The sequence below is a fragment of the Pomacea canaliculata genome, linkage group LG5 (genome assembly GCF_003073045.1).
Source record: "Pomacea canaliculata isolate SZHN2017 linkage group LG5, ASM307304v1, whole genome shotgun sequence".
NCBI lineage: Eukaryota > Metazoa > Mollusca > Gastropoda > Architaenioglossa > Ampullariidae > Pomacea > Pomacea canaliculata.
In genome coordinates, this window is record NC_037594.1 from 15098953 (window position 1) to 15162284 (window position 63332).

Consider the following 63332-nt stretch of genomic DNA (forward strand, 5'->3'; position numbering starts at 1 on the left):
GGGAAGCTCAGCCAACAGGGAGATGGAATACTCCACCTGGGATAGCACAAAAGCAGACCTGATTTTTTTTGGTGGAAGAAAATATTTTATGTGGCAAATTTTACGGAGCTCTGGACTTACAGACGCAATGATGCACTTCTCTAGTGAGAGTGATGCATCACTGGTCACACCGTCTGGGAGAGTGGGATGCCCACACTAGAGAATGGAAATGATAGAACGTTTAAGGTTTAAGATTTAAGGTTTAAAGCTTGAAGGTTAACGTTGCAGACGGATAGAAGAATTTCACAGACAGACAGACGGACGGAGGGACGGACGGATAACGAATTAATTCAGGTCGAGAACCGCCTCTAAAGTTTCCAGATGCTGGGTGTGTTGTTTCCTCCAGATTGCAAACGCTCTCTTTGCATTCAAGGGCCGCGCGTGGACTGTCTATTATGACGAGGCTTGAAATCTCGACACGAGAGTTACGCGTGCGCACCTCCTCCTGAGGATCTGTTTGAGGGGCTCACCTCCAAGAAGTTGTTGACCACTAGAAGTCGCCTCATTAAGCATTAGCGCCGTGTTTGGGATTTGGAATTGCTTCATTTGCTTCTCACCATGAGTCCTTTGCCCCTCCGACAAATCGACAACGCCCACGACAAAGGGTTTCGCGCGTCCCCAGTCGAAGGTAATAGGAAAGGGTCGGCGAAAGGTGTTGGCAGGGCGGGAGGGGCATTGGGACAGGCCGCGTGACAGGGGAGCCTGGAATTATGGGAGACCAAGTCTGCTAGAGTTAACCGCGACCACCAGCTGACTGCCCCACCCTCGCAACACTCGGGGTATGAGGATGAAATGAAGGAGGAGGAGGGGATGCAGCTGTCTGTACCAGAAGGTCTTTACAAGAAGTCAGCCTGGCGCCCACCAGCAGTTATAAACGCAGATGAATGGATTCATATCTTCATTCTTTATACATTCTACTTCTTAGTCTTAGCTCTCTCATTGCTTCCCACTCTCTATTGTACAAACACAATACGAGCAATCAGTTTCCTGTTATTTGTCTTACTATCATCATTTTTTTCTTTCTAATTTTCTCTCTAAAATTGATACATGGAAATAAAATTATCTTTTTAGTTAAATGTTTCACTGAAGTCACTGTTTAAACAATGAGTAATGTTTCACCGATGTCTATATCTACATAAAGTGCAATTTTTAACCGAGGTTACCCATTTTAGCTATATAAGGGGCAACAAGGACACAGAAAATGAAGGGTGTTTAGATAAAGAAATAACAAAGGATGTATGAGTAAACTGTTGGCATGGATATCAGTGTGACCTTTTTGATTAAGACAACACTTTTCCTGTGCAAGATGATAAAGATAAAATTTTCATCCTTGGGTACAGTTCTTTTATTTAGCAGATTTTTGAGCCTAAAAGGGAAACCTCATTTATGCCTGCTGATGTAGCCAACATCACAATTACTTGCTACGAGAGCGATCGTCACAATTAGAAAACAAATTGTTGTCAATAAATTGCACAGGACAAAAGTTCGATTCCCAGCCGAGCCCTTTTGAAAGCATGGACATCAATCGTCAATGAAACAAAGCATTGTATTAAAATATTTCAATCTGACAAGTAAAGAAATTTAAAACAAATCACATAAAGTTGATATTACTATTTTGCAACTGCATGACAGTTTTGATACATTTTGAAAAGAAAAAAGCTGTGCGCGTTTGCTGCTCCTTTAGAAAGAATACAATACAACTTTATTTATCCACAAGAGTAATTTCAGATAGTACTTGTACTATCAGTGTACATATATATCTTGAAATAATTTCTCTCTCACACACACACATTTCCAGCAACTACAGTTGGTGACCTTAGGTCACCTCAGGCCAGTGCAAGATCACGTCCAGTACAGTTGATCAAGTAATTATATGACATAAAATAATTTTTTTTCAATGTTTGGTTAAAGAGTACTTTTGTTTACGTTGTTATCTCGCTTTTACGTAAAGGCAGATAGACAGGCTGCCTCACTAAATAAAGTCGACATATCTCTTTCCACATTTCCATGTCGAGCACACCGGCAGTCGCCCGACACAGCTAAGTCGACCCGCGCATTAACCGTCACGTCTTTACTCGGGTCGCAGAGGAGGAGATGACAGGTCCATTGGTCTGATGTCGAAACCCCCCAGACTGAAGCGGAGGGACTAAGAAAGAAAGAGAACAGTGGAAAGTTTACTGACATGCTGTCAGTGTCAGTTAGAGTGGAGTCCGGGACGTTTTGTTTGAATCGCTGTAACCGCCACTTTGGCATAAGTGATGATCGTATCGATACTCCACAAGTATAAACCATGTTTTTGTGCGAAACCAACGGCTCGAAAATGTTGTCAGCTCCGCAGTCCCCAAAAAAACTGAAGAACGAAAGAAGAAATATACCGAGATTGTAGGCCTGTCCGCATTTGTAAGAGCTCGCTTCTTGAAGAGAACAAAGAATGCAGTACTTACCTCCCCCTTCCTCCTGATGTTTGGCGTCGGGAGGGCGGTTGAATGACATGATAAAAATCTCCCTTATTTTCTGTCCCTGAGCAGTCTGATAATTAACCATCTATTAAGCGCCTGAATCGCAAATCTGATAAGCTAGATGGACTCTAAATGGCTGATGGCCGCACAGGTATAATCCAGGGTGACTGCTAACATCATAAACACAGCGGGACAAAGGATGGGGACGACCGAGTGTTGTCGCGACTTCACAGAACTCGTGCACAGAAGCAAGGTGGTCGCCAGCAAGGCCATGGAGATGGAGGACAAACGTTTAAGGCCTCAGGCTATTTAAAAAAAAAAAAAAAAGTTTTACCCCTTTTACCTGCCACCACCTTTCGATGGACTGGGAGTCGGTAGAAAGTGAATTTGTATTGGTGTCCCTTATTCCACCTTCTCTACCCTTTACTCCAGAAACAAAATTCGCTCGCGGTTGTACAAGTTTATTTCTTAGAAACAATGCCTGCTTCGGATTTTTCCCTCTCACTTAAAGAGAGGTTTGAAACGTTAGAAAAAAGTGGCAACAGACTGTAGTTAGTGGGGTGGGGGAGGCATGGCATAAAGTGGGGAGACCGCTTGATCGTCCTGGAGCATTCTGACATTGGGCGCCATGCTGCTCTCAGTTTTTTGCAATAATTGCAAGAGCTGTCACTGAGATACTCTCCGTGTGGAGTGAGTGAGTGGATAAGTGAGTAAGTGCTGTAGAAAGTGGGCTTTTCTGTTAGTGTATTAGTCATTCCTTTATTCAGTCGGTCCGAACAGATAATGCTGCTACGTTGTAAGGTTTGGTTTTCAGTAAGTGTATTTTAAACTATCTTTGTTAGATGTGTATTCTCAACCCTCCCATTTATGTGTATGGCCAAAAGCAAAGTACTAACCCTGAAAATATATAACTTACTTTTTAAGCTACCAATGTAATGCGTGAATTAAAAAAAAAGCTGGTATCCTATTTACCTTTATAAAGTTTAAAATGCACACAACAAAGGGACGTTGTGAAGGGTAACAACTTGTTTTCCTCTTGGGTGTCTGTGTCTTGTCCTCTGAAGACTCTTAGTTGTCCATCATGAAGGCTGGGACACTTAACGCGCTCCGTCGTTGAGAAGGAGATGTTACTCTTTTCTACAGATGTATCTCCACCTTACCATGATACTAAGCCTTCTCTCTATACATCGTTGTCTTCACCTTACCATGAACTCCATGGACATATAGTGAGCATCTTTTGAAAGGCCACTCGGAAAGTTAATTAGAGAAGACGACCGAAAACTGCTGGTCCTGTGAAAACCAGCTTGGAAATGCTGTCTTTCTTCATTATGATTGCTAGACCGATGAATAGAATTGTCGCCTAGATGGTTGGTTGAAAAATATAGTGATTCCTATCGTGTGCGCGAAGGTATAAACCAACGAAATAAGGAATGTAGAAAAACATAGTGACACGATTGTCTGATGTCCTCTCATCACGGAAGAGTATAGCTCTTAACTGGACGAGAATAACGATATGTGGGTGGCTGGGTGTGAATAAATGGAGAGGTTGACACAGTGAATATCGTCTTAAGGAGGATGTAGGTGAAAAGATAAGTATCCTTGCTGACCAAGACAGTCAAAGCATGCATCCAGTAGCCAACTGCCACTTACGATGATTTACTGTATGTCGAGCGTATGGTCGAAAAAAAGAATGGAATAATCAGCAATCGAGGGAGGCTAAAGTGGAAGGATTGAGTGAGTAAGGAAAAGATGAAATAGTTGAAGAAGGAGTTAATTCACAGAGAGCAAGAGCGAAATAGAAAGACACAGAAAGACAAAGTACAAGAGGAAAAGGGAGATCAGAAAGGTGGAGAGGGTGGAGAGAGAGAGTTCGACGCGCGCGACCGCCCCACAGTCGCAGTCACGTGACTAACCTGAAAGTCGCGTGGAAGTAGCCTCATAGTCGCAGCGCTCACTCGACGAAGGGGAGCTAGGACTGGAGTATTGCTTTGCTCCTCCCGAAGGATATTGTCATTGTGAGACAAGTTTCTCGTTGCCGGCTGTCCCCAACTACATGACTGCTACTTGAAACACTAGCCATCAACCATCGCCCTTGTCCAGTTGTGGAGGGTGTCCCTTTATTTTCAAGAAGGTATTTGAGAACGTTTATTCCTCTTGGTACTTAGATAATCTATTGCCAACAAGCGAAAAGAGACAAATATGTTGCGATCTCCAAGAAATTGTTCAGAACAACCACCGAAACATCAAGGACTATCTCAAAGAAAAGATTTGATGTTGTAGACCTGCAGGGGAGACTAAACTTTACGAGTTTATTGTATTCCTTACTGTTTAACTCTTTGAAGTTTAGAATTGCTTGGTCCTCTGTCAAGTAAAAGTGGTTTTCATCAACATTTGTTTAAGTGATTTGTATATAACTAAAGCTGTTAACAATATCTGTATTATTTTGTGTTTTGTTTGAGTTATCTTTCATTCTTCTGAGTACAGTCTGACCTGAGATGTGCGCCGTTGTCATGAGACTTCTCCAATATGTGCAGAATGAAAATGTCGACAGACTGTTCTAATGTGGTACAGACATCGGAAATGGAAAGCAGCAAAGAGTATCCTGATTACTGCAGAACAATTACCTTTACAGGTTTGTGCTTTTTTGTTCTTTGTTTTATTTTCTTTTTTGTTTTGTTGTTTGTTTTTCTTGATCACAAATAGGCCACAGTCAATGCAACAGCAATTTTCACAATCTTTTGTTACAAGATTCTTTCCCAAGTCTCCTACCGAAGTAGCTTTTAAAATGGAGGTGGCTCATATGTGTGTGTGCTTGCGTTCTGCATTAGTTTAATATTTATTTATATACACTTTACACTTTGTCAATAGATAAAGTAATTGGGATTAATGCTAATTTTAAACAAATGTATGTTTTCTTCATTTTATCTTTCTCATAAAATTGCCTCTAAAGTTGACCAGATTTTTTGACTCTCTGTATTTATGTCCTAATGTTTACTTCGTGGACATTTTTACAACAGTATTTAACAGTATTACTTTCGTGTAAAGTCATCTGTTACCTATCTTTCATTGGTTGTTTTCAATGAATGAATACAATGTACAATGCACTGTAGAGTCTACAATGCCAAGTGAGTGAAAAATATTTGTGTCCCTGTAATTTTTATTAGGAAGAACTAGATTTTTCTCTCTTGCAATACAGAAACTTTACACTACAATTGAAATTTGTCGATAAATTTTACAATATATAACGGGGTATTTTGTATCTATCTCCGTGTAATGTCATGAATGTAAACATTCAGTTAATTTCCGTTAAAACAAAAGCAGTTGTTTCAGACGGTAACAATACAGTTTTAACTAGAAGGAATTATCGCAGGAATAGTTATTATACTTTAATGATCAGCGTAATGACACTCAGAAACCACATAGACAATTCATGCGCGCGCGCGCACACACACACACCACACAAAGAATCATACAGACAGATAGTAAGCTATCAGAAATTTTATATCCACGACTATTCATGCAGCGTATTTAGTTTTGCACCCATTACCGAACAACATTGGAAAACAATTCATTCTTTGCGATAGAAAGATATGTTTAATCTGTTCAGAAGACAACGGCGAGAAAATTATGACGATGGATTTATTTGTAACTAGTTCGGAGTATGCAGGCAATCGGTATGCAGCTGACTAGACTGCTTGTGCTGAAAAGCCTTTATTTCTGCTTATACCTGCCTTTGGGTGCAGCCACCGAAGTAGATATTTTAAAATACAATGAAATGGCGAACGGACAGAATAACAAATAAAATAACAGCAAATAATATTCTATATTTTGTATAAAATCACCAAAGTAGCGCAATTTGAGACTGGAAAAATAAAATATGACACTGATAGTGGGTAGGTACAGTAAATATAAACTTATTGAACTCGATCACTTTTTGCAGATGCTATTCTTTCTTGAAAAATTCATAAAATGTTTTCATGATTAATATGTTTGGCATGAAGCAGAATCAGAACGCAGTCCGTCATGAAAGTAAAATCTTTGATTCTATAGTTCTGTCGTCAGTTTTTGTTATTTATTTAATGCTAATTTTGCCTGCCAAAGTTGTAATTTAAAGCAATTTATAACATTATAAATTACTCCACCCTAACATCTCTCCTATCCAGAAAACTCGTTGTCTATATTATAGACCTTCAATACATTGATTATAGGAGTTGTGTACACAATTTTTTTTTCGCGTTTTGCACAAAGAAAGCACTTGGGAAATCCGCGTAAGCTGAAAATGCTTTTCTTCAAGCTCTTATTAACCATACGAATATGGGCAAATGTTATACTAAATATTCACATGATGGTAATATGCACACTTTGTCAAACATTCCTTCCTGTACAACTAATACTGATCGCACACGGGATGAATATAGCATACAATATTTACAATGACAATACATGAAAACATGCAGGAAGCACAAATAACGGTAATATGGCAATTTCTTTTAAAATCCTTTCAAAATATTAACCTATTTCAATCACAAAGAAAGCTGCTGTTTGGCCGAAGTCAGGGTTATTTTATTATGCTGATTGGGAAGACACGTCGAGATGTAATCTCTCTTCAAAAACAATTTTATTTTATTTTTGAATAGCGATAGTCCCTTTCAATATCCATATTTTCACTCACTTAGATGAGCAACTCTGGGTTAGGTGGGAGGCAAGGGAACAAGATCTTAATTCTGGAACAAAACTATAAGAAGTATCGAAAACAGTCAACATGTTATCCATAAGATAATTTTTGCAACGCAAAAACTCTTCTTTCTGTCTTATGACTTCTGGACACAGGGACCACAGATCTCAAATTACGATAGTTTTTATAGTTTTAGCCTGCAAGGTACCGCGAGGACCCTGAAACTTGTCTGTATAATAACAACCTGTCGGATCAGAGGAGTCCTTATGGACACCCAGACTACTCAGAAGCTCCAAAACTGCTAGTCTGAAGACTGAGTAAATTTTGTGTAAATATATTTTTTGACTGCAATCTGTCGTAGACTTTCGTAATTTGTACAAGGTTATTTTCTCGATAGCTGCCAGCTGGTGGCTGTCAATCTTTCTTGAAAAGATAGCATGAAGCTGTATTCTCACCAAGAATCAAAGGACATTCACGTTCTATTGCATTTCATTTGAATCAGTTACATTCAAAGACACTCTGTGTCTGAGAGGTGGGCCGATTGTAATTAGACACAACCATAGCGCCTGACTGACAGACCCCAGTGACTATGTATTTCAGCAACGTTTGACACCTGAAAGAAGGCCAGAATACGTAAACGGAAGCTTAATCATTAGGTTTTGGTACGCAGCGTTAATTAGGGGGCGCAATTCCAACAGCAAGCTGCGAGGGGAGGGAATAACGATCAAATCCTTTACAAACACGCTGCCAGTCACTGCTGCCGTTGAATAGTCAAGCACACCTGAAAAATGAGGCGGCCCGCACCTCCGCTTATTCTTGATCGTCTTGGTCTTCATTTATCACCACGCAGGTTTTCAAACCTTTCTTCGTGCATTGCGCTAATGTTGAAGAGAGGACGCGGCGACAAAATGCATTCTGCGCTTCTTTGAGACACACATGACACATCCCCCTGGAAGGGTGGAGTTGTAGAAATTACGGTCTTAAGGAAAGTAACGTGTAAAGGTTTGAAATTTGTAAGATGTACATGCGAAAAGAAGGCAGTTGTAGCAGTGTTATTTTTTTCTGAGTTCCACGAAGCTGGGGGGTAGTTGAAAGGACCAGGCGTTAGGAATAATTGGCACCTACACCGCGCCTTTGTTAGCCAACAGGGTTTCTCTTCAACAGAGAAATGTCGCTGGAATAACTGCTGGCTGTAATAGTCAAGTTTGGTTCACAAACGAGTTACCATGCTTACATGCTGTTGGTGAGTGCGAATCCCCACCCACGCACACATACACGCACATTGTCTCTATTCCGCCCTCATCTTCTTCGCTATCTGATAGCTCTGGAACTGTCGCCTGAAACGAAATTAAGATGATGATGATAATAACCATAATAATAATTTGTATAGCGCACACTCAGGCTTGTAAGGAGCGTGCTTCATTTTAAAGGACCCTTTCCACATAAAAGTAAAATATAATTAATTATTAGGTCCAGAAACAGTATCCGTTCTATATTTACTTTCACCTCAGCATATAAGCATGTTATAAGGTCCACAGACATTTTCCCTCCTATATTTTCTTTGAGTATAAAAGCTATTTCAAAACGAAGCTTTCTTTCCAATGGATGGGGCTTGTGCGAAGAGGACACAAACCTCAACTCCCAGAAAACAAGAGCTGCTGAGGATTGTAAGGGGAGGTAATTTGACGGTACAAACACTCAGCGCAAGTCCCCGTGCTTTGTAGCTGCACCCACCTTCTCGGGTAGCGGGTATCTTAAAAAGGGCGGAAGACAAGTCGAAAGCTTTTGTGGCTTCAGAACACGGAGAACGACTGACACGATCTCAACGGCAATTATCCCCCTTGGAAGCCAAACATCACCTGTAGTGGGCCACATGGTGTCTCCACCGTCTAAATGGTTTCATCGAAAGCAACCCGATAGTTTCAGAAGTTGCTGGCTCGACGGGAGCCCTCATCTCCATGAAAACACTATAGCTACAAACCCCTGTTGGGAGATGCTCTGTAGTCACTTTCTGTGTTCTCAGGTTTGAGCCAATCGTTCTGACCTTCATACTATGGTTTGCACTTTATGGAATATTTTTAATATCCTAATTTGCTCTATGCTGTCCATACAACATTTCAAAAATAGTTTTGCACGTACTTAACAAAACTCCTTGATGGACACAAATTACATGCCAATCAACATCTGACTCCCTAATGTACATTGTTTTTATGCCGCTTGACTTTCAACTGCTCGCCCTCTGTGTGACAACTAAAGGCTAAACGTCTGTAGTTTCAGCAAACTGTTAATTTCGTTAAAAGTATTTATTGCAGATTGTTACTCACCTATTAGACTATCAGTTACATAAACGTGAAACTCAAAACGTACAAGGTGTACGCAACTAATGTAGATGATGTTGTATCATGCCACACCAGTAGATCTTTTTGAAAGAACAATAGAAACTCTGCGAACCAAGTCGACCACAACAACCGTCGTGGGTTTTGAGCCTTCAAGGGAGGTTTGAGTACAATGAGCCAAACACCCAGAGAGCAGCTTTGAACGAGACTCCTCTGCAATGAGCACTCAGGTTTGGGGTATGCTTCTTGTCAAGCACCTCTGAATAGCCATCAACCCCATCATTCAAGTGCTTTGCTCCTGCAGGGAAAGGCACCACCCACGTCAACAATGATGTCAGTCAATTTTGACCTTCTAAGGACTCCTTTAGCAAAGTTTTCGCTTTATTCTGAAATGGATTACGCATCTCTAGGCAAGCGATGTTTGTCAGCAATAAATGAATATGAAAACAAGTCGAGTCAGAACGAAAGCAGCAGGAAGTCGGGTCCCAGAAGGAGGAGAAGCTTACGTCTCAAATAGTTAGAAGCGGCCACTCCCTCTCTCCTCTCTCCTCGGCTTTTGATATTTGCAGGCGTTAGACGTGTGGGTAAGTGGCGGGATTGTACCTTCTTGGTAACTTTGTTTCTCGAGTGGATCTTAACTGTTTGTGACTTTCTTTGGTCCTCTGGTCTGACAGCGAGAAAATGTGGGTATCTGCAAACGAGTAGCCAAAAGTGGCTTTAATCAGTAGTTGATTTAAGGCGCAACAACAAAAACAGTTTGAAACGTTTTAGATTCTAGGGTGTTTAGTTTATTAATCTTCTCTAGAAACATAAAGATTACAGTAATCAAGTGAAGTGTATAAATCATATGCAAATAAAAACCTCGGGTCAAGAAAGATCTAACCCTATCTGGTAACCAATAAAATTTATTTACCTGCTTTTTAAGCTCTCATGCGGACTTTCAGCTTTGGGAAATGGAAGATCTTGTTTTCCCACCACCACGGATACGCCCACCCACCTACACACACATTTACACACACAAATATACACTTCCCACAACTGTGGCTTTCGGGCACTAGATTTCACGTGCCTATTGCTAGTAGGTGAGACCTATAACATAAGATTTCATATTAAAATGCAACACATTTTCAGTTAAATACGAGTTATACCATTTGTCAAATAGTTTAACAAATGCATATTTCTTGAGTTTGTTTCTAATTAAAAGAGTACAGATGATAAAAGAAAAAAACTTGATTTTTAGAATTTATTAAGGTCTAAAATATCGGGTCAAGGGAAGACTAACTGAGATATTTTAGTTATTTATTTTGGGGCAAAATTACAATAACAATTCTTATATTCCTATCATACGTAGACTGTTTAGCTTGTCGGAGATACCCTCATAAACAACCTATGTTTCTCTCGCTCTTTGCAGATAACAACGGGATTCTACGAGAACTTGTCTTTCCCAAAGCTCTTGATCTTGACCGACCGAAGCGCGCACGTACGACCTTTTCTCGAGAGCAGCTGGAGCGGCTGGAAGCAGAGTTCAACCTCAACCAGTATCTGGTCGGCAGAGAGCGTTCACAGTTAGCGCTCGACCTCGGGCTCTCCGAGACACAGGTGAACTCCATACGTCAGAGCTAAGCACTTAAAGGTTTACTACAGCCTAAAGTTTTCTTTTCTTCCTAAAGGCTTGGCTGACCTCAGTACAAAGTATTTTCCAAAATCTAGGTGAATAGTCCTTTTCAGTTCTCTAAGAACACACATGAAGTAGCGAAGTATTAAGATTTCACTGTAGGTATATTTTCAAGAAGATCAATATGCTGATCTGATCTGTTAGTTTTGTAAAGAGCATAAAAAGAGCACGGTACTCCTATAAGACACGAGCATATATGTATGTGGGTCTTAATGCAGAGTGAGAAGGATTTACATTATTGACTATTTTATTTTTATTATAATTATTGTTGTGATTTTAAATCGTGTTAATCTGACGAAGAAAGTACGCAAGGAAGAAAGAAGAAAAAAAATAAACAGATTACAAAAAGAATTCATTTATTGACCCTCAAAATCTCCTCTATGAGCAAAGATCGATTTGTTTTCCGCCACCTCAGTTCTCTGTTTGCTTATCTTTTCTTCTATTGTGTAACTACAATTCTTATGAATGAATATTACTTACGAATTTTTATTTGTGAGAATTTTAAGACCTGCCTTGGACCTTCCTTGCAGGTGAAAGTGTGGTTCCAGAACCGCCGCACGAAACACAAGCGTGACAGAGAGCGCGAGGAGGAGAGGCGGCAGGTGGAGGCCGAGTCCCTTGCCACCAAAAGTCTGCTACAGATACTCCAACCCACGCAAGACTCACCAACGGTGTGCACCAACGGACCCTCCGTGCAGGGACTCATGCGTGTGTCTGCAGGTAGCGTTGCGGCCTTGGCACCTGTGGCGCGTGGCTCTTTGCTGGGAGCGCAGACGGGGTCTGTGCGTGTCCACCAAGCTGCTGCTGCTGCATGTCACACGCACGCTAGGCATGTGGACTACAGGGTGCTCAACATTGGATCAGCTGGATGCGGGATAGACCCGTACTTCCAATGCCAGCCCCAGTACTGCCAAATGCCCCATGTGCGGGTGCCTGCGCCTAGCGTTCGTTATCAGATGTATCCGTACATGTCACATGGCATGACATGATGAGTAAATGTGCGGGGTTCAGATTGATTCTTCGTCATCGTTTTCGACTCCTTTTGTTTTCTTTCCTTATATTCTTGGTTTGTAAGAGCTTTTCTGTTCATTTTTTTCTGTTTAATATTTTTTTAACTTTCCTGCTGTCCTCTAGTATATTCATTAGTTGTCCTCCAATAGCACACATTTTGTGATTAGCATTCCTAACAAATTTCAGTTAGGAGCAGTTTCAGATCAAATAGGCACAGGTTGTATACGGGAAAAAAACTATTTTACCAATGAACATTTCAGTGGCATTGGACAGTGTCATTGCTGCAGGTTACAGTTAAAGGGAGGGTATTCTTGATTTTTGCTAAGCTCTTAAAGACCTAGGGATTAGCTTCCCCTTAGTCTTAGAATTTGTTTTAAGGAGTGCATTTCCTAAACATGCTTATAAATTAATGTAATTAAATGTAATTAATTGCTGATAAATTATGTTACTTTGTTGTACGTTAATATTGCATGGTTTTTCGAGAATATTACGTTCACAATCGTAAGAAATTATGTTGTTACTTGCGCATGAATGTCGGTCAGTCTGTGTTTTGATTTTGTTTTTGTTTGTTTGTAAAGGGCTATGAGCCAGTCCATAGGACCAGAACATAAATTCGCTGTGTTGTTGTTGTTGTTGTTGTTAAAAAATCTGGGAAAATAATTAAAGTGCCTTTGCAATTATTTTGAAGACTTATGATGACTGTGATGACTGAATGTCAGGATAGAAATGGGTTAAAATTATCTTAAACTGCATTATATACAGAAAGAAAACGCACGCACGAGCCACTTTGTTCTTGATTGATGATTTTTTAAATCATATATTATATTTTTATTGATATTATTAATTTTGAACAAAGGTGTTTTAGTGAAGAACTCCCGCAGGCCCACGTCGGTCTGAAGTACACACATCTGGCAGTGACCCTCTTGAGAACGACACAATCAGTTGCAGCAGATCCCTAAACACTACTATTTTATTAATAATTATATTTTTAGTGGCTTAGAGTGTGAGATTTGCCAAATGTTTCGGTCATTTTAAATCAGGTTTTATAGGTTACCTTACCCTAACTACAACTGCTCATCAACTCTGCATTCTGCATACAGAGGTTGCTTCCCTTGTTTACTCTCACCTGCAGCAACATGGCGGTTGTGTGGGGTGGGACATTGTCGCGCTTCTGTTAAAGGCAGATAGAAAGCTATTATGAATAATGGGAGAAACAAAGGCAGTTATCAGACAGCCCCAATCAGACAAACATTCGCTGGAGTTGTCAGAATTGCCATTTGCCTTTGGTTTAGGCGTCGAACAGTTGGAACAGCAGACGACAAAAACTAGACTCCTCCCGATGCTTAATAAAATAACTGTAAAACAACGCTTACATAAGCTTGAAGGTATTTCTGCGAAAAGAATATTTCGCTTTTTGCTAACTAAATGTGATTTTAGAAGCGTGGCCGCGTAAGTAATTAAGGAGCACATGTGACTAAAGGTCTGTCTCACGATGTCTGTGATCGGTTTGTCAGTGCGTGTGTGCGTGCGTTCGTTCGATTGTTCGATTGTTGAAGTCGGTGGAGTATAATTATTATAGAAGTGATCCTATTGAATAATGTTCAAATATTCTTCCGTAAAATGTGTTTTATTAATGTTGTGTCAAACATTAATAAAGAAATATAAATGATATGCATCTCGACTTCGATTCGTAATCATTATTTTAATTGATGGGACTCAAAAAATGTATTCTCTGTTATGAAATGCATTTATATTGGAGTGGGAGATTAATTCAAACAAAAATCCAGTTTAAAATTGTAAATAACCAAAGTACATATTAGTTTATTCCTTGTTAGTTGTTACTTGAGAATCATATAGGGCTACACCAAAGTATGTATTACTGTGCTGTATTTTGTTGTGTAAAATTCTGTTTTTGTTGGTAGATGAGTTCATTGTAATTATAGTATTATTAAAGAATAATTATATATGCTTTACTACTTTCAGTCAACTAATCACTCATATTAAATTATAATCCTTTAAATATGATGTAAATCTTTTCTACCTTACTGAACCCATCTTTAGTCAGCAACCATATATAGCCATAAACCATCTGAAGTTGAAATACCTTGCCTCTGCCAGGCATTTAAATTTTGCAGCTTTATAAATCTCTACTTAATAATGTTGTCTTTTCGTAAAATTAAAAGTGAATAATAATTTTCTTTTTCAGTCTGTTTTGGCTGTACTCGTAATAACCGCTATTGTGTTTACACTGAGGAAGGAGATCAGATTTATTATGTTTATGAAGGTATACAACTTTTATAATTTAATGTATTTTTGACAAAAGCGGTGAGGGAAAGAACATTTCTTAAAACACTTACATATTCAAACTTACTTTGTATGATTATTTTAAAGATGATTTTTTTAGGAAGGTTTTTTCTCTATGATTTTTCCTTTTTCATCATTTTATTGTTTATTTTTCTTTAAAATTAACTTCACTGAGAACTGAACAGCTAAACTAATATTTAAAAATATTATTTAACTGCTTTTATTCTCTCAACATCCCTGGATTAACTCTCTACTACTTAAAGTTTCTTGTTCCTCAGTCAAGTGCACATGGTTTCTTAACTGTAAATGTTCAAGTTAACTGTAAAGAAATAAAGAACCATTTATTTGCTTTGAATTGTTTTGACAGATTCAGTATGCCTTATGCGCCAGATGACTGGAGCATTGAGAGGTTTAATCCTAAAAATGACAGATGAGGATCAGGAAGATGTTTTAATAATGAAGCGACCAGCACGATGCAGTAGCCGCTGTTTCTGGTCGTGTTGTAGCCTGCAGGTGATGGACATCATTGTGCAACAGGACAAAGAAAAGGCTGCCACTATTTATGAAGTGTTTGTTATGTGAATTAATTTTTAGTTAGCACATTTCCTTACGAGAAAGGATTGATTTATGTAGTTGTTTTAGATCAATTGTGGAATATCAAAATAATAATACCTGTTTATACTTCAGTGTTGTATGTCAGTATTTCAGTATCTGTCTTAAGTATTATGTGGGATGGGCTTTGTAAATTCCTTTTTTTTAACTAGAGAATGATTTATTAAATATTTCTATACTTCTCATATTAGGTCTAATATCACAAAAACCACTACATCACTAATGTATATCATCATCATCATTGCCACTGCTAACACCATTGCTATCATCACTAGGGACATGCCTTTCATGACTGCTGATATTTGTCTACTGTCATTCTCATGTTTATGTTGTTACAGATGGAGCTGCTGTATTCCACAATATCGTGTAGTTAATAAAGAAGGCAGTCTTTTGTGGAGAGTGAAAGGAGGCACTTGCCATTATCGGTGCTGCAGCCAGATCCATTTTGAAGTATTTGTGAAAATATATAATTTACTATATTTTGTCTGTGTATGCCATCAGGTCTTTTGCAAAATAATACAGTATTTTGATTTTACATTTTATTTATGCCTTCATCTCTAAAAAAGTGATAATCTGGGGCATTTTTTTGAATTTGTAGTCATCATCGGCCATTATATTTAATATTTTTCCATATTATCACATGCAGAGATATCTAAACTATCCATAGAGTATTTTCACGGAGCTGCATTTCTTATTCACAGTTCTTGACGCCAGATGGAGAGAGAGCAGCTGCTGTTAACAGAGAGTGTCAAGGTTGTGACGAACTAATTGGCGCTTCAAACACATTTAGCATTCACTGTATGTAGTAAAAAGCAATACTCGATAATAATCGTGTATCAATTATTGTGTATCACTTAAAATAGTGATAGAATATTTTTGCTAAAAGTTTATTTTCATTGCTTAAGTCTATGAGTACTATTCAATATTAGGACGTGTGAGTCAGTATGATTAGAGTTTAATTTTATCAAAATCTTTATAAGAACACAATTACAAATACATCTAGTTATTGTTCTTTTTCTTAAGCACATACTCCATGGGAAGTAACTCTTAAAAGCTTCTTTAATAAATAAAAGTTACTTCCCTTCCTGCATCGCCCCTAGAGCTCTACTAGTTTTAAGTTTAGATACTGTATAAGTTTTAGTGACAGTCTGTGTGTTCTTTATATCATCAGTTTCTATGCCACTGACTTTGGTATATCTGCAGACATAATATACATAGATATTTTTAGGATAAAAAATATTTTGACAATATGAATAATGTTTGTTTAAAGTTTCTGATGACTGCTTTACACACTAATAAGTTTCAGATGATCTGGATGCAAGGCAAAGACTGATCATTTTGGGTAGTACTTTTCTGGTGGACCTAAACTATTTTGAGAAGCAAAACAGATGCTGGTAAAGGAGTCTGGTTGCATGTGAGCAGCAACTTCAGTTTGCCTGCCAGTATAAGAACAAAGAATGAAGTATCTGAGGTAGCTGAGGACTCAAAATGTTACCAACTGAAGATAGATTCTTAAGGTGAAGGACAATCCTCAAGCCGAGCTGCAGTTGAACACTGATTGATGGTCAGCTACCAAATAAATCAATAAATGATCATCAAGCAGATGCTGTCAACAGTGGAATCCCATGCAAGAAGGTTATGTCTGTTTCCTAAACATTTGACTTATGCATGACGTTTTTCTTTTAAACGACCTCTTATCAAAACCTTCATGGGGTTCTTTGAACTGTGATATTCTTTTACTTAATTCAAATAAAAGCAAAACCAAACACATTCATCTGTTTATGCTGTTTATGATGTGTGGGGAAAACTTTATTTTTGTTTATAATGGTAATGATAATAATATCACTAGTGCATGTTTAACATAGTGACATTCATTAATTATTCTTAAATGGATACTAACATTTGAAAATCGTCAATATACATAAAGCGAAAAAGGAGGTTGGAGTAAAAAGCAGAGCTTGAAGTATTCAACAATGTCAGGCAGACCTTTTACATCTTTGCTGCAGCTCTGTCAGTTTCTCACTCTATAGCCTCCCCCCCTCCACCACCACCCTTTGTGAACCTGATAAAACATGAAAGACAAAATACACGGCTGGCGCTGTAGTTACGAAGCGAGGGCCCTAGATCAACGTGGGGAACTCGAGGAAAAACATCTTGTTTCCGAAGTTAGAAAGGGGTGTCCAGATACCACAGATGATGCTTTCCCCATGGAGTTGTAATTTTAAAGCGGTGTCAAGATCCTACAGATGATATTTTATCCACGGAGCTATAGTCATAAAGCAGTGGTAAAGATGGTCCTGGGTAAAACGACATGAGGCGGTGGGTCCAAGTATCGCACTGCAACCACGAAAACAAGACGTTTGTCATTGAGTTAACCATTTCCCTGGGAATGCGACTTCCCTCGTTTTATAACTATGGCTTATAAAATGATATAAATATGACTGTCGAGTGTGAAGGTACGGTTACAACGAAGATGCTGTCCTGATCTCGCTGATTTGCCATGTCCTGACTTTAGTTGCTGTCTCGACGGCCAACACCCTCCTACCGCACCCACTACCTCGGCCTTTTAAAGTGAAAGAATTACATGACAATAATATGACAGCACTGTGGATGGGAGTGTGTCCAATTTTCGAAAAGATTGCTATTTCGAATGAAACAAACTTGCGAAACTGGACTGGCAGGAAAGAGCCCGTCCCATTGAAGTTTACCTAGATATGTTCAAGGTACAAGTACCAGTCGGGTAAGCTATTTGCAGACATGACAGTTAACTAATGAAAGTTTGATCAAGATTTACGCTGGGCCGCTTACAACTGATAACAAGCGCCTCTTGACTCAACTTGAAGTACAAAACATTTATCAAGTATTGTTTGCAAGACACTGACGTCTTCCCTTTTTAATCTTGTTACCGCCTATGTCTTCTAGACTGTAATGTGGCGGATGTTGTTGTACCTTTTCTTCGCGTATTTGTGTGTGGGGGTGGGGGGTGGGGGGTGGAGAATGGGAGTGCTTCCACGTTGAATTCCTTCCTCTTTCCGCTCGTCTCTCTCCAGAACACGTATGCTTTGCACACTGGTTGTTCCTTGAATATGGATGTACAGTGATTTTGAAGTGAAACTCGAAATAAGGCTTATTCCTAAGCAGTTTGTCTTCATGTTAAAGAAAAAAATATAGAGCCGTGACCTTACGATCGTAAGGAAGTTGCATATTAGAGCTCTCACTCGTCTTGGGATTTTTTAATTTTTTAATTTTTTTAATGTGAGGGCTGTGCCCATCTTCTATCCATCATGTTCCCTGACTCTGTCGGATGCATTCCATAACTGGTCATCTGGGGATACACACGCTGCGTCACTCGGGTATCCAACCGGCTAGGAAGTCTTACGCATCAGACGACGTTTCACTAACCAACAGGTTCTCCACTGTTGACAATATGAAAACGCGTGCTCAGACAGAATAAAAACAATTATGTGGTCAGCTGATTCAAGAAGATATTTACTGTGATGGCAGACACCAGAATACATCACAGAACAAATGACAGCTTTCGATTGCAGAAAGTCGAGTCTCGTAGTAACGCAAAAATCTCACTAGGCACGATTTTTGTAACAAAAGAGGATGTAGGACATTTTTTGTTCAATTTTTGTCCACGTCTCAAAATCTTATTAAACTACGCCCTAAGCTCAAAAGGAAAGTCGTCAAAATACGCGTCTAGTAGGATGCATGCACCTTTTTCTAATGCCTGGATAAAGCTAAATGCAAGATAATTTTTTCCAAAAAGTATTTGTAAACATCCCCTTCCATTTTTGCGCTAAACGTATCACCTTTCAGGACTGTATATATATATATCTTTACATTGAGAATGCATCAGCCAACGGGCGAGCTGGGATCTTAGTTAGGCATAGCTACATACAAACGTGACGTCACGAGTTTGACCTCTTTCTGTCCTTGATTAGTATTTCGAGAACGGAAGGATATATTCCCCCAGACTTTGTTCAATAGTATCTTGTTACTTAGAAAAAAAATGCCCCAAACTAGACTTTAAATGATGGATATTATATTGTTCGCGTAGAAAATATCCCAGTTATTGAAGTCTACTGACCAGTTCCTAAACAGCAATCATCTCCGGGCTCGCTACTTTGCTGGGTCTTGACTTGGTCGTTTTCCTGTTCAAAAAAAAAAAATCCAAAGTCACATAGAGACATTCTCGATGGCAAACTGAGTTACAGAAGTAATTAATTATGTACTAAATCGCTTGCCAAAAACACGACCCCCGTGTCTCCCTTCTTGTTCATTTACTTTCGACCAGCCTAATGCTTGCAGTAAATGTAATGTCTTCAACACTAGAGTGCGTCACCCTGTCTTATTCAGCAGAAACAAATGTCTATTTACCAACCCCCGTGTCGTCAGGTATACTACTGGCATTCTTGGCAACGTGATAAGTTGATAACTTTTCCGTCCTGAGAGCGGCGACTGTAGACCAGTCTGTCAACTTTCTCAACACCTGCTCGGGTGAGCTAACATTTGAAGGTGTGGTTTCCAAAGGGAGAAAGAGATGAGTACCTTGGCTGGTCATTGCTTAGAAGAAGACAACCAATGTTTAATATTTAAAAGCTTTCAACTGTGAATCTTAAAACGTGCATTATGAATCGCCTTCTTATGTCATCAACATTTCTTTTTACGATTCTTTTGTGACCAATCGGTAAGATATGATCTTGTTTCTGGTTTGTTTGTTTATGATAATCACTTTCGTTATACGCATGTAGTTTTGTTAACTAAATGTTGTTTTTATTGCATATTAACCAGATTTAAAAGTCTAAGATATTTTCATCAGACAGAATAACGAGACACATAGTTACCTACTGGAGAGTTGTTTTTAATTAAATTAAGGTTTGCGTGTATATAAATAGTCTGCACAATGTCCGTCATGCACATTGAGCCCACAATCACCACTGGTCTCCTCAAACTCGCATCCTATCACCAAAACAGGAACAATAAATCGTCTTACCGAGAAAGATAAACAGAATCCTCAAAAGCAGTAGTGATCAAGAGTTTTTTCTTTCTAAAACACATGAAACAATTTTCAAATACGTTTGAATGGAAAATCCACCTTCTGTAGTTTATTTTGATATTTACTACCCACATTTAATGATTCTGAGGATGAAGACAGTATGGCATTGTGATAACTAATCAAAGACACAAAGATACTAATTAAAGATGTCAGGGTTCTTATCGAGAACGTTACAGCAGATCTCTGAAAAAAAGATTAAAGCCACTTAACATTAGCTAAATGGAAGTAATTAAAGATACAATCATTATTCTTTTACCACACACATTAGTTTCTTCCTCTTCCCCCTTTTTTTTCAATGAAGACAAAAGGTAGTGGCTCAACATGACGACCGTTTCAATGACAACGCTTCTTTTGACATCTTTTTCAATTCTGACATCAACTGAGGCACAGCCCGGAACAGTCTCAAGTGAGTGTCATTGTCTGAACTCGACATTTATGAGTTCCAAGTGCATTGTAGCAGTTGCTTTTACGACACAGAAGTAAAATTTGATGTATATTGCGCGTGTGTATATAAGAGTTTTGAGTCGTAGAACTTTTCCGCACCATCGGTTCTTCTTTCTATCTTTCTTTCCTTATTTTCTCACTCCCCTCCCCTCAAAGATGATGGGCACTATAAAGCTTGGTATCTTTATATATATTGTGCTTTTGAAATGCGCTTGTCATAGTTTTTAGAGAAAAGACTATAAAATAGTGACTGATTGTAATACAGATTCAAAACGAAAATATAAGAAGTTATTGTGCTTCTATTTCAGTTTTGTCGCCTTTGACAAATTCACCTAGCTGGAGGACTCCAACTCCCCCGTCACGTGGTCCTGCCAGTCCTCCGCTTAGTCAGAACTCACTGATGACGCAGCGCTTAGCAACAGCCCGTAGAGAACGGACTACACAGACCAGAAGATCGCCCACGTCGTCCTGGGAGGCGACAACACTCTCCACACATGGATTGTTCTCGAAATCTACTTCACAAGCCGTGACAACATTATTGACTAGCGTGCAACAGTCTGGTTCTATCAACACAACAAAATTGATAAGCTCAACATCTCTGCCAGCGGTGAAAAGAGTTACCGTTCGGTTCCTGTCTCTTCATGAAGACCATCTCCTGACGACAGCAGGAGCCATGACAACACGAGGTAACGTGACCATTGAACACGTGACCTCCAAACCTGGAGGGTATCTTGAGCCAGTTGTCATGGTGTCTTCCAGCAGCGCAGTCAATCTAGAAAACACTCTTCCTTGTGTAACGGAAGCCAGTCCATGCACGACAGGTTTCAACCTACGTGTGACCTTTGAACTCAATAAGGTGCTTGACGATTATTATTACTACCTGCCCGAAAAATAGGACTTGATGTAAATACAGTTACAATAATATTTTGTTACAACATTCTTCCCATCAAAATGTAGGCTAAAGTCATTAATTAAATGAAGGTAATTCATAGAATGCTGCTTTTTCCCTTTCTTCTCTACTCCTCTTTCTTACATTTTTTCTTCCATTCTTCTTTATTCCTAGGATTCTTTCCTTCTGTTTTGTTTTCTAATTTTTCTGTCTCTGCTTCATTTTCGTTCACTTTTGGGTGTCCCTAGTCTGCTGCGGATGGTGTTACACGGCTGACCCTGTACAGTGACCTGATCATTCTTGTTTATTGCTCACCACCCTGAGATAAACTCAGGGCATGTGATTTGATAAGACTGTTGTAGAGTGCCGACAGCCAGCAGTTACTTTTAAAGGTTATTTTTCACTCCATCTATTAAGTAAACCTTCAAATAGAATCCTTTTTTATGTTAAAAAAAAACTCGCTACTATTCTAGCAATCAGCATAGTCTAACCTTGTTTATTCATATTATTCAAACCTCGACTAGTTTTAAACGCAGAGATCTTCACTTTCTTTTTCACGTTTTTTTAATGGAGGTGGGCGTCGACCCTGCCTTTATTGTGTGGAGTGGCGATGATGTGTCTGACATGGGGAACATGACTCTGTACTATCATAACAACGACTTCGTGCTGCACTTTAAGTCTGCTGGCATCACATGGAATGGCACTTTTAACGCCACGCTTGACCCCAACACATGGTAAACAACTCATTTCAATTTCCAAACTGATCAGACTTCTGCAGTCAAAACCTAGATGATACTAAGTGTAGAAACAAATTGTTAAGAGTCTGTTTCTTACTTTTCTAAACCATTTCTACTTTTCCGTCTTCGTTAAATCCATTTATTTATGTGTTTGATAGAGGCTTAATGGGAATCTTCGATTTAAGAAACAAACACTCTAAAGTACTTCCAATTATATATTATAATGTTTATTACATTTTCTATTAAAGTTTAGCAATTGCTAAGGTACTTAAATGGCACATGACCTAGACTCTGTTACCCGTGGTACTCAAGTTCTTTTCTCGAGAAAAGCTGACAAGCAGATTAGCAACGAGGAAATGATAGAAAGACAGAGAAATAAACTGTTGGAATATTTAAAGTCTGGAAAAAAAATATGAATGCGAAAAGCTTAAAAATGATTTTCATACTCGTGTAAATTGTTTTGGATGGAGGCACACAGTAGATGCAAGCTGGGACACACGAACACCGCCGAAATTGTTTCTTGACAACCAGAGACTGATGGGGACTGTCACCCACAGACCTGCCTCATCTACCTCTGGTTCACATCCGCTGTATCTGGGACGCATGCGCAGTGGTCCAGCTGAAAATTCCACGACTTTGAAGGTGTACGCACTGGACTTGTGGACTACCTCACGGTCTGTGATTAACAAAACAGGTATAATATTTGTACCTTCAAATTTGAGTGCACACGCGATTTAACGGCAGATTTACAAAGATTGTATTTCACTGACACGTAAATGAACAAATGGAAGGACAAAAAGAAAAATGGAATAAGAAATGACGATTTTATTTTTCGATTGGATTCTATTCATTAGTTTTATTAATTCAAGTATCCGTTTATTTTAAAAATGTGTATATGGGCATCTGAGTGGCATCTTCTAAATAAAATTAAAAGAGAAACGTGAAATTAAGCAAATGGCAATTAACTGATTGTAAAAGTCTTTTTTCGCTCTTCCTGCTTTTCACTAGAACTTCGTCTGCAAACCATTGAAGATGTTGTCCACGTCACACCAATCTTGCTACAGAAATCCGGTAAAAATACCAGTTCTGTCAGTCAAATTGCTAGGCAATCAGTTCTTTTTCTTTCTTTACCTTCTCTGCTCTTCTCTCTCTCTTTCATACACACACCTCTGTCTAATTTTTTTTTTTTTTTTTTGCATGTGTTAAATATAATTTAACTCAATTTATTCTCTATGTTTTCCTAGCATTTTATGTACTATAATTTGTCATCCTTTTCTCTGTTATTAATGCTTTCCCGGGTGGAAGCAGCTAATTTCGTCGCCTTACTTCAGGTCTGATTTTTACTGTTAGTTCGTTCCCTCAACAATTACGCTCTTTCTCTCACCTCCCTTTCCTCTATTATTGAAAAATTTGGTTGCACGATGAAACGCCCATTGTTTTTGTCGTTTTTCTTTCTTTCTTTTTCACTTTTTCTTCATCTAGATCCACAATACTTCAGTGTTTCAGTTTGTGTTCACCAGTACAAATACCTGTTTGCTTTCAGTGCAAGGAAAGACAGATTGTTTACCTTCGGACGGTTTCTCAAATATCACTCACCTAAACCTCACCTTCCTAACTGCAAACAGATCTGTGGTATGGACGCCATCCCTACACCTACCTGTCCACGGCTCTGCCAGGCTCAACGTCAGCACTGGTGTTCTCACTCTCAGGGGACCTAACTCCTTCGTGGATATTAACGCGAGTTGCGTCCCTTGCCTTACAGACCTGCGCGAGTGTCACCACGGTTTGAGTCTACAAATGGACGTGCTGCTCTCGTCACTTCCTCTTCCCCCAGGAGCTCGAGTGCACCTGTTTGGCGGTCCAAACCTGGCCTCTGACGAATCAGGAATAATTCTAAAATACGAGAAAGACGCCTTTAAAGCAGAAGTGCGGCTGGGACGGTTTCTATGGTTACTTAACGCGACGACGGTGTTGACAAATAAGAGGACTTGTAGTCTTCGACTCTCTTGGTCGCCCGACGACAGCTTGCAACTGAGTGTGGACGGGAACCTTGTACAGGTCGGTCGGCAAGAGTTGTCGACTCTGCATGCCGAGAAGCCGAGTGTGTTACGGATGGGATCAGGCAGTGGAGGGAGATACAGCAATCAAACAGTGGAGGTATCTCACGTCAACATATGGACCGGGTCCACCGCCTACCTTCTGGAGCAAGGCTTGTGGACAGGTGTAGCTGCATGTTGCTTGTGGTCTCATAGTTAGTGGTGAAGGGTTCAAAGTCTAGCGGTTAGTGCCACCGACTAAGGATTAGTAGGTTACCTGTTCGAGGCCACCTCAGGCCGGCAGTTAAAAAACTCCCCTCTGTCCTACCAGCTACTGCCAAACATAACCCAGTACCTCATTTATGAGGGAGGATTAAATGGCCGAAAAAAAGGGGTGGGTTCCACCTTTCTTAGACACGGTATACCACTTACTTATCACTCCATCAGCCACTAGGCAATGAGTCTTTCTAATTTCTTCCTTGACATCGTGTTTCTTTATTATTTATTATTTTTATTTTTTATGTTCTGTTATTGCCCCATTGGGGATTTTCTAACTACCCTGGTTTGTGCTCAATTTTCCGTAACCTTGGTATATTTTCTATCTGACTAATCCTTCACTTTTGGGAACAGTATCTCACTTGGATGGTAGATGGGTCACTAGCATTGTCATAAATGATATTTCTACGACTTTCAACAGCAGACACGACCACAGCCGGCCAAGCTACTACAGCATCCCTCGCTGCAGTCATTCCCAGCTTCCGGTGGATCTTCTCCAGTGCCAGCGGCCCGGTGTTGACATCAGGAGGAATGCGGGCAGAAGTGAAAGGTGGCCCGGAGTCGGGACCGCTCGGCTTTGACCTGGTGAACAGTGGGCAGTATGTGCAGGTGGGGAATCTCCGCCGGAACCTGACCTGCCTTGTGGTCACCGACACTTGTCACACCGGTGTCACGGTAGCGGTGGAGCTGATGCCCCGTGCCCTCAGCGACGGGGCAGTGATATTCAGCAGTGGAGCTGATACCAATCAAGCGCAAGGGCTGGCTTTGATCTACAGGTAAGTCCGACTGTATTATGTAACTGCACGGAGGCATTTAGTGCTGCCATGCATGGCCATTGATACGATCTCAGGTCACTGTCTCACTTCAGTCTAGTAAAGAATCCAAATTTTCTAAAACAATTCTTCTTTTCAGACATTTTAAGCTTTTTTTTCATACCTTAGACTCATTTAGTCTTTCATTTATTTATTGATTCACTTGATCTTATTTCGTGTTTATCTGTGATGGTCAGCCAGTACTGGTGCTTCGGGGAAACTAGGGTTGGATGGACGCTACAGCTGGCAATGGCTTTTCTTTTTAAGGGGGTCAGCAAATCCTACGTCTGCTTCATGATTGTCAGTCGGGTTTTTCCGTCGAACTTGGCAATCCTGTCATTTCACTTTAGTCCCAAAATGATGATGATGGTAATGTTTTTCAGGTTTGGTGAGTTTCACGCCGTGGTCAGCACCAAGCAGCGGACAATGTTCGTCTCTTTCAAGCGAGATTTGCTTCCGTCTGACCAGGTGACGGAGGTCCACGTGGCATTCCAGCTGCCGGACGTGCTGAGGGTGTACGTGATGGGGGAGATGGTGGGCCCAGCCAGCAGCCAGGCTGGTACAACTAGTACTGAAGGACTGCCTAGCGGAGGAGGAGCACTGTATGTTGGGCGAAGCTCTGGTGTTGGTCCCGCAGGTCAACCTCCAGGATATACCCTTACATCCGTCACGGTGTGGCTGGCGGGCCCAGATGCACTTGAAAAGGTCGGCCTTCTTAGAACCGTCGGTGAGTAGAGACTTACCTCGTAAAAAAAAGTATTTAGACACTAAATAAGCATATGTCGTCGTCTTCATCTTTGTCCTCCTCTTCATCATCATCATCTTCTTCTTTGCCGTCATTACCTCTTCCAAAATGACCACCACGCCCAACTTAGCAAAAGCATATCTCGAATGAATATTTATTTTTTTAATTATTTTTGTCTTTTTTTTAATAAGTGTCAGTAGCTTCTACTTCTCCAACTCATTCATCTGTGGGTTCCCTGGCTGAACGCACGTCTTCTGTTGCCTCGGCTACTAGACCACATCACCTGACTACGCTTGCGACACCTGCTTGCAGAACAGATTGCGGTCCCAACAGAACATGTGTTGCAGGCAAGTTTTCACCTGTATGAAATTAATTAATTAATCCTCGGCAACAGATGGTTGTTTCCCTTGAACTACGAAGGTCAAATGGTGAACTGTGGGCTGAGAGGCGAAACAGAGGAAGGAAGGTGTCACGAGTATTAGGAAGGATCTGTTTTCTGTGATAATATATCAGCGTCTGTTGTTCTTGTGCCGGTGTTCTTGTGTCCTTTGTTGTTAAATATTCATTAGACCACGTCACAAATAATACAACCTGTTGAATAAACCACGTGATTTAATGTCCACAACCCTGTCTACAGGTACCTGTGTGTGCGACTCGCTAGTGGCAGGCGATTCCTGTAGCCCAGGTCACAACTACTCACGAACAGGTCACTCAACTACTCAGCTTTGCGACTTGCGTCACGAGAATTGTGATTACGTCATCCTGCAAACATCAGGCTACGACACTTCGCAAAATGTCACGTGCTGTGCACTTTATGTTAATCACGTGAGTGTACAGAGTGAAAACTGGTTATTATTTTGACATAAAGGAAAACAGCAAAACTGGAACCGAACCGCACTCATGGTTAAAAACACACACACACATTTGCAGGAGCTTTTGATTGTGGAAGCCATTTAGACCTGTTCATTTATTAATGGCAGGTGAGCGACGCTTTTCAACCGACCTCGCCGAGCGTGGAGAGAGTGGCTGCGCTTTATTCCAGTGGAGGTCACGTGCTCTGTCCAGTTCGAAACCACCTGAGCGCGTGGGTGTGGGGAGAGCAGCCCCAGGGGGCGGCCAGTGGCGACACAGTTCTCCACGTGGTGTATGACTCCATCTGCCACATCTGTCACCTCCACGCTGACAGGGTCAACATCACGTGCACCAGACGGGTATTTTGTTAAGTGAGAAAGGGATGACGGTGACAGTGATGAAAGCGATAATAAAGACAACGTCAGTGACGACGACTACAATGATGATGACGATGATCATGATTGCATACAATGCTTCTCATCCTTTCTTCCTTATAAGGGTATCGTGAAAGTTATTTCCTAGTCTTTCGTTCCCTCGCCAAGCTTTCATCCCCTTAAATGTTGACGTCGTTGCTGTGGTGCCAGTACTTTCTGTCGGTCTCGTGTGTTATGTTGTGAATCACCAACATCATCTGACTGAAGCGACTGTGAAGGAAGGGGAAGGAAAGGGTAGGAAGGAACCTCTTTCAGCCATTAAATTTTCTCAGCTCTGTGCGTGACTGTGCGAGGTGATGCGTGACTAGCCTGGACGTCTTGTCTTCTCGCCATCAGCAGGACTCGTGTCTGGTGGACGGCCAGTGCTTCTTGCAGGGTCAGCAGCAGCCAGACAACGACTGTAACGTTTGTAGCCCGGACCTTAGCACTGATAACTGGACCTCGACCTCAGGTTAGCTCTCAAAATTTTCTTTTTTGTTTATTTGGTTATTTAAACAAAGGCTCGTCGCCTTACGACAGAGTTAAGGACTTGCGACCTTTTATGTCTACATCGTTGCATGTCGAAAATACCCTCATAAGGTGTTGCAGCCTGTATTTTTCATAAGAAGGGCTTCTCAGCTCGGATTAAGTAGGGGAACGACTGAATTTGTCTGATGTACTGAAACGACTCCACCATCCTTGTAAAGAGATTAGCCCTTTTAAGTTCTTTAAATAAACATAATATTTATTTCATACCAAGGCATTAATATTATATATATATAACATCTCTGCCCGATCTTTCTTTTTTTAAAAAAGATCCTTTTGGGAAAATCTAATCCGCTCTATTTAGAGTCATCAAGGGTACAGACAACAAAGGTTTTCATTTCACTTGAAGAAATGTGTGACATGCTTTATGTTACTGTTGATGCCATCTTCCGTGCAAGCCTGGTTCATGATAAAGTTATTTTACCAAAACAAAAAACCAAAATAAATGATGCGTGAGAACATGTCATTACGGAGACAAAGATTTTACTCAAAGTTTTTCTTCGTTCATTCCACAGTAACTTGCAAGACAAAGCTAGAACTTCGCAAAACTGAAAAACGTCTCATGAAAACAATATATTTAACAGAAGTCAGGAAAAAAAATGTAAAGGAAAGAATGAAATGAAAATTAAACGTGATGGTTGCAGTTGTTTAACTTAAATTAAATTACATTAATGTTCTTATTGTTCCGTATTTTAATTTCATTAGTTTTCATTAATTTCATATCTGTAATGAATGGATAAAGTCAAAACATAAGCTACAAAGAAAGGAATTGAAACAAAGAAAAAAGAAAGTAAAATGTATGTTTTAATCACGTTTTATATATATATCTCAAGAGACAGAGCGAGTGATATATAAAAAAAGGCGGGAGAGAGAGGAAAGATAACTGCTCTTAGCTCTCCAACATTTATTTAAAACATTTTCATTACAATGATTTTATAAAGATTGTACTAGGTGCTTTTTGTAATGTTGATGTACCTTTTGTGGAAAGAAAAAAACACTAAATTTAATATGGTTCGCTGAAAATCACTCGCCATGCCGCTGTTCCTGTTTCGCGGTAGGGAGGGACTGCATGGAAAGTGATGCGCAGAGGAACGACGACGGAGATAACAGACGACAGTCGTCGCCCTTGGGACAGTGTGCGGTGTGCTGGTGTTCATCACCACTGTGGCTGTTGTTATTTACTTCCTGATGAGGTAAGAAGACGGAAGTGGATCTCCTAAAGATGAGAATTAGCATGGACAATTACCCCTGTAAAAGTTCTCTCTTTCTCTGTCACTCACCACCACCTCACGTGCCTACACTTATATAAAAGTTAGACAAATATTTCACTCGGTTCTTTTTCACTTATGACTTTTATTTCCATTGACAAGACGAAGTTAGAAGCTGAAAGTATGAAGCTGGATGAAATTTGTCTTGAAACAAAATTAGAGTTAAATGAAGTAAAGTTTGGCCAGCTTGACCTGAGTGATGCTGGAAAGTGAAGTGTGAGCAGAAACAGTTTACCCTGGGTACAGAATAACACGTTTACACGTGTTTAGTATACACGAATAGATTTACACCATCAGATAATACATGATAAGCACAAATTAAGAATAACAGTTTTACACGATCAACTTCATTTATTCATGTTGATAAATACGGTAACTAAATACGCGCTTAGTTGACTCAGCAAAATTTAATGAACTTTTGTAGAAATCAATTTTGGGATTTTGCACCAATGGCTTCTACGAATGGTGCCCAACAAAGGCGAACCCCCGAACATCCCACAGGGAAAAATAAAATCTGATAACATTCAAACAATTTTAAGTCTAGGAAAGTGTTTGCTAGATTGGTACTTTTGTAAGTATTACACAGTTATTCTCATTCTTATAGATTCTTCTTTATTAAAATATTGGTAGTACCAAACATAAATGCTTTAGCTGAGAAAATTTTTTTTTACCTAAAATTATATAATCCGCTTGGTTAATATTGTTTTCTCACCTAAAATTACGACCTACTTATTCTTATTTACATCTCATTTACTTCTTCTTCTGTAGAAGGAAGACAAACAAACAGTTGCTTACCATTCAGGAGACTCTGGCGAAGATGCGAACCCGTTCCTTTGCTACTGCTTTTTCCAGCCATTCGTTCATCAGCAATGGAGAGTTCCCTCGTCCAGACGGACTTGCCAAAGACGAGGACATGGACTTGGACAATCGTGTATCAGACATTGATATGTTGTATTGAGACTTGGTCCTGTCAACAGACCATGAATCCAACTGTCAGGCCACAAAGCGACAGATGCGTAGAAGCAGTTTTCACTAATTAATTGCATGCACACGTTTCTCTTTGTACCTACAGTATTTCGCCGGATGTGTATTTCAAGCTTGTTTCATTCGCAGTATGGATTGAGAGCTGTAAATAGTATACTAACTAACGAAGGACTGTTTTGATTGACACCTATCTTTTCTGTTAGAGTAAGAAGAAAAAAGAAATATGTAAAGAATTCAATATGTTAATATATTACATTTGTAAATTTATGAGGCCTGTAACATCTGTCAGCATGTTGATGTTACATATACCAATATTGTATTTTCCTGTAGAATAATCTACAGAGTAATTGAAAATATGTAAATTATTATATCCTTACGCACTTTAAAAATGACAAGTCTAATGGTTTTGTAGAGAAGTGATAAATAATTTTGTTGATATTGCATTAAATTTTATTGAAAATGTCAATTTTATTTTAGTTTACTTCACTCTCTTTCTTATAAATCAGATTTTATTGGCTTCTCACTAATAAGAGATGTTAACATTTATTTCAAAACTAGTTAATGGAAACATAAATTTCGCTAGACATGAAATGAAGGTAACAAGTCCATGTTTTATTCTTAATTTATCTTGGACAGAACTCAATGTTGTTTTATTGCGTGAAGTCCGATAGCAAAAAGGAAATTACTCTTGCTATTATGTTTACAGTTAGATGTTACAGGAGTTTTTGTCTGCCTGTTCTTCAGTGTCAGGGTCTGCCTGCTTTCTTTCTTTGAAAAAGACACTGTCTTCCTTTCTCGTTTATTCACATCCTGTCCCTGATGCTATTTCATTCATGTCCTTCTTCTGTCACAGGTAAAATAAAACGAAAATGCTGTTCTAAAAACAAAACCGCGCAAGCAAACGAAAATAAAAATTTGCTTCCGGTCAAACTATCAACATCAAGAAGAAAGAGCAGAGGATGCGAAACTCTTGTGTTGACAGAGGTAAAAAAAAAAAAAGCCCAAGATTTATAACTTGTTCTGTTTTCAGTTTATTTTCGTGGGAAATGGAGGTCGAGGACAAAAATAAATAAAAAGGAATTAAGTAACAAATGTATTGCAAGTCTATTATTACTTAAAAATTATATCTCGGCTCTGGATTTTAAATCTCTAAATCATTCCTGGACACCTAACAAGCTACAGCTTTTATAGAGGCTAAGCGTTAGCAAACATTCAGCTTTCAGATATACAGTATGTCTGTATCTGTATGGCGGTAGGAGGCAGCTCTACTTATCTCCCACTGAGATGTTATTATTTAATGCTGACTGCAACGTTGACAATATTCGATGAGGACAAGTAGGACAGTGTCAACCAAGATGATGTGGCTGCTGCTGCTGCTGCTGCTGATGATGATGATGATGATGATGATGAGGAGGAGGAGGAGGAGGAGGAGGAGGAGGATTGCTGCTCGCACCTAAGAACCTGTGCACTGACCGTCCCTGAACGATTAGGAAACAGTTTCACCGACGGACGGACACGCTGACCGATTGGCATGCAGTGTGTTTCACGGAGACCACATCACGCCATACGCTAGAAATGGTTTGAAATGATTTGCTTCGAGCCCAGAGATTACCTGTCCTCTTTGCGATGTCGATTTGCTTCTCATGGGATGAGTGGGTGGTGGTGGAAAGAGTAGGTTTTTTTCCCCCTTTTTTTCTCCTCTATCAATCTCGGTTTTACAGTGGCTGCTCGTGCATACTAACTTCCTTCCGCAATCTCAATTTTCGGCTCTCGATTCATCAGCGTAACTTTCTGCCTCCGCTCATCTTCTGTTGGCTTGACTACCAGCCATCCAGGCCGTCACCCTCCATTATTTCTTCTTTCGTTCGACATACCAGCATACAAATATATTAATAAATACTCATATTACATAATAAATGCATTTGTATTTTTCACAAATATATAGTACACGTAAAGACATACATTAATTGACATACCTATAAATGTTTGATATATTCATACATATGTGCATGCAAGAATATATTCTTACAGATGTAGTACATAAAATTTTCATTCAACGCAAGCAAACCCTGATAATGGAGGATACAGGTATATCTCTCCTTAAGAAGCAACGTTCCTTGACTTAAACTAGTTTGTCTCCTCAAAATTATAAAAAAGGTATCCATTCTTTGTCCTCCGAATGGACTCCCTGTAATAAGACGTGTGGAATTCCGCTTTCATTGCTCTTGATTTATTCCCGCCAGCACTGAGCAGCAGGAGTAAATCTCATCACGGTATCTGAATATCGTCGCTACTTCCTGACCGATCGTCGGTGAAATCCTCTTTTCCATCAATCACGCACACGGCCCCACCAAAAAAACTGCTTCGGCATAGGAGAAGCTAGACCCCGCAGCACGCAGTAGCTTGTCGCAATAAAGATGCGCGGGATTCTCTTTTTTTTTTTTTTCATTTTTTTCACTGGTTCGTCTTCAATGAAGAAAGGCAAGGGCTTACCCAATTCCATACTCTACAGTCTGCAACCCTTTCTCTCATAAACTGACAATCCACCAATGAACCTAATTCCCCGCTTCGGTCTTTAATTACAGAATATGTCTTCTAAACAACACGGCTCCTGACATGCGCATCAATACAAGTTGGGCAAGAGCCAGAACTCAGGTAGAAAAGCAATTACAATAAACCACGAAGCGACATCGGGAAACTCGATCACAAGGGGCTCCGCGACGGTCACCTGAATCTTCGTTGACAGGAGTTGGAGGAGTGGGAGAGAGAGAGAGATAGAGGGATGCAATCAGTCTTCAATAATATAAGCTCCACGCAAAATATCCACTTTGTCGTTTCGGCTGGGAACATGAAAAAAAGGGACTCTCTCTACATCGCCTACAAATCTTTCATGACAAAAACCTTTGCTCGATATCTCAATGCTTTAATTTTCTCCTCGAATTCAATAATTGACCGCTCTCTGGCGAGCTGTCGGTTTTTGCCGTTTTTCCATTGAGACTGAGGTCATCATTCAACGTTTGAACCATTCTCCGTAGAGCACGGGTGGACTCAAAAACTCGGAGTAATCAATTCCGCCAAATGAGACATTGCTCCTCGCAAAATGGAGGTTGTAGGGGGAGAGGGGGAAAGGAAGGGTCTGATGGTAGAGGGGAGGAGAGAAGCTAGTAGCGAGGAAAACATCTTTCAGACTTGTCTCGTGCTTTTGGCAGCCCACGAAATTTCCGCCCAGATTTGCTACCCGTCCGCTCGTGCAGTTGTCTCCCTTCCGGTGGGCGATATCAAGAGTAGCCTCCCCTTCTGTCTGTCAGCTCCAGCGGCGTTCATGTGCAGTTGCGTGTTCTTGACAGTTCGTGCGCTGATCTTCCATGGCTTCGGCTTCCGCACCTCCATTTGGATTTGACCTCTGGAACTGCACTGCTGTATAATCGCTTCGAGTTCCTGTTGGACACTCAATAGATTGTTTACATTTTATTTGCTGCGAGATTTTTATTGTTATTGACTGGGTCTGTCGTTTGATGAACCCGGTGGAAATAGTTATGAGCTCACATCAAGAACTGTCTCGTACCTGCGTGAGTGCGTGCGCATGTGTATATGTGAAAGAGAGAGAGAAGAAAGGTGTGTGTGTGTGCAAGTGATGGTTGGATGTTGGGTAAGTCGGGTGTGTAAACACGCGTATTTAGCGGGGTGGGTGATTATCAGCGTACTAATTATTGCTCACTGAGTATTTGCCAATTTCTTTAAAAATCATTTTACAGTTGTGATTTGATCAGGTTTAAAATATTTTATTCCAGATTTCATTTTTTAACTTTTCAAACCCAATTAGATAAAAGGCCGTTGAACCCTTTTGAAAAGTAAAAGATCTTAGATTTTAAGAGATTTTGAATTAACCTGATTCGTCTCTTTTTCCAGAAGTATGTCAATATATAGAGGGTGATTGGTCGTGTTAACATCGTAGTAGACAAAAATAAGTGTACCGTGAGTTATCTTGATAAACAAATGTACTCCACGATTCTTCGAATGATGCTAATAGTCTAAACGCCTCATGTCTTGGCCTAACAAAAATATTTAATGAAAACTGAAAGGAAGCCTAGACTTCAGTATAGCTAGTTGTCATTTACACAGAAGGTCGCAAAAAAAAAAAATCTTCACGAGAACTTTTCTCATTCGCTGTTGTTTGGAACTTATAATGTGAAACAGAAAACGACAGTCTAGAAGTCATATAACATCCTCAAACGGCAACTTCCGGGGCAATGTGACGTAGTGCATTGTGGGCAGGGGCGTCTGTCAGATGATCATAATTCCTGTCAAGACTTGATAAAGAGTCCATAAAAGTCCAAGTTTAGAACCTGACCATGCTGACGCACATGTCTCAGGTCAGACCTGGCTTTCTTTTTTGTTAAAAGTTTGCGTCTCACGATGCTGGTCTTAACTTGATTTCAGTTTTGTTTCTTTGCACTTTGCAAAGTAGACGGTTTCTTTAAATATTCTCTTATTCTGAGCGTGTGTGTTTGCATGCGTGTTGTCTTCTTGTCTGAGTGCAGGAATATTTTTATGTTGTTACATCTTTTCCTCTGACATAAACATTATGAGATGTCGCTATTTTAAACAGAAACCTCAACTGGAACCTACACGAGCATTTTTAGTCTCGGTTGTATTAAGCTACAAATACTGGACAAGCTGGACAGTTTAAAATCATTTCTGACCGCATGCCGGTGGTAAATTATTCTTTGTCAGTAAAGTGATATACACAGGTCTACATATTCCAACATGCATGCATGCAGAACGTTTGTGCGGGCATCTATTTATATACATATTTTGCACAGATATTTAATCATTTTAATATATATATATCAATAAATTCATTTGTATTCCATCATGCATGTCATTCATGTTCTCCGTTCCAATATTACCGATTCCCTCTCAAATAAAGTCGATTCCCCTTTCTGAATGCATTTTAATTAATGTCAAGTTAAACAAAATTTGATAAGAACTTTGCATCTGTCACTCATCAAAAGCTCCAGACTTTTCCTTGTCCTTGTCGGCCTTGACTCGTATTTCCTCCACCCACTCTCTCTCTCTCTCTCATTCCCTCATTTATTCCCTTTGCTTCTTTCCTCCTATCTTCTTTTCCCAAAGAACAATTCGAGCAAATTCCTGTTCACTCGAAGTAGACAAAGTACCGGCGTCTGAGTAGTGTTTTAAAGGGCAAGAGTAGCAGAGCCGCTCTTCAAATGGCGGGGAAACGGGACCCAAGGAGAAAGGGAAAACAAAGCAGCGCGCTGCAGTCTACGAAGTTCCACAGCCGCCAAATGTTTGGAGTCGGCCAAGTGGTGCTTCACTTCCCGCCGGTCGCGCATCAGTGTCCACATTCTTAAGTCCACAAAAGTCGCGGAGGCGCGGTGGAAAGGGGTGGGGGAGGGGTGGATGATGGGTGGAGGGGGGGGGTACGAGGGAGGCAAAGCCGCAGCCACGGTTCACACTCAGCCGCAGAAGCAGCGGCGGCATCGACCGATCGTGTCGCTAGCGAAACAATACGGGGGCACAGTAGCCGCAAGACATTTAATTGTCTTCTCTCTCCCTCTTCCCTCGACCCCCGTCTCTCTCCCTCCTCCTTTTGCTTCTTGCCTTCTTAATCACTGCTCGCTTCTGGCTCCGAAGTTGAGCGAGATGATCATTAGACAGTAATCTAAGTGGCCCCATAGATCAGCACTAAGGCCGGGGCTGGCGGCCGGTCCGGTCGATGAGCGACTCATTACCGCTGCCGGTGCGGACAGACTGGCACCGTAGCGCCTGACCAGCAGAGAGCATGATTTACACTTAATTGCCAGTAATAAAGCCTATGGATTTGAATATAAAACATACAACGTCTGACAACGACTTCATAAGTGTTACACATGGGGGCACGAGAGTCGGCAGCCAATGGGAGGGCTGCTACAGTTCTTAACTCCGGCGTACGGGCTTTTCTTTCCCTTTCCTCGTCCTTCCAATTGATCCGACATCTGTAAGCGGCCACATATTGTCTTGTGGGTCTCGGTCAGCCTTTTACGGTCTGAGCATCGTTTCAGGTTTCTTCGGGTACGTAACTATAGGTTTTTTTTCTCTTACTGTCCGGGTATTGAGGAACTGAGCTTGACAATTACCCGGCTCGTTAAAATATGTGCGGGCTTAGTGCTGCGTCTGCTCCTAACTTCATTACATAGCTCGCCTTCTCCACTTGAACATCAGCTATATGCACCTTAAACTCACCCCTCACCCCAGCTCACCCCCCCCCCCCGTGCCTCCTCCAGCCCACGTCCTCGATGTCCTGGCTACCCCAGATCGTCCCGAAGACTCTAAGAAAGTCATAAACAAGATGGGCGTAAGCCTGAACATTATCGGACTACACAATTGAGCCTGACAGGAATATCTGATTTATCGAACTTGTTCTCGCCAGAATCGGTCGATGCGGTGGTGACTCGTGTCTATCTGGTATTAAAGTCACATTCATTGCCTCTGCGGCTGGCTTTCCTTTGATCGATTCTGGAGGAGGTGAGGGGTGACGTAGGAGGCGGGGTTAGAGGGTGGCAGGATTCGTGGCCTGTCTAGGACATGCGAGTGCAGGACACATTCGTACTTTTCTAAAGGACTGCTGAATCAGTCCACGTAATCCAGCCAGCACAGCATCTTGGCTCCATCTTGTCCTCATCACTCTTTGTGTGCTGTAGCTGCTGTCTAATAGTTGACATACTCATCTTTTGTACCGGCAGTTGGACATGCAGCTCCATTACTTTTCTATCGCTCTTTGTTATTTTACTTTGGCAGTGTCCAAGTCAAAGGGGAAGTTTGGGTTAGAGAAACAATAATATCACGCGTGACAAAGATTTCGGGATTGGAAATAAAGGATATTGGATATCACAGGGCAGCTCAACTTCCTGCGTGCTTAAGAACAATATATCCTGACAAATTCTCGTTCTAGCACCGCAGATCCTAATTTTTGTCGGAGTTTTGATGGACAGTTAACGATGTGCTGAAGGATGAATCCAGCTTAAAGTAAGAACAAAGTATTTTTTTTTTCAACAATAGGCTGGCTGAGGATTATTGTCGTGTCAGGCACAGTTCAAGCCAAGTTCGAAAGAGAAAACAAATAACAGAATGAGGAGAAATGTAGACAAAACATTACAGGGCATTGATAAGATATGTACCTAAAACATATACAAAATACCTGCAAAAAACATCTGTATAACTTACTTCTAGAAAATATGTGCATAAAATACATTAAATGCATTTCATAGCCTGTATCTATAAAATATGTGCATAAATACATAAAATATAAAATAGATAAATGCACATACAGGTAGAGGCTGTTCGTCAATAAAATAATAGCAAGTCTCTACAAAAGCCAACAAAGGCAAAATATTTTGACAAATCTGTGTATTTTATTTGAGCATTTTAGAGGGTTGCATTTTCTTTATTTTTCTAAACGCTTCAGTCGTCAGAATCGGAGACTAGTCGACGTCACTAGTTAAACTAGTCTAATAATAATAATAATAATAATAATAATAATAATAATAATAATAATAATTCCCTCGGATGAAATCACATTACTCATTTTTACAGTGTTTTTCAGTGACTGCCTATTCAAGTCTGAACTGAATATAAACTGCTATGATCAAAGGCACATGTGCTTGTCATATAGTGGAAACAGTTTGGTATCTTCACCCCACTCTTCACTCCCATACTCCGCGCGACTTCTCGTCCCATAGTCAACCAGCCCTCCAGCAAGTTAGCATAATCTACTTTATCCATGCCCTTGCATAATACTCACGCACACTTACATACTTAGTGCATATCCATGTATACCATGAACTCTGAATAGAGAAGTAACTTTTTGATGGAAGATGCAAGTATGATTACCTCTTGTCCGATTAGAGCATTTCCTAAAGGCTTTTCTTAACCGGACAAACAAATTCTTCAACATTTGGCCAAGTCTGGCAGTGTTTACCAGATGGGTCTAGAAAAACTTTGCCAAACATGGGTTAAGCGTTTCTCAGTTATAAAGAGCCTTAAGGGGTTGACTATATGACTGGATTTTTTTTAATGTAGCCATGATGTGAAAATGTGCCATATTCATATACTCGGCGATGTACAACGAGTTAAGAAAACAATTTAGCAGCTGTTACTGCAGGTCTAAATAACGGTTCATTTACTCCATTGTAACCAGTTCTCTAAAGGATGATATAAATATTAATATTTGTTTATTTAAATCATGCATCATATCTTAGGAAACGAAATTACGAGCATGCTGTGCATGAAAGTTCTATTAAGTGATGATACCAAAAACGTTCAACTCGCCTTTTCGAAAAAAAATAAAAAGAAATAAAGAAAGTTGACATATCGCTGTTTCCGTACTTTTCATGGTGCGTGCTCTCGCGAAACTGTCAGATCGCGTGTCGAGAGTCTTTGAATAACGCTGCCACAGAGCGGTACCAGGCCTGTAGTTCCTCCGGGAGACAGTTAAGAAGGATTTTGTTAAAAAAAAAAATAAATAAAAGAGTCAGCGTGCGGTCTTGTGTCTCACTAAATTATGTCGTCATTGCTCGTGATTTCAAGCCAACAACAAAGGAAAAGTACAGACAAAAGCTGCATCTTTCATCTCCTTGTCCACCGCTATCGTGTTGCCTCGACCGTACCTTTCCCAAGCCCCTTGGACCCCTTGGCCGTTGGTTTCTTTTCCATCTTTAGTTTCATGATCATCCCACATCACTCCCCCTTTCTACTCCTTCCGTTCCTTCTCCTCCTTGCACCCGTCGCTCTCGCCATGCCCCTCCCGTCCTCTCCTTCCCCTTTGCCTTGAGCTCAAGACGAGCTTTGAACGAGAAGGGGGGAAAAGGGAGGGTCCGCGCGCATACACTGCCAGGAGCAAGCTACCCCCAAGAATATTTTTGTAGAAGGGAGGCTCCGGCGTTCGAGCGGCCATTATTTCTGGGCAATCAGAAATCGGCGAGTACTTGCAGCGTCTTTTCCAAACGCCTTCTCGAAGAAGTAATTTGTCTCATCCGCGATCAATATGCGGCAAGCAGCGACCGCGTGGCTGGTTTGTGCCCGCGCGCATGCGCTGTGCACACGAACCTCCGGGCCGCCATTGTGGAGCATGCGCGCTGGCTAAATGAATGTCGGTTTTGCCGGGTTCGTGATTATCTCCCCTGCAAGCAAACGACAACTCGCGTCAATTATATAAACGACCACTCACAATGAAATGATTGCTAAAACAGCCTGCGGATATTTTGCCCATTAATTGGGCTCCTTAATAGGGAGTCTACTTAAGGGGTATTTCCGCTGCATCCCCTATTTTTCTTAATCTTGGACAAGAAGATGCACAGTGGGGGGTGGGGGCGTAGGGCTTGTGCCTAGTGGATCGGGATTGGAGATAAGGGTGGAGGTGGAGGAACAAGATGAAGGAGGCTTTCCACGTTTTCCTCAATCCCACCTCAACCCCACCCTGGCAATTCTTAGTCCCCCCCACTTCCCCCATCTTCTTCCCTTCCTTACTTTTGCTTTCAGCTTAATGTACCAGCCCATGCTTTAGCACGCTCCTTTCCTGCCTCCCTCCATCCTTTACCCCTCCCACGCCTCCGCCAGCTCTCTCTCTCTCCTTCGTCATCCGTGTTCGTGGCCTCAGCCTGACCATCTCCTATCTTCGTCATCCCCCTTCATTTTCTTTTCGCTTTTCGCGTATCGTCTGTTTCCTCAAATTATGGAGAGAAAATGAGAGGGTGGGCCCGTGCGAGCGCGTGCGGGCGCTGAAGAAGGTGATGTGGGACACGGGGAGCAGCCAGGCCCTGCTGAGACCTACGCCGGCACGAGCAGGAGCTTGCAGCGCCAGTCTTTGTTCCAGACACCGTCCTCATGACCGACAGAAGGGAATAATACCAAAGGACGACAGAAGACTTCGCGGGCAAAAGCCACAAAGTAAACGCCATGGTTTCGCAGCCCCAGTGCCGCTGCCAGTTAGTACAATACGTATAATAAACACACGGATCATTTCCAGACATAATAGTCATGATGCAGTTTGTTCAAGTGAAGGTCGAGCATGCGCAATAGCTCCACTCGAGGAGAAGAAACTGATTGGAATTATTCATCGGAGAGTGTTAGGCAGCAATCAGTCCTGTCATTACTCATCATAGAGTAGCAGGATCGATTTGGTCCGGTGAGAATGAAGTGGCTGACACACCTGTATCAATGCACTCACACGTAGCTTTTACTGGTTAATATAATGTCACCTGTCAATATTCTCCTGACGTCACTGACCCTTGGTTTCTGGACATTTCGGCATCGTGTCTTCGCCATTAAATCTTCAATGGTCATCCTTTACTCCAAGAAAGCAACTAGTCTCCGGGTTATTCTGTGTATTACATCATAGTGGACACTGTTCAACACAATGAATTTGTTTGTTGGTCGGATATTGCTCTGTACAAATTAACTTTATTATTACTATCATAATTTCATTAAATTTTCGGTTTTTAATATGGGTTGACGTTTAGGAGCAGTATCATTAATCAAATTTATCTTAGGTAATTTTTTTCTGTCTTTTAGAAAAGAATAGTTTGAGCCTGCCTGCAGCGAAACATACCCTTACGACAATTGTGGCCAAGGTGCCAACGCTACGAAACAGAACATCGACGTTATTGAAAATACTTCTGTCAGACTCAAAATCTGAACCGCCTACCTCCGTTCCTAACCAATTTAACCAGAAACGCAATATCAGTGGCATGCACCTGGGACAGTAGCGAGAGAAAAAAGATGACGACGATGACGATGATGATGATGTGAAAAGAAGAATCAATAGTCCTAGCTTTTTTCCCATATTTTTCGTTTTGTGTGATAATGACTTAATAGTCCCAGTTTTCTATAAATAACATTAGTCCATGCACGTACTTTCACTGAAAAATAATTGAAATTAACGTGCATTAATAGTTATATTAATATTATAATAAAGAGTTGATGAATACAGATGCTATCTTTTTAAGATAAATGACCAGAATATTTCTCAAATGGAGAAAAACACAATATTTCACCGCTCACATTTTTACTTCTACACTGTAAAATATAATTTCCACAATTTCTATGAAAGCAACCTGGAATTGCAAACATTTTATTATTGTAATCAACCGACTTGTAAAATAAACGTGTTTTTGGTTGCTCACTCCTGTTACCTTTTACAATTCCGCGTTGCCTGACTTTTTACATTAACAGTCATTATTTGGTCGATTAAAAAGGTTGTTGACATGAAATTAACTAGTAAAGCAAAGAATGATCGAACCTCTCTACAGTGTCATAAGGCAGAAGTTATCGGAAAAAGTCCAGGGAGGGCGTCTAAGTGTTGAACTACAATATATTGACTTTGGGTGTTACTTCTGCTCGCTTATCCGACAAAAGAGTGCCGCCGAGGTTGTTCACTCTTCTGCACTACACACAAAAATCAATGGCCGTACATCACAACCGTCAGTCGTTTGAAAAACAAAGCGAGGTAACTCTCCTGCACAAAGGAGCGCTACCACGTGAGCGTGCAGGTGAATTCTCATTCTGTTGTGATATATGGCGCACTGACAGCTGGGATTTTTAAAGTCACGAAAGGCAACTGCGAGCTATTGACCACTTGTTATTACAAGCCTTTCGTCGATTTTTTTCTCCTTTCATCTTTTACATAAAGTACTTGAAGGAATTTTAATCGATCCTCTTACACGAACAGCACGGACAAAGATGAATGAGTTGTATGAGATTTCAAACAGCACCCGGGATTGCATCTGTTTCCTAAAGACTCCGTAAGAACTAACTACAATTTTAGTAGTAGTATTTCCTTCTTCTGGTCCTACGGTATTCTTTAATCATCATCATTTTTTAAAACTGAGCTCTAGTTAAAAACAAGATTTTTTCTGTTGTTTTTTTTTAAATATAATTTACCTTCCTTGTTCTAGTAAAAATCACTGCTAGTCACTTTGAGTGAACTTGCTTCTTTTGGTTGGAAAAACATTTGTCAGTTATTTGTCCCTTGACTTATCAGTGCGGGTCTCTGTTCCATATGCGTTCGAACTGTCTGTCAGTTTGTTGGTATGGTCTTGCAGTTATGTTAGTGCCTGCTATCATGTTGATGTTGTCTGCAATACACAGGATGCAAATAAGTCTTCCGACAATGAAATTGAGATACTGATGGTCGTGGGGGGTTTCAAGTATAATGTTCTCCAAGAAAATGTTAAACCTCATAGGTTGTAGGGGGACACCTTTGATGAACGACTACTGTCGTGTCGGCAGAGAGAGGGTGTGAGAAGGGCAAAGGAAATATACTCTAAACTCTTTCCTCGCCAGCTGATATGACATCTTTCTTTTAATAAGCGATTGGCTTCTTCTGTAAATGGAAGCAACATTTTTATTTTAAATTTTCACGCCGTTAAATGATTACTGAATAAAAAGCATCACCCTGTTACCGGCTTCATCCGAGGCGTCAAAGACAAGCACAGCAAGAACTCTCACAAGAGCTGTTGGCCATTCCTTGAGTGGAAGAGTGGTTTTTCTTAGTTAACAGATTTGTTTACGCTTCCTGGTTGGAACCCGTAGCAATTCTAGGAAGTGACTTTGAGTGTGTTTTGAAACGTTGGTTATAACAGCCAACAATTCGTATTACTTTTATGTAAACAACTAATTATTTCTATGTTTCTAAAGTTGAGTTAGCAATTACTACTTATCTTGTAATGTATAAGTAAAACAAGCCATAATTTATTGTTCGTATGTACGTATGCTTATGTTCGTGCATGAGTGTGCAGTGCGTGTGTGTAAACGTTTGTAAAATATAAATCTGAATTTGAATCGGACTTGATTGAGAACAAACAATATCTTCTCTTGAAGTTTAATTTGGTATGAAAACTTCGATTTTACTTTATTAATGTCCTGGGACCTGGCATAAACTTTCTTTAAATTAATTTTAGTATCGGAGATTGTGACCACAAAAATTCATTTCAATTAATGTCGACTTGCCATAAGCTACTTAAGAAAACTGTGGTCTTGTGCAGACGCTCCTCCGCACGCGACGTACGTGTTCACGCGCGTGCATGTGTGTGTGTGGGTGTGGGTTGGGTGTGAGTGTGAGTGTGTGTGTGTGGGTGTGTGTGTGGGTGTGTGTGTGTGTGTTTTCTACGTGAGCTATTGCTTGAGTATATTTTGCACCTGTCGTGATGTTATATTTTTGCCTACTTTGACCTGTGTCTTTCCCGTGTATGACTTGGCGTAGGAACACCTGTGAAATTAATGTGTGTGGTGCGTGCGCCCTTCTGCCGAGACAGATTAATAGAGAAAGAGATAGAGAAAGAATGCTAAAAATTGTCGGTGGGGCCTTGATCTTCTTTGAAAGGACGTGTATATATCAATCCACAAAAAGATCAGATCACACAAACTCAAACTACAAACGTGTGTCTAATTGCTGGGCGCCGTCAACTGTAAAATATTTAGAAAGCAGCAGACGGTTTTAGACAAGCAGTTATTTCACTTGTGGATAACAACAGTTATCGATGTAAAGTTTCTGGAATACTGTAACATGACTTTAACATTAATACATCATTTATGGAGAAATTGTTAATAAATTTCCAGCATTTCAAAGTGAATTTCATCTTTCTCCGCGTTTTGACAATGTGAGCAGATTATAATTTCCTGCGATTAAATTTATTATCTATCAAATATTCCGCCGACTTTCTCTTTCTCTCTCTCTCACACACACACAGGGGAGTGGGAGGGAAGAGAGGCTCTTGTCACACATCAAGCCATTCTCTCATCGTTAACCGCAGTCAGCTGTCATGGCGGCGTCACGTGACAGGCGAGAAAGCCCACAAAGAGGCGCAAGGGGCAAGCGTGTCCTCTCAGCGCGGGAAGTCATTTGTCGCGGTTAGGCTGCTTCTGCGGCGGGAGGACAGCGTGTTCATTTCACGGCCCGTCGCGCATGGCAGATCGCCTGGCTCGGCCGGAGCTTCGCGCCATTTAGGCCGATTGTCGTCTGGCTCCCGTGAAGCCATCGTTAGCAGAGAAATATCGCCCGCCGTGGAGTGCCCGCGCCAGGAGTAGTGTCCCTTTTACGATTTGCTCCCCTCCCTCCCCCTCCCCACCCCAGAGGCTCATTAGACTAAATCCCTGTGACGAGCGTTAGCTGATGGTGGTGGTGTTGTAGTGGTTGTAAGGCCCAGCAGTACCCATGACGAGACTCAAATCTTTTCGTCCTGCGACTTGTGGTGGACATTGGGAACGTACGTTTCCGGTATCAGGTACAGGCGTGCGGACAGCGTCCATGACAGCGTCCATCTCATCGCAAACTTTGCACAAACTCTTCCACATGCATTTTTTTCTTGTAAGCATATGTCCCCTATCCTACGGAAAACCGTTTTCCTATGCTTAATAAGTTGTGAGCAGAATGTAGTTTTAGGGTTGTTTTAAAGAAAGAAATCCATTAAACATGAAAGGCATACGAGTACGCATACGAGCAAAGTTGGAAAATACACAAATGTTGGCGTTCAGAATATCAGTTTATCTCCGTAACACGAAGGATTTACAAAATAAAACAACAGATTAAAAGGTAACGGAGAGTTTATAACGTTTTCGCGATAAACTATACGATGCCGAGTTAACAAAGAGTTCTGTTGCGCTCTAATCGATTACTCTAAATTCGAAGACTTTTTTCCCATTCTCAAAAAACCAACAAATAAGTAAAGAAAAATTCCAACTTCGCTCCAAGTACTTGTCTCCCTAATCGTTATCGTCTACATTCAGAAAACAATATTCCCGTCAAAATTTATCCAGGAGGCTCTCTGAAATAACTTTTTTTTTCACTTTTACCACTTCATTGTTTCGTGGTGTGTTTTCTAAACTAGCTTCAAATGCAGTGCTTTATCACACTGATAATAATGTAATAATGTGTCCATGTATCGAGCAGCATCACGACCACGATAGGTCGCACTGACAAATGAACATCATGTAGCAGACAGTGGACGATGAGATATGCATATGCACACTGAACATAACGATGAAGTACGGGAGTTGAATGCAGCAAGTGGATAAAGGTATAAAGAGATATCTGAACTGTAAACAGTGTAGAGATGGAGTGGTTACATAAAGATGCTCACAACAGACAATACTGCACTAGAAATTCGGGGTAGTAATTCAGGGATAGTACTTAGTGAACAAGCATGTTTTCAGAAAGCATTTGAATTTAGCCTTGTAGTCCGAGTGGCAAATGTGATGAGAAACTGTCGTCAGTGTACACGGTGGACATGTGAACACTCTGCAGGCAGGAACACGCGAGTTTGCGGGATTATTTCTTTCTTCGGCACGATACACAGTTTAAACGCTTCATTACCGACTGCTTTGTGAGTGAGATCTCATGTGAGTCATTCGGCAAAATATTGTCAGCTAGCATCTCACTGGTTTTAATGCCCAAACGATAGGGTGGAGACAAGAAAAGTATTGAAGATTGGTTTCATGATACTTTCATTTCCCCCTTCCTTTCCCCTCCCCAACGGTTAAAAGTACTTGCGGGTTGTTTGCGCATGTGCGTAGGCGGTTAACAGGGGTACTCTCGGATGTCCTTACTGAATCTAGCAGATGTAGCAGTTGTTAGTCGAGGGATGATAACCAACCCTCCTCTACCCATCCCTGAGGATGCCATAAGAGCCCCCGCTATCTCGCTTCAAGACGGGGCCGGGTGGCTTGTCGAGAGGATAAAAAGGCGAGGCTGGAGTGCAGTTAATAGCAGATCCTCGCCTTTGTACCAATAATCATGGTGTTTTCTGGGCGCGTAAAAAGTCGACAAAGGCCTGGCAGTAGGAGGTGAGTTAGCGACACACTGCAGCACACAACGCCCGAAATTGTGCGGCAAATTGCCGGCCCCTTGTGCTTTAATGGCCTACAGCTCAATCGGCTTGAAAGTTGGCCTTTGATTCACTCAAGTGTTGGGCCCGAAAGCTGTGATTATGAATCAATGAACCCAGAGGGTAGCAGGGCTTATCCCACTCACCGCTTGTGCCGCGCCCCGACGGGCGGATCGTACTATTCAACTCCCACCATCCCCATAGTCCCCACTCCCGGACGCCTACCAGGGTTTCCCTCCTTTCACAGCAGACGATGGATTTGTTTTCGCAGACTTACGTAACGACCTTTGACCTCCTGCTGGTCTTTGGCAACTTTCTTGGAAATGATGTTTTATTGTTATATTATACATTTTTTTTTTTGTTACCTCAAGTTCTTTGTCGTGTTGTTCTCGTCCTGAAATTGCGTTTTTATCAAAGATGCATACTCCTGAGCTTTGATCTGCACTTTAAAAAAATCGGTTTATTTGGGGGGTAAAGGGAGAGAACTAGTTAGGAACTAAGCTGTAGAAGCACGATCCACAAGTTTCTCGAAGATAGCAATTTTTCCTCCCGAGGTTTAATTTTTAAATCCCCTTGGGTGCACCGAACCGCAAAATTATCCGGGTTCCAGTGTTTGCACTCGGTCTGTGACAGCACGACAAAAGAAACTTTCTCGCTCTTACCTGAGGAAGGAGAGGGTGGACAGGGGGGAGAAGCCTTGAACATGTCGGAAACAATAATGCCTGTGAAATCTCGGAGCTGGCGGCGAGCGAAACGAAAACACAGCATGCTGTCGGCTGCGGAGATCAGCAACGCAAGCGGTGGCGCGAGCCGAGAAAAAGCATCTCCACCCGCCTTCAGCATATTGCAAGATGCGGGTAATTTCCAGCAGAGCAGAGGGTTACTTTCTCTTGTCCTTGCAGGTTGCCGTTCTTAGAAGAGACAAAGCGAAAGAGAAGCGCATGACTGCTGTTGACAGTTTTGTGAAACACACTACGATATTTGAAACAAATGTGTAGAAGAACTGCAGTAAGAAAAAAAATATTTTTGTCTAAAAACAAGATTTCTTTCTATAAATCTGTTGTTGTTTTTTTTTTCTTTGAAGTGGGTAATATCTTTTGTCAGATAATGCATATCTCAAATTTGTTCGATTGACGCAAATTGGAGATAAACAAAAGTTTGCCCACAAGCTGAATATAACTGTTGTTTTAAAAAGATTAAAGGAAAAGGATAAGGTGTGCGGATATAATTATATCCAAGGGCACGCGCAGATGCACGCACACGCCTTCAAGGCACGTGGCATGTTGAGCGTGACCTCACTCATGTTAGTGCGCGCTAATTGATTTCACTAAAAGTATCGAAGTGTGTTTGGGTCCACCCCTGTGTGATTGTACCGACACTGTGCTTACGAACGGACAATGGGTATGAGCATTTTCACCGTCGACTTATGTAGCCAGAACATCAACTTCTGGAAAGAAGAACCCTCGTGAGAACTTTGATCACGAGGTCGTAACGCATAGGAACTCGCACACATACACGAGCATACACTGACTTTGCCATCCACCCGAACATGAGATTACGCACCTGCACACTTACGTGACAGTGACTGAGTGAGTGGAGATCCCGTTCCTCGAGAAACCCAAGAAGCCTATAATTTGCGAAGACCTCATGCTGGTTTTTTTTATCAACTTGGGAGGAAGGGGTGAAGTGTCTCCTATTTGGTTAGTTCGCCCTCCTCTACACACCCACCCACCCATTTAAACATTGGCTAAACTCTGTCTAATTGTGAACACCAGAACACGATGTAATGCAGATTCTACCCATCCAGAGATTCGACTGCAGCAGCAGAGGAGGACAACAACATCTACATTGAATTCCTGAACGTATTCACACACACACACACCTCTAAAACAACAACAAAACACCAGCACATGCAAACGCTTTCTCTCTCTCTCTCATTTTTGTCCTTATGTTCTCTGCCAGCTCTGGAACTGTCATCTGCAGCATAATTGGGTTTAAAAGTAGGCACGTGTAATGTAAGTCTACCTGACGCAGCTTCAAACCCACGAAAAGTCCTTTAACTGGGGTAAAGGGATGCGAGCAACAGGCTATTTCTCTCCATCTCCATCCCGGCGATCAGCCAAGTAATCGATACATGATCAGAGGCGCAATGATTATTTGGATATTGTAAAGATCCGCATCGCCTACATCCTTTTCTGACTTAACGAGGAACTGGTTCCGATTTCCTGCTCATCGTGATCCAGGTCCACTCATGTGTCCTGCTGTCTACAAGGCTGTAACAGCTGGAACACATGACAGACGTTGATTTTCGTGTTACACACCTTGCCCTTGCTTTCTTGAAGTCACGTGAGCAAGTCATGCTGACGACATCACAAATATCTTGAGTCTTCGACAGAATTTTTAAACTACGTAGATCACTCCCCCAAACATCCCATTACTAGTGCTTGGGCTAACTAGTTCAGGAATTAATATTTCTACTCGAGTGTGGTTTCAAAGTAAGTCAGCGGCTGCTGTTTGCGACATTGTGCGCCTTTAAATATCCACAGCTTATTTGCTAGAAGAGTTAGTTCCTTTGATGTCAGGGCAAGCCTCATTTTACCAGGTGCTTCGAATTTCTGGGCCACACGATTGCGAACTTTGAAAGGTACATCTGAGATCAGTCTTGTCCTGTACGATGTCTGAGTCAGTCCTTTTGAGATTTGTGATTTTTAAAGTAAAAATCAAGGCTAAATAAATTATACAAGGGCGTTTCATTAGCTTTCGTCTGGCATGGTGGACTCAAGACCTTATGGTGGACTCCTTAGGAGAAATGGATCCTTGCTTCGCGAAAGAAAAGTGCACAGGCAAAGAAAGCAAGTTAAAAATTTTTCAACAGCGCACAACAAATTACTAGCATTGAATATTTCAATACGACATCCTTTCTGATAAAACAACTTTCTTCGCCAGCAAATGGCACATGACCATTACCGCTAATAACGAATGACATAAGAGAACTCATAAATCTGGCCTTGGGTTTGGTAAAACTACTTTTCCTTCAGTAAAGATGGTTATCAGAACAGCTTGAATTACAGGGACATGAAGACAAGAAAAGTGAAAGTTATGCTGTCTTTGTGGTGGCTACAGCCGCGATAAATCTGGATAAAGCAAGGGCCGTCTGTTCTGCCACGGGATGAGGAGACAGGAGAAGGGGGCTGAAAGGAAAGCGTGGGCAAAATGGTTGCTTGACTGGAAGTACATGTTTGCCGGCTGGATGCCTAGTTGTCTGGCTGGATGCCTCGTTGTCTGGCTGTTCGCTGGCAGGACAACGGCTGGGTGGCACTATCACTAGTACTGTTACATGGAGTGGGGGGAAAGCACTGTCGTAAGAGTTGAGCTTATATTGGCAACCTTCTAATTTCCCATTTTTTCTTCCCTTTTGTCCCGATTTCAGTACAACCACTGTAGATGGCCGGTGGTCCAGCGCTTGTTAGGCAGAAAATGCTGATGCATGCCAGTAAGTAAAGGTACGATTGTGAAAGAGCGCGAAAAGTATGCTGATACAAAAGAGCGCGAAAAGTACGCTGATGCAAAAGAGCGCGAAAACAATGCTGATGCAAAAGAGCGCGAAAAGTGACACACCCGCGAGGTATATAAGGGCAGAGCTGAGACGTAAGGACAGGGGAGAAAACTCCGCAGAGAAGGTGCGAGACAAGCGACGCAGCCGTGACTGTAGATCTATTGGCATTAAAAGAATTGTGTAACTGCTGACAGGCTCCTGCCTTTCTGGTTTGAGTGCTGGACTGTTGTGGTCACTGTTCTACTCCCCTCACCACGCAAAACTCGGTTACATCAATTTGGCGCTGCGAGCAGGATTATTTGTCAGCGGGAAAAAGTGCACAATGGCTGAAGAGGGAGACAGCCCAGTAGAGGCTTTACGAACATATCAGTTATTTCGCCTCCAAAAGTTTGCCGGCGGACCAACACCGAATGTGGAGGAGTTCCAAAGAGAAGTTCAGTGGGCTCTCACTATGAACCCGATGCCGCAGAATGCGACGTGTGTCTATGTTCTCAACGCGCTGGAGGGACCGGCCAGACGGCGAGTATTGATGCAACCGCATGACGCTATCGACACACCCAAAAAGATCTTGGATGTGTTGGTTGAGGCGTACGGCGAACGGAAAGATGTCGTCGATGTCATCGCCAGTTTTTATAACCGCCGACAGCGGCATGAAGAGTCCATTGATGAGTATGCCACGACGCTCCGCAATTTGCAGGCAAAAGCAAACAGCCTGCAGAGCGGCGCTATGTCAAATATCCACCTGGCGGCCCGGTTTGTGAAGGGGCTGAAGAATTGTCATGTTCGACGGGAAACTTCTAGACACCTGGCTGACAATGAGTCCTCTTCCTTTGCCGACCTACTGAAGACGGCAAAGCGTGTAGAGAGAGAGGAGGAGGGCAATGAAGACAGGGAGGATGAGATAGATCGCCTGACTGCACGAGTCAGGCAGCTGGAAATGGAGACGGCCTCCCAGCCTCATAGGATCCAACAAAGTAATATCCCCTCCACCCGCACCGCACGACCGGCGGCACTTGTGTGCTATTGGTGCGAACGAGAGGGGCACCGGGAGGCTGATTGTCAGTATAAACAGAGATACCTGCGACGACAGCAGGCGAGACAACGAGATGGTCAAAGATTCAGCCCTATCACAAACAGCTTTTACAGGCGAGGCGGAGGGCGGCGCGGCGTACAAGCGGCAGCGATTAACAACATCTCGGATGACAGCGATGGTGGAGGGGGCAGAAGGCGAGGTTTCTGCAGGTGGTTCAACGTGGCAAAGGGATGGGGATTCATCACACCTGATAATGGCGATCAAGACGTCTTTGTCCACCATTCAGTTATTCACAAGGCAGGCTTTCGCAGCCTCGGCAAAGGTGAAGTGGTGGAATTTGAACCCAGACTGTCATACAAGGGCATTGAAGCCACGTTCGTCTGTGGTATCGGAGGAGTGAAATGCCGGGGCAGTGATCGCCGGCCGATGCCAAAGAAAAAGCCAGTGGTGCAACTACAACAGCGACAACCACAGCGACGGCAAAGCCAAGCAGAACTGCAACGGGACAGATTCCATGGGCGGAGCGGCCGGAGTACCTGTAATATCTCCAGCCGGCCAGTTAATGACAGTGCTGTGTATACAGTCAGGCCCCTTGTTGACGGCCCTGCACTGACCCTCAATAGCGACAACAGAGCAGCGAAGTCGTCTCTGCAGTTAGAAGATATTCAACTGCCGGAGACACAGAATTGTCAGGACTACGACAGTGACGAAGAAACTCCGTTCTGGTATGGTACTCTTCCACCCCATCAAGCCAGAACAAGATTAATACCAAAAGTGACAGTGCCTGTGGTGCCAGAAGTGACAGTACCTGTGGTTCCAGAAGTGACAGTGTGTGCGGTGCCAGATATGACAGTACCAAAAGTGACAGTGCCCGTGGTTTCAGAAATGACAGTATCTGTGGTGCCTGATATGACAGTAACTGTGATTCCAGAAGGGACAGTGCCTGCAGTATTCCAGCCGCGGTTTGCTGTTAGACATGCATAAAACTCACATGTGGAGAAAACGGTTGTGTGACACTATTCATTGACACTGTAGATAACATAGATGTGGTGTAAGCATTGATTAGTTTGATATTTTGTTTATTTTCTTCTTGTTTTGCCACGGCTGCGCCTACGAAATGTCATTGACAGGGATGACACACGAGACATTGACGGAATGCCTGCCCTTATAGACACATTTTGCCTCAGCAGCAACAGATGTTTCTTGATTTAAAATATTTAAGATACCTGCCCCACCGTCGTAAGCATATTAGGCGAGCTTGTATACCAGCCCTAGTATTGCTAGCAAAAGTTCATCAGCGAGGGCGCTGTTAGAGAAAGAGTTGGCGGGGATGTAGATGGCCGGTGGTCCAGCGCTTGTTAGGCAGAAAATGCTGATGCATGCCAGTAAGTAAAGGTACGATTGTGAAAGAGCGCGAAAAGTATGCTGATGCAAAAGAGCGCGAAAAGTGACACACCCGCGAGGTATATAAGGGCAGAGCTGAGACGTAAGGACAGGGGAGAAAACTCCGCAGAGAAGGTGCGAGACAAGCGACGCAGCCGTGACTGTAGATCTATTGGCATTAAAAGAATTGTGTAACTGCTGACAGGCTCCTGCCTTTCTGGTTTGAGTGCTGGACTGTTGTGGTCACTGTTCTACTCCCCTCACCACGCAAAACTCGGTTACACCACAGAGATGAATGATGCTGTAGAGTCCAGGTTGTGGTTTCATCCATAAAACTTGGTGTTGAATGGAGTTGTTGGGCACACAGTGTCTATGAAGGATGTGTTCACACAGGTTAGAGAGGGCGCCAGCTTGTTTTTTGCACAGGTGCTCGCAAGATCACCACCTACCACCAGCGTTTCAGATGGTGATATATGTTCCTTTGTGATGCGGCTCACTGTTACCTTCAGTATAGTGTTATGAAGTGGGCCTTGTTGTCAGGTATATCACTACGGCTCCTATTTTGGCGAGCCGTTCTGTTGCCTCTTTGTCTTCAGTTTCACGATAGACAGAATGCCACCCTTTGGAGAACACGATATTTTTAGGTCTTCATTCTAGGGTTGCGGCGAGTCTCGAAGACTCGGTGGTAGATTGGTCTGATGTTTTGATTGATAAAACTACTGTTCTTCAGTCGTTTCTTTGTTTTTTATACTTTTTTTCAATGATGTTTTGACAGTTACTTGAGTTTCTCTACCAGGACCCTGACTTTCATCTCTTCTCTGCCGAAGGGGCTGGATAGTAGCAACCTCCTCCATGGCAGTAATTGATGTGAATCGCATGGACCCGATGATGATGTGCAGAGCTTGATTCTGGGCCCTGTCCAGTGACTGTGGGTGGGTTTCTCATGCTGTTGACCATGTCTATGAGTCATATGCAAGACGTGGACTGAATGCTCCCTAATAAACTTGCTTTAGTATCACCTCGTAGATACCCAGCATGCTCCAGCCAGCTTTCACGCGGTCGCAGGCTTTTTGGATATGCTGCTTGCTGGTTCACTTTTTTTTCTGTCAAATGTGATACTTAGGCTTCCTCTTTAAGAAGCATGTCACAAAGATTGATGTTTCTGGTTGTTTTCTTGGATGACATAATGAAGAGTGGCTTGGGTGGCGTTTTGTTGTTGATTGATACAAACCCCTTTTCTGCGCATTCCACAAGCATATCAGCAGCTTGTTGTATCATGAAGGTGGCAATAGTAGAATACTCCTTCTTGCATCACCTCATCAGCTCATAGACTTAGAGTGTTGGATAGGGGCCCTTAGGAGTTGATGAATATATGCAGAAGAATGTAAGAGGGAGAACCCTACTCTGTGGAACAAAATGTCTCAAAAGTATTTTCTTGTCTTCGTGTCTGTAAGCAGTGACCAGTAGTTTGCGGTAATGGATGTACAACCTGATTCAGTACAACATGTTCTAAGCAATATCTGTACAATTTCGGAAAAGAGACAATCGGTATAAAAGTCAAAGGCCTTCTTAAGATCTATCCCGTTGTGAAAGGTATGTGACTCGGTCGTTTGGTCTGTTTAACTGTGGGAGACTGCCTGTCAGTGACCAGAAATCTCTGGAGTTTGAGATTCCTTGGCAGGCGCTGGTTGACCATCCTTTCCATGGTCTTCCCGGTGCAGCTGTCAGGCGTATGGGTTTGTAGCCGTCTATATTATTGTTTTATGCCTAAAGCTATTTGTTTTCTTCTTGTGTCTTCCTTTTTTGTGGCTAGGAATCATGATGGCCTCTTGCCGTACTTGTGCCATACTTTTCGTATCTTAGCTAAGTTTGTACAGCTCCAGGAGTCTCAGGACAACCATACTGAAAACTGCTTCAGCATTTCGTTGGTAATTCTATCTGGTCTTGGGTATTTTATGGTTTTCGACTTCATCAGAAATGTCTGATGCTCGTTGGGAGTGAGGGGCTGCTTAATGGGCTTTTTGCATTCTCTCTGTTCTTTTCTAGCCTTCTTTTGCTGCTAAGGTCTGAAGTATTTTGCTGTCGTCTGCGTAGTGGTCGGCAAGAAGGTTTACAGCTCGTCTGTCTGCTGTTCCCGTTTAATTTTGGGGGACACGGATTTCTTCATCATTAGGTGGCCCCTGACTCTCCACAGCTTCTTGCCATCTTTCTTTAGGTTCAGAGATACTATCGTTTCCTCCAGCTTTGGCGTCTGGCTTGAAGCTTTGCCTTAAAGAACATGTCTTTCTGGGCCGTACGTGATTCCCATCTGAAGGGTTGCCCTCCGCGTTTTCTCTGGCTTCTGACATCTCATCTTGTAACAGTTGTAACTGGAGTGTTCAAGGATCAGAAGTTCTTTCTGCGACTACAGTGCTTTGCATCTGTCACTGTCTTAAGGCAGTTCTTTACTGGACCAATTGGAGAATGTTTTACCGGCATAGTTATTTAATAAAACTTTGCCAAACTTGCTCAAATCTTCTTCCACGTTTGTTTGGTTAAGAAGAGATCTTTAGAAGAAATATTCTTTCATTTTTTGGGAGAGGTAATGGGTTGGTGGGAGGTATCATCGTCATGTATGAACGTCATTAAGGTAGTCACATAGTCGATTTTATGTGTCCACAAGGCTCTGTAGACAGCGTATCATTGTGTGTTATGAACACTCCCGTTTCCCGTACAACCGGAACGCAGAGCTCTAGCAATCAGATAGTTCCGGTAAGAATACACTGGTTGCATTTGAGGTATTCTCCTGCAGGAGCTTCATCACTAAGAAAATCATAACACACTTGGATTCCATTAGATGCGAAAACTGCGAGACCAGACATAGTTAAATCAGTACCTCCACAGTTCCGCGAAGTTTCTGTATTTTTCATATTTCCGCCCTGGTTTCTTACTTTTTTCGTTTAGGCATTATTAGTCCATAAGAAGGACAGACAGCAATAAATAAATAATCCTTTCGTATTAAATAAACAGTCACAACACTCCCATTCAACGGGCTGCGGCTTAACCCCAGGAGCGAAACAGCGCCAGTTCCTAGCCAGACGCTGGGTTTTTGACTCCCATTGCAGCAGTCGCCTCACGAAGTCGCAGAACACTGGCGACGACGAACCACAGGTCGATATTTCTTGCCGACGTCATCCAAAGGGGAAGCGCGTCAGAGGTGGGCAGTGGATGGTCTCCCCTGAGCGCCGTCATTCCATCCACCGATCCTCTGACAAATGGCAGTTTGCATTAGGCAGGGGTAGTTAAAGCTACAAAGTACTCCTTTCCCGTAATTATTAAACAAAATCACTTCAATCTAATGGACTCGCCCAGCACAGGGGGGTGGGGAAGAAGGAAAGAAGGGGGGGTCCGCGCGTCGTGGTGCGGGCGGCCCCTGGCTCCGCAGGGAGCTGGAATCTCGTGAGTTATAGCCGCCAAGCCTTTTCCCTGCAGCAATCAAATTAAGACGCCGCGCTAGTGCTGCAAGCACGCGCCCGTCTGTCTCTCCAAAAGTCAAGCATCACCCGCGCCTCGGCCCTCGGAGGCGCAACGCGCAGCCTCTTCAAACTTAATGGCATTCGTATTAATGCTGCAAATAGATGCCAGCTAATCAAAGGCGAATAATGGCCGATCGCATGGAATCGCCTTTGAGACGTGAGCGCAGTTTGGCGTCTAATGATGCCAATAGCCGCAGACACGCTCGACACTTCGCCCGCTGCCTGCGCCAGATCTCGCGGGGCTCTCGCGGGACTAGGGAGCTTTATGGAGCGACTAAAAGCCGTAAATGGAAAATAAATTGGCTGCCTCGGATCAGCTATCAAGGTGCAATTAGGGCGCCTGGTTCGCGGGGCCGCCTCTGCTGGCAGCTAGGGGACTCGAGCGTGGAAAGGCGAGGCGAGGGGAGGTCACCGATGGTGGCAAGCAAGACGGACATGATTAAGATGGCGTGAAATGCGGTGTCGAAGGAAGCAGGGGAGGGCAGTATCTATGGGGAGAACAACTCGTTCACCAATTCGATTACACTTAAATGACGTTTTCGTCAGGGTAATAGTGTTTATTTGCATGGCCGGGTGCGCGCGCAGAACCCCTTTCCTCTCTGACTCGCAAAGGGGAGCCAACGCTAAAGAGTTAAAAGTGCCATGATTATCTCCCCTGCCCGCCTGCCCTTTCTTGCCATTAGAGCGCGTCATGAGCAATCTGTAAGACCGCTAACAAGGTTGGGCAGTACCCGTTTCCACGGACTGAGAATGCGTCTCAAATATCCATAACTCCATGGAGAATCTTCGGCCCCTTTTTTTAAAAAAAAAAAAAACTCTTCTTTCTAGAAGTCCATGAGGGTCCTCAGCAGTCTAATGTTCCTGAAATAGGTCAGAACGTCTGATGACAAGGTCCATTGCTTATAGAATGGGGAGCAATATTATTGTACTGTTGTTTTCAGAAAATTTCCCCCCTCCTTTATTCAAAAGTATAAATGAGTGGTCATTGAAGAGAATGCATAAAACATTGAAGGTATACAGTGCAATATCGATGGCAACAAGCGGACCGGACGCTGCACGAGTGCATTTAGTTTCTAGCTGAACGTTTGCTTTTTTTGTGTTGTTGTTGTTTTTGTTTTTGTTTTTGTCGCAGAATAAATTTATTGGGCGTCTGAACTCTAGCTTACAAAGATAGAATTACTATCTTTTCCTAACATCAGTTGCTTATACTATGCAGAAAAATATATTTAAAAAAAACTATGTTTCAGCGTTGGGTTTCTGTCTCGAGCTGAATCATTTTTTTTTCGCTTCGGTTCAAAGTCAATCAAGAAATAGGGATGGGAAGTGAGGGGAACAACCACACACCTATTTTCGGGTGTACCGTGGTCGTGCGTCTGAGCTAATAGTTATGTACCTGTATTTCGTTAATTTGGTTCATTGTTTGTACGTGTTTTAAGTGTAAGTTGCGATTTTACACTGATTTTTCATCGAATCGGACCAAAGCAAGTCTACATGTGGTGTAGAAAGAATAAGATGTCAACCTATAAATAAAGCAAGCTCTGGAGAGTATGCGATGGAGGAGAAAGGAGTGGAAACAACTTTCTCAAGCTATTATTCAGTATGTCCAGCAAGGCCAAGCAAACAACGCGGAGTTGGAAAACAGAACCTACTTAAAGTCACCCACATAACAGTATGGAAAGCATGAAGAAAGCAGGGAGTAATGCTTAAGATGATTTTGAATAATTGAGCAAGATTGCAATATCATGTTCTCAGCGCTCTAATAATGCCAGTGCGATCGCAGTGCTACTTTCTGGATGTTCTGTCTTCTTGCTTTCATTCTTTATTCACTAACCATTTTGAGGAATATATATATATACAGTATATAGGGTAGTCATTATTTCCAGAAAGTGTCGGTTTTTAAAGCAGATTCAGGTGAAGATTATATATTAATTGCAAGTTTTCCCTACTCTATTTACTTTCATTCCCTTTCTTCCTCTAAAAAAAATACTATTGTACTATTATCACTTCATCATTGCGTCGTGATTCTACTTACACGTACTCCTTAAAAACGTGAAGTAAGTTTAGATTATCACTGCAATTGTATATTTCATTTCAAAGGTCTAATGAGGACCCCTAATACCCCTAATTAAGATATGATCCCAAATCCCTCATTGTCCGAGATCTTCACAAGTATTCATGTACTATCCTCTCCTGTTTTATTAGCCTCTTTAATTACATGAAAAAGTGCACAGTGATTACTGATTACATTACCCTCGTCAACCCTTCCCTCCCTCTCCCTCTCTCCCTCGTCGTTCTTGTCTATTAAATATATTAACCTGTTCGAGAACATTTTTCCGTTGACTTTATTCGTAGGAGTAGGAAGTATTTTATTGACTGTTCACGTCGTCTCGGTCTCCAGTAGAAATCGTGTCTGTTGTATCCTTCGGTAATGGAGTCCAGCTTTTGTTAATATTTTTGCTGTCGTTTGCTGCACACCCATTTCTGGCTAATGCTGGTATCTTTGGTCACGACATAATGGACGCAACAAAAGCTGTCCGCAGACCGCTGCGAGATGTTGCAAACAACTGGCTAACAAGCAAGCTATTTACGGCCGACAGTTGAGAGTATTGCTGTCTCTTTTCAAGTAGACGACAGAGAAGTGTTTATTGTCATTGCCGTCGCCGTGGCTTTCTCCTCGTTAAGCCCCTATGGTTGCACACATTTATTACTCGGTGTTCCCGTGGAGAATGGCTGTAGAATCTCTTTCTCTAATGTCTGCATGCAACAGTTTTTCTTTTTTCAGATTAGCTATTGTTGTGATTATTATTGTTGTTGATTTCTTCGTGCTTGTATATCCTAGGCGGTCAGTTTTCTTTGGGTCTTTTCAAGCTGCTAGTTTGAATTGTTTGAGATTTAAGTACTGGATTCCTTCTTATTTTTCTGTTTCAATAAAAATATAGAATCTATGTGTGCCCCACATATTAAATTCGACAATAAACCATAAAAAATGTTTATAATTTGTTCTTTCACTATCTTATGTCACCTGTGAGACGTCCACATATGCACATCACTGTCCGACAACAGATAAGTCCACTATTGTATCATCTTTGTAAGCAGAAAAGCATTCGCACACAATGCTGACTTTTATTCCAGTTCTTAACCATCGTATCTAATTATCGCTTCCGGGGACACAACAGGCTTCTTCCCTTTTTTTGCGATGAAGCACGCCCCTTGCTCGGAGACCCTCTTGAAGGTCCATGTGGAGCTGCTTCCCGGCGGAGGAGAAAGTCCTGGCCAATCTGTTGGCCCCGCAGCGGCCCTCGACTCTGGTGAAAGCATGTTGTGAGTCTTCTGTCTCATGGGGCAGCGACCACTACGCTCGACCACAACCCTGACTTTCTCGTTTCTGGCCCCGAACAACGCTGGGAGGGAGAGAGAATAAGTCAGACTGAGTGTGGCCGGTCTGGGAGGATGTCTCGCTTTTCTGGAGGAAAGAAGCAGCCTTGTATGTGAAGTAAGTTCAGAAAAAGGGAGGGGGAGAATGACGGGGAGGAATGTGGATCATGGGGCTGACATCATCTGACCGGTTTGAACGTTACATGTTTAAAACTACATGGTGTGTGTATAAACACTATATCAAGAAAACTTGATGGCGATAGGATGTCCCGATCATGTAGTAACTACATTCAGCAGACACTTTTATTAAGTAAGCATCAGATTTACCTTCTCACATACACAAACCTTTTAATCTTTAATTAAAAAGGAATCACGCCACTTTTGTTTATAATATTGTTTAAGTATTTCTGTTGGATATTCACTGTTAGTGAAGTTGTGAAGATGTGATCTCTCTTTTTTTTTTTTTTTTTTTTTTTTTTTGAGCGATTTCCCCTGATTGATCTGATTCCTGATTTTTGATGAAGTGTAATGTTGCTGTCTGTCCCATGTTTTATTTATTTTATGTGCTTATGTCTTTTCTATCGCCGGTTGCTGGTGAAAAAGGAAGATTTCTAGTGCAATATTTGGGCTGAGGGAACAAAGATTGTACTTGTATCATCATCCTCATCCTCATCCTCAGCCTCATCGTCATCATCACATTACAAAGTAAAACGAACATAAATGTAGCTTTCCACTTCAGGTTTGTTCCCATAAATACGTAAGCAAGCACACAGACACGCACACAGAGACAGATATTCTCTCTTTTTATCTCTTTGCTTCACTCTCTCTCTCTCATGCAAAGAGACACTGGCACGTGCGTAGGCACCGGCACATGTGTCTGGTCACGCCCTCAGGTGAAAGAGTTCTTGAGTGCGTGACCTTTCAGTCCAACCAAAGAATATTTCGCTGATCAGGAAAACCGAAAGAATTGCTGCACAATTAACTTCTACTCATCACACCGATCTATTTTTCCTTTCAACCTGTCATCCCAGCCACAAGAATTCAAGGTGGCCGCTGCTAGTTGTTAACATGCTTCCGGAAACATCCGTCGTCCAATATATTAACATCCTCTTCTCCGTCCCCCATCTCTCTTCCTTTTTCTCCTTTCGTCTCAAACACGCGCAGACCCCGCAAAATAGGCCGACAGCAACGGCAAAGCCCGACAGTCCTTCCTGCTGCCTGACGGACTCTTCGTTTCAGGAAACCGAGGTCGTGCTCAATGACGCTTAACAAGCGCGAGTCCGACTGTTTTAGGACTCTCATACGGGTGAGCGTGTTTTAATTTTCCAGAACACAGAGTCCTAATTACACGTGCGTGGCGGCTCGCGACCTTTTGCTGCGCTGGACGCCGAAGCGCTGCTGCCGTAGCTGTAGGGCCTTCCTGGCAACTGTTCCTGCCATCTCCGGCCATCCCCTGGCCGCTGGAATCGAGAACAAAGCTTCCGACTCTCGCCAGAGCGCTCGCCCGTGTGCCCCGCGCTCGGCGTGCACAAAAGGAGACCAGCAGGCGATGATTGATAGATGGGCCTTGCTCCTCCATTTGGCCTCAGGAAGTTTCAGTCATAGGGGTGCATTTCCAACGTTTCCTGTTGGAAGCCTGCGCGAGTAAGTGGGACGACAGGACGGACGGAGGTTAGCTAGCGAGGGGAGGCTAGCATGGATTCGCCAGCAACTAAACGACGAACTACTACCTTCGACTTCCCTCCTTACAACCACCACCACCACCACACCGGTCTCCTTCTCTCCACTGCTTTTACCGTTGATGCTTGCACTTGGAAAGAGATGAAAGGCAAGAAAGGCAAAAATCCTCTAGTCTGCCACATCGCTGCAAGAATCGCCACAAATTTGTCCAGAGATTTTTCTGTTCCTTTTTATTACCATTCCTTTGGCTCCATTTCTTCCCCTCAGTTCTTGCAACACACGCTGGAATGGATGTTCTCAAAAGTCTCAACTAATCTTTAACAAGACTGTGCAAGTGTAAAATATTTTGATAAGCAGAAAAAACCCTCATGGCTTCATTTCTGTTCTGAAAAAAAGTGCTTTAAACCAGAACGATGAAGCAAAAACTGTATTTTTTCATAAGAACAGATAAGAACTATAGATCCGAGGTCTCCCCCCTTCCACACCACACCCTCCTTTCTTCGTTCAAGATTTCGGCTGACATTGATAAAACATGGGCAAAGACAGGAGAAGAAATACGACTCAAGCGAAACCCCATGTCCATTACATCTTTTATCTAGAAATTAGGTGGCGGGGCCGGCGGGACTGATCTTTACTAACGCGCACTTAAAAGGTATCGGAGTTAGCTGCATAATCCTCATTAATTACCGGCAAAGTGCGTACAGGGAACAGCAGGGTAGATTATGGTCAGGATGAAAGATGGCTGGTTCCGGCCAGTGAAATGGGATCACGCCATTAATGGAGAAACTGATTTTCTGGATACATACACCTTTGCTTGTTTAGCACGGTGCAGAAGAGAGAGAGATAGAAAGAAAAAAAAAAAGCGTCGCGAGGATGAAATGGCCGGCAGACACACATGTAATGTTTCTTGTGCCCATTCCGGCAAAGAAACCCTGCGGGCTCCAGGGAAGAAAACACTGATAGGGAGAAAGGAGGTTAGTGGAGAAGGGAGGGGAAAGCTGCTTAGAAAATTGAGAAGATTTGAGTACATTTGTTTAATTAAAAAAAAAAATCGCTGAAATCTGCCGAGGAGTTAGTGGATGGCGAGGATGATTATTTGTGAACAGATTTCGATTAGGATGTATTAACGGATTTCTGCGCAACCAACATCAGATGCATGCGGAGGGGTTGGTAGAAAGCTTTCTTCGCGCCCCAGAAATGGAAGAGCTCAAGACTGGAGGGAAATGTCTCAGCACCACGGACAGATTAAAGACAGCACTTAAAGCACCTCTGGTTTGACAACACTCTACTGTGCAAACTCTGGGCCTCGTTGCTATGTAAACCACAGTATAAAGAGAACAAGTTTATATTTAGAGAGTATAATGTAGAAGAATTTGAGTACAAATTGTAATGTTACTTCCAGGAAGTCGCTTGTCTCTGATTAAACCTACTTGTGTATATGACGATACCAGTGATGATCCCATTGTGAGGTGCCTCCCTGGTTCCTTTTTATAGTTTAGTTGGTGTCACTTCCTTTTAATATCCCTTTTTACAGTCCCCACTGATTTCTTACTTCTGTTGATAAAGCAAGCATTTTAGAAATAATATTGTTTGTTAAATCTGTGAAATATGCGAACGGTTCAGGTCTCGATGGGCTTAGAGTTATTTAAACGGTTCAAATCTTTCTAGTTATATCTAGACAGTTAATATTCTCATAAGTGTCGCTGTTATTAGTAGAAAAATATTTTTATTTTTAAGTATACAGAGGTTCACAAAGGAAGTGGAGGACTTGTTGTTGACTAATAATTTTTTCAGCGGTTCCGGATATTAAATTGTTAAAAGGTGGTGGAGGCACGACAGCCTACAACTTTGCGAGAGGCTAAGAGTTGGTCTCGGCAACCAATCAGTAGTCCAGAAATGTGTTCACATCTTATTTGTTCTACACTGAAGAGGTAAGAAAGGTCAAGAATGTTATCAAATATTTACGAACGTTTGACAATGTTCTGGAAAAAAGTGTCATATGAAGGGGATATAAATACATTGCCAGTCCTCAAATCTTTGTCCATATGTATCCATGTCTCAAAAAGCGGCCTGGACATGTTTTCTCGCTAGTACTTAAAGGAAGATAGAAGAGATTTAACGAGACTTCTCACACGCAAACCACACACACAATATCGCATGCAATCACACTCAGGTGAAAATACACTCACTATATTACTCCTCCATTTCTTCATTCTCATATCTGGTTTCCTTCTTCGTAATTATTGTCGTTGTGATCATTAGTGTCGTTGTCGTAATTCACTCTCTTTGCCAGAGTGTACACTTTCTTCAAAGTTTGTGTGGGTTGGGTGTGTGTGTGTGTGTGTGTGAGAGAGAGAGACAGAGACAGAGAGCATTCCTACTAGATATTTTTCTCATCTAACCTGACAAAGGTAGAAACAATATTATCTTTTACATAGCAAATAAATATCAGAATATCCCTCATTTAATTCGCCTACTTTTCTTCCCTGTAATTCGAACCGCAGTGAAGACTGCTAAAAGTGGTCTGCTTGGGTGATCTTGTCCTTAATATGTCGCATAAACGACTGAAAACAAAGATTGTTAACCACACACGCACAGGGAAAGATGAACCCCCATTAGACCAAAATACATTTTATAGGAGGGGCGTTTCAGGCTGAGGAGAAGGACTGGAGTTACGTACTTATTTTCTCCCTGGCATCCCCTACTTTGGTGCTGGCAATCTAACAACATTAGG

At 41.9% G+C, this 63332-nt stretch overlaps 3 protein-coding genes and 1 long non-coding RNA gene across 6 annotated transcripts; 3 read left to right on the forward strand and 1 right to left on the reverse strand.

Moving 5' to 3' along the window:
• The first annotated feature begins 4340 nt into the window (after positions 1–4340).
• LOC112564753 (ventral anterior homeobox 1-like) lies at positions 4341–12818 on the forward strand. The gene is made up of 4 exons (XM_025239801.1): positions 4341–4629; positions 5033–5130; positions 10921–11108; positions 11715–12818. The coding sequence occupies exons 2-4, from the start codon at positions 5034–5036 to the stop codon at positions 12171–12173; spliced, it is 744 nt and encodes a 247-aa protein (XP_025095586.1). The 5' UTR covers positions 4341–4629; position 5033; the 3' UTR covers positions 12174–12818.
• A 492-nt stretch (positions 12819–13310) lies between these two features.
• LOC112564752 (phospholipid scramblase 1-like) lies at positions 13311–16881 on the forward strand. 3 transcript variants are annotated; one of them, XR_003099260.1, is made up of 6 exons: positions 13311–13580; positions 14402–14479; positions 14867–15012; positions 15450–15561; positions 15813–15909; positions 16412–16881. XR_003099260.1 is itself a non-coding variant. In XM_025239799.1 (6 exons), the coding sequence occupies exons 1-6, from the start codon at positions 13400–13402 to the stop codon at positions 16507–16509; spliced, it is 768 nt and encodes a 255-aa protein (XP_025095584.1). In that variant the 5' UTR covers positions 13311–13399; the 3' UTR covers positions 16510–16881. The 3 variants fall into 3 exon arrangements, 2 of the variants coding, with proteins under 2 accessions (XP_025095584.1, XP_025095585.1); XM_025239799.1 differs by having other exon boundaries at positions 14867–15068; XM_025239800.1 differs by having other exon boundaries at positions 14867–15068; positions 16418–16881.
• Positions 16882–19689: 2808 nt separating this feature from the next.
• Positions 19690–30073, forward strand: LOC112564743. The gene is made up of 15 exons (XM_025239776.1): positions 19690–19804; positions 20475–20579; positions 20926–21473; positions 22080–22240; positions 22714–22937; positions 23252–23314; positions 23787–24464; positions 24977–25331; positions 25751–26094; positions 26304–26459; positions 26750–26937; positions 27093–27323; positions 27735–27849; positions 28982–29116; positions 29960–30073. Exons 2-14 carry the CDS (start codon positions 20495–20497, stop codon positions 29110–29112), a joined length of 3279 nt encoding a protein of 1092 aa, XP_025095561.1. The 5' UTR covers positions 19690–19804; positions 20475–20494; the 3' UTR covers positions 29113–29116; positions 29960–30073.
• LOC112564755 lies at positions 29044–46845 on the reverse strand. Its single transcript, XR_003099262.1, has 3 exons — positions 46719–46845; positions 29987–30158; positions 29044–29139 (listed from the first exon to the last, which is right to left on the reverse strand). It is a non-coding gene; the product is annotated as an uncharacterized LOC112564755 (long non-coding RNA).
• Positions 46846–63332: the final 16487 nt, after the last annotated feature.

Excerpts from the sequence above, each read along its gene's own strand:
- LOC112564753 (XM_025239801.1), top strand. The coding sequence starts at position 5,034 with ATGAAAATGTCGACAGACTGTTCTAATGTGGTACAGACATCGGAAATG. Across the intron at positions 5,131-10,920 it reads CAGAACAATTACCTTTACAG|ATAACAACGGGATTCTACGA; the intron begins GTTTGTGCTTTT and ends CGCTCTTTGCAG. Across the intron at positions 11,109-11,714 it reads TCGGGCTCTCCGAGACACAG|GTGAAAGTGTGGTTCCAGAA; the intron begins GTGAACTCCATA and ends CCTTCCTTGCAG.
- LOC112564743 (XM_025239776.1), top strand. The coding sequence starts at position 20,495 with ATGACGACCGTTTCAATGACAACGCTTCTTTTGACATCTTTTTCAATT. Across the intron at positions 26,095-26,303 it reads CGGCCTTCTTAGAACCGTCG|TGTCAGTAGCTTCTACTTCT; the intron begins GTGAGTAGAGAC and ends TTTTTTAATAAG. Across the intron at positions 26,938-27,092 it reads GTGCACTTTATGTTAATCAC|GTGAGCGACGCTTTTCAACC; the intron begins GTGAGTGTACAG and ends TATTAATGGCAG.
- LOC112564752 (XM_025239799.1), top strand. The coding sequence starts at position 13,400 with ATGGGAGAAACAAAGGCAGTTATCAGACAGCCCCAATCAGACAAACAT. Across the intron at positions 14,480-14,866 it reads GATTTATTATGTTTATGAAG|ATTCAGTATGCCTTATGCGC; the intron begins GTATACAACTTT and ends TTGTTTTGACAG. Across the intron at positions 15,910-16,411 it reads AAACACATTTAGCATTCACT|TTTCAGATGATCTGGATGCA; the intron begins GTATGTAGTAAA and ends CACACTAATAAG.